Source organism: Emys orbicularis, chromosome 2 (genome assembly GCF_028017835.1).
Source record: "Emys orbicularis isolate rEmyOrb1 chromosome 2, rEmyOrb1.hap1, whole genome shotgun sequence".
Lineage (NCBI taxonomy): Eukaryota > Metazoa > Chordata > Testudines > Emydidae > Emys > Emys orbicularis.
The window spans coordinates 96,419,033-96,491,121 of NC_088684.1; positions in this window are offsets into that span (position 1 = coordinate 96,419,033).

Below are 72,089 nucleotides of genomic sequence, written 5' to 3' on the forward strand. Positions count from 1 at the left end.
GTGTATGCGGTAACTATTGGTACACGTGACTTTATGTATATTGCCAACGCCTCTCACTATTAGTTATCTCAATGGCCCAGTTTACTCATCTGTTATCATAAAGACAGGATGTCAATAAATTTTGAGGGCATAGTAGATTCTCAGAGACAACTGTTTAGACTAAAGGCTACTGGTAGCTCCTTAACTATATAAACCATGCAATTTTTGGAGATCTCAGAACAAAAGCTGGCCATAAGTAATTGCCAAATCTCCAAAAGTATGAGCCTATTTTGTGCCTTCAATACTTGGGCAAAACTCCAAATGAAGTCAGAATGAGTGGCTTTTATAAGCTTATACACAGACTGGCCTTTTAAAAAAAAAAAAACCACAACTATTATTCCAAAGTTCGATTTTAAAAAGGGACAACTTTTGACTGTCTTTAATGGAAGCCTGCTAGTTAAAGTGGTCAGACATACATGCATTCCACAATTTTCTTCTATGTGTAGTTTAGATGGGTACATTACAGGTGGAATTAGAGCAAGACTGCAGTTTTCATTAGATTGACTTACTGCAAATCAATAGAGGCAGGTGGTGGGCTCAGGACAAAACAGCAGTAAGGTAAGTGTTTTACCCCAGAGTGGTGAGAGGAAAGATAACCACAAGGCTAAGGAACTGCCCTAGGAACAGGAACAGACCTGGACTTGTTCCTGATCAGTAACCTAAGCCCTTCCCCGGGTCCTATGGAGAGACTACCATAGGGCCAGAGTATGGAGAGGGAGGATAGTGCCATGGAAGCAGCAGTTTCCCCTCCCACTTGGCAAGGAGGAAATGCACACATGGAGAGCTGTGGATGTTAATCCAGTGGTTCCAAGCCCTTTATACCATAAGCAGATATTTCTGTCTCTATGCGCTCATCAGAAAAATGCAATGTCAGTAACCACGTTGACTTTTCCAACTATCTACATTATAATAGAAATAATGTTTCAATTTATTATCCAAACTTTTAAACAAAATCAAAAGCCTCCTGGATCACGCACATTGAAAAGTAAAGGTTTCTTGTGAGAAGCTTGACAAAGGCATGCCTTCACAAGAGGACTGCCATGTGCTGTGTAAGATCTACACTAGCAAAACCCTCCTGCCATTACAGTTTAAAAATATTGTACTGCTTTAAAAAGTGACTCTAAAAGAAATGGACTTGTGTTTTTGCACTTTCTCCTCACTTACTCCCACACAAACTCATGTTGTCTTCAATGGCTTGCACAGAGATAACAGAGGAAAGATTTGGCCTGAGATTTTTTTTTTTTTTTAAATGATGGTGATCCGTAAGGAACAATACAGATTGACTCTCTTATTTCCAGGTGAGTTGTCTGGGCTGGCAGGTGGAAAAATTTGTGAACTGAACTAATTTGAAATGGCAGCATAGAGGCCCTATTAGATTTCAACTCTACCCTTCTAGGGTTCTACACAGCTTCTATCAATGAACACCTCTGCAATGCTATATTTTTACATAGTCTTTTGACTGAGTATACCCACACTTGAAACCTTTTGAATTCCCTCCCTCAAAATATACATGTATTTCAGACCCTCAGTTTGCAGTAAGTAGCTCATTTAGCTAATGATGTAAAAAAGCTACTTGATAATGTACTTATTAAAAAAAGAATTCATAAATAGGAACAAAAAAATAGAAAAAGGTCTCAATCCTGCTGACAGTGGAGTAGATTAGAGTTTTGCTATGGATTTCAATAAAAGCTTAGTATTAACCAAGAGAGGAAGGAGGTTGAAAAGTCAGAAAAAACTACAGAAACTTGGTGAGAAGTTCATTTTCCCCTGGGTGGTTGGGTGGCAATGGAATGAGTGTTGCTGCCATGGGTGAAGAACATTGTAACAAGGGTTGCCTAGCGCAAGTCACATTTTCATTTTCTTTCAAAATATTAAATGTTAAAGAGGGGGAAATGGCTTTTACCTAAGAGGAAAAACTCATTAATAAGAGGTTACTTTCTAAAGATTCCCTCCAAGGTGGAAGCTCAGTAAATGATAAAGAAGATTGCCTCTTATTGTACAAGGTTTCTTCATGTTTAATAAATGACTAGACTGAAGTCTATGGCAGGAGATCATTATTGCCCACAAGCAAAGTACCAATCTCAGTCATTACTGCCACTGTACTTTGAAATAATAATAATAAAAAAACAAAACCCACAAGTCAAGTTATGTTTTCTGTGGGAGTTTTTTGTCAATTTGCTTCATAATAATTTTTTTTAAAAATTGCTGCTCAGAGTTTAAGTGCCCCCAACACAATGTATTATTGCATAAAAGCCAGGTTTGATTCGAGGTACATGAACAAAAACTGTTGGTTTCGATTAAATATCGGTGGCCTGCTTTGAAGCGTGCTGTGCACCCATTACACTCAGAGAATTGTGGGTAGCATGTGTTAGGCTATGGCAAGTTTGTGATTTACAATAATGAAGTCAGCATTTTGACTGAGTTGTACTTCCACTATACCACATAATTAGGAACAGAGGACTGGGTCAATGAGTCTATACTCCCGCTACCACAGGTAATCAGAATATACAATTCTGTTCATAAACTTATCAAGATCCATCTTAAAATTGTATAGGTTATTTGCCCCCACTACTCCTATTGGACAACTGTTCCAGAACCCCACTCCTCTCATGGTTAGAAACCTTCTAATTTCCAACCTGAATATATTCATGACCAATTTATGCTACACTTTGTTCTTCTGCCAAAAATGTCCTTTAACTTAAATAGCTCTCACTCCCTGATGTTTACCCTCCTGAAATTTTTGTGAAGAGCAATCCAATTAGATGAGATAAGTTATTTAGAGAGAAAGTAACAACAAATCTATGGTCTTAAAATTTCTAGAAAATATATTTAAATTATATATAGATACATTTATGGCTGTCTATTACACATTTTCTTCCATCCATCTCTCCAGTTTACCTCAAAAATAGCACATCCCTTTCATCCTTTTCACCATGTTCCCTCCCACTTCAGATTCCCTCAGTAGCTTCCTATCTCCTCCTGTATCAAATTTGAGATATAGCACATTTCATCAGTACATAAGAGTTAGGTATTATTGTAATAAGCAGTATCAATGGAGTTTGACATATTTTACACTGTTGTTGGTCATGATTTCTTGGGGGGGGGGGAGAAGAGGAGAGAGAATGTATCCTTTTCCAAGAAAATTTGTAGTATGATGAGATAATGTAGGTTTCAGGAAGGACTTATTTGAGTTTGCCACATGTGGATCAGGAAAGCAAGATGAGATCAGGCTACTACAAAACACAGGCATATCAACATGTAATGCTGGCCTCTAAGCATGCTCCATAACTCTTACAAGCATCATTTATTGCTAATGAAATACTTGATTGCCCCCTCGGTCTTGTAAGAGCTGCCAAAATGAGAAGGGCAGATCCTGTTCCAATTCAAACAGGAAGAGGCAGTCTGGTGTAATTCAATGCTGCAGGTGCTTGTTTTACCTTTGAAATGCCCCAGATGGAGCCAAGTCACTTACAGCTGACATTTCACTGTGAAATCCTGATGAACCCAGTGTTCTACTTATCACTTGGAGAGAAAAGTGGAAGTGATGAGCAAGAACAATGGAGAAAGCCAGAGCATCCTTACTAATATTTGAAAAGTACTTAGTGATGTAAAAATTATTATTTGCTGGATAAAAAAGTGTATTGCCAGAAAAGTACTTTGAATTGGCTAATGTGCTGCACTACATTCATGGATGGCATTTCAGAGATGAAGGTTGTATGAGATCAGAGACACACATTATGTATGTATGTATGGCACAAGTAGGTAAGGACAAAATTAGAAAGGCCAAGGCACGAAATGAGATAAAACTAGCTAAAGACATAAAAGATAACAAGAAAACTTTCTACAAATATATTAGCCGCAAGAGGAAGATCAAGGACAGGGTAGGTCTGTTATTCAATGAGGAGGGGAAAAGAATAACAGAAAATGTGGAAGTGGCAGAAGTGCTAAATGACTTTGTTGCAGTTTTCATCAAAAAGTTTAGTAGTGTTTGGACATCTAACATAGTGAATGCCATTGAAAATGAGGTAGGATCAGAGGCTAAAATAGGGAAAGAACAAGTTAAAAATGACTTACACAAGTTAGATGTCTTCAAGTCACCAGGGCCTGATGAAATGCATCCTAAATACTCAAGGAGCTGACTGAGGAGATACCTGAGTGATTATCCTCAAAAAGTTATGGAGGACGGGTGAGATTCCAGATGACTGGAAAAGGGCAGCTATCGTGACAATCTATAAAAAGGGAAATAAGGACAACCAAGGGAATTACAGACCTGTCATCTTAACTTCAGTACCCAGAAAGATAATGTGGCAATTCTTCAACAACAAAAAACTTCAAAAACAGACTCCAACAAGAAACTGCAGAAGTGGAATTAATTTGCAAACGGGACACCATCAAATTAGGCCTGAATAAAAACTGGGAGTGGCTGGGTCACAACAAAAAGTAATTTTCCCTCTGCTTACACCTTCTTGTCAATTGTTGGAAATAGGCCACCTTGATTGCATTGGCCTTGTTAGCACTACAAAAGTAATTTTCCCTCCCTTGGTATTCACCTCTTCTTGTCAACTATTGAGAACAGGCCACTTCCACCTTAATTGAACTGGCTTGTTAGCACTGACACTCCCCCCCCCCCCCCACACACACACTTGGTAAGGCAACTCCCATCTTTTCATGTGCTAGAATATATATTCTACTTACTGTATTTTTCACTCCAGGCATCTGATGAAGTGGGTTTTAGCCCAAGAAACCTTATGCCCAAATAAATTTGTTAGTCTCTAAGGTGCCACAAGGACTCCTCGTTGTTTTTGTCTGTCAATAGTTGTTCTAGAATAACACAATGGGCAAACGTGCTCTAAGTTTTGAGACCACTGAAACACAGCTATAATGTTCTTTAGATACTTAGTTACATTTGTGCAGGATGTCCCAACAGCTTCTTGAAGTTGCTTCTTATGTGCCAAGATTGCTTTTTTGCAGTTGTCTCTTACCTAACAATGGTCTGCGAGCTTCCACAGCATCCACAAAAGCCTTTACAACTTCCTAGCCACAGGTTTTTGAGTGTAATGCTGGGCTCCCTGATGGCACGTCTGCTATCAGATTTTTACCAGAAATTATTCAACTACTGGGTAAACTCACATTAGCATCTAATCCAATGCAGTTCAAAATATCTCCAGTGCTATTTAGGACAGTTTCTTCTGATTTCAACTCACGGAGGGATTGAAGGTAATTGTAAGTCCCTTCTGACATGACCATTACATCTACACCTGAATAGGTTTTTTTAAAAATGAACAGTCATTCCACAAATATTCAGTTCCACTTTTCGCACTGGATCTGTATGGTTACACATGATTTAGTCCAGAAAAAATGGTTCTTGACTCTTGAGGTCACTTCTCATATTGCCTTAGTCAGCTGGAAAGTGGCACAATGTCAAATTTTTGTGCATTTACAGAATTTGGACATTTAGCTGGGCAATCACCTCTTGGACAGTGACTTGTCCACATCTTGTGCATCTACTATGAAAAATGTTATATTTTGCCTGGGTCTTACCCTGCATTGCCTTTGAGGATTTATGATGATTGCTTTTAGCAGTTGTCCTATATATCCTATCACAATTCTTTTTCACAATTCAGTTTACAAATCACGTCTTCTCCAATTCTTTCTGGCAGCCACTGATCTCTGTTTTGGATTATTAATCATCTTGGATTGTCTTGCCATTTCAGACTTTGTGAAGGGTTAAATCCCTCTTGATTTGCAGTTTCTCTGACAGTATGTTGACTAAAATGTAAATCACTACTCCCACTCTGTTGTACAGTAACTCCTCACTTAAAGTCATCCTGGTTAATGTTGTTTCGTTGTTATGTTGCTGATCAATTAGAGAACATGCTCGTTTAAAATTGTGCAATGCTCCCTTATAATATTATTCGGCAGTTGCCGGCTTTGTACACAGCTTGCAGAAAGAGCAGCCCATTGGAGCTACCTGGTGGGGGCTTGGAACCAGGGTGGACCAGCAACCCCCCCACCCCCATCAGCTCCCTGCTCCCCTAAGTTCCCTGTGCAGCAGCCGCCCAGCTGGCTATCAATTGCCGGCAGTTCAGTGTACCTCCCGCCACTGCCATGTGCTGCTCCTGCCCTCTGCCTTTGAGCTGCTCCCGGGAGCCTCCTGCTTGCTATGCTGGGGGAAAGCAGGGGCTAATGTCAGGATGTCCCCTTCCCCCCAGCTCCTGCGCCTCGCTTACCCCATCTCCAGAGAGGAGGGCGGGGGACACGACAGGGCTCAGGATGGAGAGAGCGTGCTGGCAGCAGCTGCTGTCTCAACTTCCTGGTCTACTTAAAAAGGCATGTACTTAGAGTGGTTCAGTGTACTTAAAGGGGCAATGCGCATCTCTCTCACACACACAGGGTGTGTGTCTCTGTCTGCCATGCTGTCTCCCCTCCCTCCATTTGTGCTGCCTTGTAGAGTGTGAGGCTCCATTAACAATGTATTAACCCTTGAGGGCTCAGCCGAGTTCTAGTTCATCATTTAGCAGTAAGGCATTCCCTGGGAAATATCCCACCCTCTTCCTCTACCACCTCAACCAAGCTTCACTATCATCATTGCTGTGTACAGTATTAGATTGCATGTTTAAAACTTATACTGTGTATACAGATATATAATATAGTCTTTTGTCTGGTGAAAAAAATTTCCCTGGAACCATACCCCTCCCCACCCCCCCATTTACATTGATTCTTCTGGGGAAATTGGATTAGCTTAATATCGTCTCGCTTAAAGTCGTAATTTTCCAGGAACATAACTACAACGTTAAGCGAAGAGTTACTGTATTTCTTTTTTCTCTTAAAAAAAATCAGTTTTCTGCCATGTCATACCAGCCTCATAAAAGATTCCACTGACTCCCCGGGTTTTTGGGTATGCTGATAGAAACACACTCACACATACAGCACATTATAAAATGCTCAAACTTAGCCAGAACCACCACATAACTGTTCTTGTGGCTCTCCTGTCCAAAGGGAAAGGATTTAAAAATGTGTTAGACTGCCCCACTCATGGCATAGACTAGGGGGTCAACCTACAATTCCCCACTCTCCTCATGGAGTTTAGTTATGATGCAAAAAATGTGCAAACTGCTCCTTCCAGTCAGGCCAGGCTGAGAGCCTGTTGAAGCTGAAGATCTGTGGTGCTTGAAATTTTGGCATTTTGACAAAATTCTGCAGTTTCTACTGTTTTTCTTCTGACACCATATCAGGCTAGTCATGCAGATATAGAATCAAAATGGCTGCCAGCAACAAAAACTGTATGGTAAAAAAAAAGGGGGGGGAATGTAGATGGTCTCTAGCACTTGGTAAAGATGTGCTGCGGTATTCTTTTCACAGTGCCATCTAGTGACTAATTGTGATCATATGGTTTAAGTTTTCCATCACAATTATTCTCAGGAAGTCTAATCAAACAGGTAAAGTATCACCCCTTCCATCCCGGGATGACAATTAAGAAATAATTGCAAACTGAACACATCTATGATAAGACAATTTTACTGTGTAGAGTTTTGGGGATTTCTTGATTTTATTTTCCTTTACATTAATCCATATTCGTTTGTCTCAGACAAAGATGCTCTCAGAATTCAGATATTGGAGCTATAAGAAAGCCATATGATTGCAACAGGACTACTCTCAGAGGATAAGGAAGACTCACACTTTTAGTATCCTTTAAATGTCATTTCACTCTAGGCTCAATTTCTGTCATCATCAATGTGTGTTTTAGTTTTTTGATTCACTCACCAATGGGTGAAAGATTTTTTTTTTCTCTTTTCAGAGAGTGGAGTTGGTATCAACAATAAGATAAAACACATCACGAAAACTTCCAGGATACAGGAACAAAATAGAGAAAACAGTTGAAGTACGGTAGCTTGACTAAGTTTTGAACATCACTACTTTAAGTTAAGAAAAGGGTAAAGGAAACTAGAAGCTCATGGAGATAAAACAACACTTTGCTTATAGAGCCATGTACATGGACCTACAAGTGGTCATTTTTGTAAAAAAATGAGGTTTTCATGCAATATTACCCAATTTACTCCTGCAATTGTAGGTTCAGTAGGTGTAATGGGTGTAGCTAAATCAAGGGCCAAATGTGATTTGCCTAAAGCGCAATAACTTCATGTCTAAACTAGACATTCCCTAAAAATAGTACATACTTTACTGAAGTACTATTTTACTGTTATAGGACACAAAATAATCCACATTCATGGACATTGTGTTTTTTGCCAAAAACCACAGTATTCTGTACCCAGATTTGGATTATCAGGAAAGGGAGCAAAAGATTACTAACCAGAACCATTCTTCAAATGCTGTTGACATTACTGATGATATGATTAAATAAATAAGGGAGAAAATGCAAAGCTCATGTTATAAATTTGATGAGGAACAGAATTAAAAAAGCCTTAAGTCAAAGCCACATTTTCAGCTAATATTAACAGCATAGCTCCATTGAAATTAATGGGGATAGCTGACTTCAGTGGAGCTACATTTGATACCAGCTTAGAGTCTGTCCCTCAGTGTTGACTAGATAGAAGACAGAGATAGTGTATTTTCTAGACAAGAAGTGGAATAAAGTGGTACAAAGTTTGATTCAGACAATAGAAAAGAAAAAGTAAGACTAACCTACTAATGTTCCATATCGTTAAAGGGAAGTTGCACTAGTGAAAATGAGTAAAAATAATTGGCTGAACAGGTTATATAAAGATCTTAATTTAAAATAAGAAATTATTTATAAATTAGCCGTCTCTCGGCTAAGCCCCACATAATGTCCACAAGAAGTTATACATTTAGTGAACTATGCTAGAAGTAACTAAATCAGCAACTTTCCCCTCATTTCTGTTTTAGATACAGACAGTGGTTAGGTTGAGTGAAGATTTGTTTTTGTTTTTTCCTTCCTGCTACATAAAGTGCAAAAATTAAGTACTTAAAGGAAGCCACAGTTCAGCTCGACACCCTTATAAAATAATATTTTTTAAAAGTGCAAATTCACATGGTCCGAGATAAGTTGTCCAAGTTCACTACATAACTTCAAAATGTGACATACTGAGTTTAAAATAGTTTGAGGGCTCTGTACTGGGCACAGTCCTATTTAACATATTCATAAATTATATGGAAAAAGGGGTAAACAGTGAGGTGGCAAAATATGCAGATGATACAAAACTACTCAAGATAGTTAAGTCCCAGGCAGACTGCGAAGAGCTACAAAAGGATCTCTCAAAACTGGGTGACTGGTCAACAAAATGGCAGAAATTTTGTTGAAATTAAATGTGGATAAATGCAAAGTAATGCACATTGGAAAACATAATCCCAACTATACATATAAAATGATGGGATCTAAATTAGCTGTTACCACTCAAGAAAGATCTTGGAGTAATTGTGTATAGTTCTCTGAAAACATCCACTCAATGTGCAGCGGCAGTCAAAAAAGCGAACAGAATGTTGGGAATTGTTAAGAAAGGGATAGATAATAGGACAGAAAATATCATATTGCCTCTCTATAAATCCATGGTACGCCCACATCTTGAATACTGAGTGCAGATCACCCCATCTCAAAAAAGATATATTGGAACTGGAAAAGTTTCAGAAAAGGGCAAGAAAAATTATTAGGGGTATGGAATGGCTGCCATACTGCCATATCAGGACACACCGAGGAGTCTGGTGGCACCTTAAAGACTAACAGATTTATTTGGGCATAAGCTTTTGTGGGTCAGATGCAGGTCAGTATATTTATGCCTGCATCTGTAATTTTCACTCCATTCTCTGAAGAAGTGGGTTTTTTAGCCACGGAAACTTATGCCCAAATAAATCTGTTAGTCTTTAAGGTGCCACTGGACTCCTCATTGTTTTTGTGGATACAGACTAACACTAACTCCTCTGATATAGGAGGAGAGATTAATAAGACTGGGACTTTTCAGCTTGGAAAAGAGATGACTAAGGGGGAATATGATAGAGGTCTAAAAATCATTACTGCTGTGGAAAAAGTAAATAAGAACTAGGGGCTACCAAATGAAATTAATAGGCAGCAGGTTTAAAACAAACAAAAGAAAGTATTTTTTCACACAACGCACAGCCAACCTGTGGAACTCCTTGCCAGATGATGTTGTGAAGGCCAAGACTATAACAGGGTTCAAAAAAGAACTAGATAAATTAATGGAGGATAGGTCCATCAATGGCTATTAGACAGGATGGACAGGGATGATGTCCCTAGCCACTGTTTGCCAGAAGCTGGGAATGAGTGACAGGGGATGGATCACTTGATGATTACCTGTTCTGTTTATTCTCTCTGGGGCACCTGGCACTGGCCACTGTCAGAAGACAGGATGCTGCGCTAGATGGACCTTTGGTCTGACCCAGCATGGCTGTTCTTATGTTCTTATGCTCAATTGGAATAAGCGTAAGATAATGTGGTTCTTAAAGGTGTGCTACATCAAACAATACTGTGCATAAAAAGGGGGGGGGAAATACTAGTACTCCAAGATGGAGTCCAGTACCAGGTGACATGATCACATGACCCTGCAGTGTCAAAGCAGCCATGAGTCAAAGGTTGTTTGAAGCAGAAAGCTTCTCAGGAAGCTGGGAAATTGGCATTTTCCAAGTCCTATTGTTCTCCTTAATGGTCCATCCACGCTGATTGCATTCTGTCTGGTGGGCATTCCCCAGGTGTGTACAGGTGTAATAGGTGTACATAGACCTATTGTACTGGGTTGTAATAGGTACATAGACAATATTCACAATTTCATATACAAAAATGATACATGCATACACATAGGATAATCATAGTCAGTACATCATAACCTTTCCAACGATACCTCACATGCTCCATCTTGGACAAAACATATCTTAGTTGTGCCATATTCACATCATAACAATATCTCTATGAAGAACATGGGGCATAGTGTCACAAGTTTATTCCTCATTATGCCCCACATGGGCCTGCTGTAGTCAAAGACACATGCTAACCCAAAGCTAGTACACTGCAGTATTGTTTGAGTTGCAATCAAGGGTTTGGGAAAGTTCTTATCCTATCCAATCCAAATTGCTCATCCCTAAAACAATAGTGAAGGCTCAACAGTGAAAATGGTAGCTGAAGTTACTGCAGACACCATTTGTGAAATCAGAATTCTGCAGCATTTTTCTAGCCAGTGAAGCTACATAGGGCTGAATTGAAGACTCATTTCTAATCACACACAGATGCAACAGTTAATTATCTCGCCATTCCGTGTCTTAAACAGTTACAAAACACTTAGCTGCCATTTATATTTCATGCAGCAGAACTAGACAGACAGTGATTGTCAAGTCAGATCAAACGTATTTCAGAAAATAAAAAAGTCAAACCAGCAGACAAAAGAACCGAATGCAGGAAACATTTATAATATTGTGTGGAAGAAAAAGGAGTATTATAGACAAATATACATCATTTTCAGGCAAAAAACAAGCTAACAAATCATTACTTGCCCCTTTCTCCTCCCCCCCACAAAAAAATCCCCCCACAAACGTGTATTACTATAATTGCAGGACTGAGAACAATGCTCTTTCAATTTTAGTGTGGCAATCATTCACTGACGCATATATCGATTGAAAAAGCCCCCCCATCAGTATTCTGATTATCCTAACATTTTTCACTTGGAATGAAAGGGGCAGCCTTTCTTATTTCATTTTATGCAAAATTACAGTAATTCATGTCTGACCTTTTTGTAATAGACTGTTAAGCTTTACGCTGCTGGATCTTTTCATTGAATCAATTATGGTTATCTCAAAAGGAGCAATGGGGTATAAACAAGAAAAGAATATTTAAGTAAAATTGAAAACAGGTTCCTCCCCCATCCCCTGTTCATACAGAATGTGCTATTAGCTGTAAATATAGCCACTAGAGGTTTCTAGCACTCAGATTTTAATTCTGCTCTCAATTCCCCCAAATTAAACTGGTTCAGGCAAAGAAAACTGACATTTCTGAGCACATAGAAGAAATTGATTTTTTAAAATGAAAATATAAAGGCCAAATAAAAATGCAAGAATACAGCTCAAAGATCAGAGCTATTTCAAAAATTATGTAAAACAAGCTACTCAATACAAGCTTCATACCATTCTTGAGAATAATGCCAGAGGACAGCAAAAGAGAAGAGAATGTTGGCACTAACCCCACTAAGAGATGTGCCATCAACTACAGCTGTAATTTTATGTGATTCCTTCTCAGGCATTATGATAGAACAGGGACTTCAGAAAGTAGAAATGGCATATGTGACATTTCCCTAACCATGGAAATAATGCAGGCAGGTATCTGTGTAACAATAGCATGGATTTTGGCGCATATCAGAATACCTGGAAGTGAGATACCTGACAAAGCAGCAACACAATCTCTAAAAAGTGAGGAGGATATTTAGATATTTCATTAATTAGACAGGCATTTTAAAAAGTGAGGTCACGAAGGAGCTTGTGAAGGAATGACAAGAACTATGGACTAAAGTGGGGAAAAAACTTGTATGATGTATACTCAGAAAAAATCAGATATAATAATATACTCCTCAGTTGTGATAGAAAAAGTGAGGTAGTCATTTTTAGAGCGTGTTAACTGGTCAATGTGCCTTACATAAAACATGAAGCTTATTAAAAAGACAAGGATGGACTGTGTAATGTGTGCAAAACCAAAGAAACTGTTGATCATGTGTTATGGCCTTGTGGGCAATAGTCAATGGAAAGAAGTTTCTTTATGAAGTATTGAATCAGCTTGGAATCAAAGACGTTTCCCTGAAGGGACTAGTGAGTGTCCGGGAAATGGAACATTTCCTTAAGGACACTAGACTGAACAAAAAGAATATTTTAAAAAACTTTGGCTAAAAATGAACGAGGCTTGTGCGCCTCAACCCCCCCCCCCCACACACACACACACACAAACCAACCACAGGCAAAGGGAATCTGTCTGAGCACTGAGCCATTGCCCATCTAGGTTGCTGCCTAGACTGCCTTGCCCTACTATCTTTGCATAATCTTGCCCTGGCACCTCAGCTGGCCCTGTTTTACTTGACCCTATTCTGCTGCCTTGTTGCCTCACACTGCCCTTACCTCCGTAACCTGCTGACCTGGCCCCTTGGAATGGATTGCCCAGCTACTAACTCCTGTGAGAACTCCATCCATTGCCCCAGACTGCCTCCGATACCTACTGATGTCTCCACTACCTGACCATCTGCACACCGGTCCACTGCTCTGGACTGCTCCTGGCCATTGGGCATTACCACCAGTCCTCCTAGGAAAAGGTGGGTAGGGAAACTAGGATTTATGGGCCCATTTCAGGAAAGCATTCATATTCAGGAAGCCATATAAGTTCATATTTCACTTTCAACACATTCTTCATTTCCATTGATCTCAATATGACTTAAGCACATGCTTTAGCGCAATCTAAGGTGTGTCAGAACTCTACCTGAGGTTAGGAAAGCCAATTGTATGTTCTGCAATCTTTACAAGATTTTCAATGTCTTTACAAGGTATCAGCAGAATACATTGTTGCAAAATATTTCTTGAAATATTTTCCATATACACTGTGTGAGTATTTAATTAATCTTTGTAAACATTAAATATTATTCTAATAATAGGTTCTGGTTTTATCTGCATGCTTCAATTTAAAGCCTAGCTAAAATCAGTCACTCAGAGATAAGTGTAAGAACAATTCTATAGGTTTTCTATAGGACACATCCAGAGACAGTATTCTATAAAGAGTTACCGGTGATATAGGGCTCTTAGTACTACTGTAATACTAAAATATTTTTTATCCATCCCTAGGCAGGATGAAGGTTAAGTCATGGAGAACACCTGTAAGTACAGGGAAGTCAGGAAAGAAGAGTAAGACAAAGGCAAAAAGAAACGTCTTCGATAATGTATCGGGGAATTAGAGTACTACTGTACACTGAACCACAGATGATAAAGAAAAAGTGTGTAATACTTGAGAAATCACTGCAAGTTTAAAATCAAATAAGGAATCAGAGAAAGGTCTCTCTTCATTTAGCTCCAGGTCAGCATTCTTCTAGGTTTAAGTATTTGGTCATTTTACTAATTTAGCATTTGTGAATATAATTTCCATTTATATTTGCTCTACATTCTAATGAGAAAAAGAGTGCCTCCAAAGTTTTAATCTCTTTCAGTTTGGTCAAGCTGTGTGGTTGAAGATATGCTGTGTGAAGAGCGATATCAAGCTACTTTAGTTCTTGGAATCTGAACATGTCAGTAAATGTTCAGTTTCTTAATCTGTACATCTCATACAATTTAATTTATTTCATTTCAAATTTTGAATAGTGTCCATGCACTCTACCACTGAGCAAACTGCCAAATATTTGAAATGAAGCCTTAACCATATTTCACCGCTTTTACAAAGCAGCAGCTCATAATCAAACACCCCATCCACTGTCCTGTACCTCAACCCCCTTACCTCTCTTTAAAGACCATGTGAAGCAAAAGGGCACTGCAGAATGCTGTGAAAGATGGCTAGCTCTTTCAGACCAGAAAAGGAAGAACATTCCAGAGTCTCTATGGAGAATAACCTGCCAGTTATCCTCTCTCTATTATATCAAGCAGGAGTTATCTTCAGCCCTTGTGGAGATCACAACTGTGGGAGTATTTCAGGTAGGCTGGTCTGAAATTATATAGGGCTTTATGGGTCAAAGCTAGGACCTTAAAAATCTGATTGCTCACATTTACCAATTCAAATCCTGGAGAACAGATGTCATGGACTTTTTATATGATGCCCTTCTTACTAAGTGGTTGTTCACCTTCTGTACCATTTCCATCAATGGTACAGAATTGCAAAAGTGAGCAGCAAGTCCAATTTCCAAGTTGCTCTTTTTCCATAATGACTACATCACCACTTTCATTGACACTACCATCTCTTAGGGTATGTCTACACTACGAGAGTAGTTCGATTTTACTTTAATCGAATATGTGGAATCGATATTACAAAGTCGAACGTGTGTATCCACACTAAGGACAGTAATTCGACTTTGTGAGTCCACACTAATGGGGCAAGCGTCGACATTGGAAGCGGTGCACTGTGGGCAGCTATCCCACAGTTCCCGCAGTACCCGCTGCCCATTGGAATTCTGGGTCGAGCCCCCAATGCCTTCTGGGGAAAAAAATGTGTCGAGGGTGGTTTTGGGTAACTGTCGTCATCCAACCGTCACTCCCGCCCTCCCTCCCTGAAAGCGCCAGCGGGAAATCAGTTCGCGCACTTTTCTGGTCAGTGACAGCGCGGACGCCACAGCACTGCGAGCATGGAGCCCGCTGCGACCATCGCTGCAGTTATGGCCGTTGTCAACACCTCGCACCTTATCATCCACCTTTCCCAGATGCAGATGCTGAGAAATCGGGCGAGGAGGCTACGGCAGCGCGATGAGGACCTGAAGTCTGAGAGTGGCACAGACCTGTCACAAAGCACGGGACCCCGTGCCGAGGACATCATGGTGGCAATGGGTCATGTTGATGTTGTGGAACGGCGATTCTGGGCCCGGGAAACAAGCACGGACTGGTGGGACCGCATAGTGCTGCACGTCTGGGATGAATCACAGTGGCTGCGAAACTTTTGCATGCGGAAGGGGACTTTCCTGGAACTTTGTGAGTTGCTGTCCCCTGCCCTGAAGCGCAAGGACCCCCGGATGCGAGCAGCCCTGACTGTCCAGAAGCGAGTGGCCATAGCCCTCTGGAAGCTTGCAACGCCAGACAGCTACCGGTCAGTCGCGAACCACTTTGGCGTGGGCAAATCTACCATGGGGGTTGTTGTGATGCAAGTAGCCAACGCAATCGTTGAGCTACTGCTCTCAAAGGTAGTGACCCTGGGAAACGTGGAGGTCATCATAGATGGCTTCGCCACGATGGGATTCCCAAACTGCGGTGGGGCTATAGATGGAACTCACATCCCTATCCTGGGACCAGAGCACCAGGCCAGCCAGTACATTAACCGAAAGGGCTACTTTTCAATGGTGCTACAAGCACTGGTGGACCATAGGGGACGTTTTACAAACATCAACGTCGGATGGCCGGGCAAGGTTCATGACGCTCGTGTTTTCAGGAACTCTGGTCTGTTTAGACGGCTGCAGGAAGGTATTTACTTCCCGGACCATAAAATAACTGTTGGGGATGTGGATATGCCTATAGTGATCCTCGGGGACCCAGCCTACCCGCTAATGCCCTGGCTCATGAAGCCCTATACAGGCGCCCTGGACAGTGAAAAAGAACTCTTCAACTACCGGCTGAGCAAATGCAGAATGGTGGTGGAGTGTGCTTTTGGACGTCTCAAGGGGAGATGGAGAAGCTTACTGACTCGCTCTGATCTCAGCGAAACCAATATCCCCATTGTTATTGCAGCTTGCTGTGTGCTCCACAATCTGTGTGAGAGCAAGGGGGAGACCTTTATGGCGGGGTGGGAGGTTGAGGCAAATAGCCTGCCTGCTGATTATGCCCAGCCAGACAGCCGTGAGATTAGAAGAGCCCAGCGAGACGCGCTGTGCATCCGGGAGGCTTTGAAAGCTAGGTTCCTGAGTGAGCAGGGTAACCTGTGACTATTAAGTTTGTTTACAGAGAAGCTGAACCTGCCCCCCTTTCTTTACCCGGTTAATGTTCACTATCCTCTCCAGTTACATACCCCATTCACCCCCTTCCAACACACGTTTAAAAATAAAATCACTTGAAATTTGTTAATGAACACCGTTTTCTTTATTACTGTTTTCGCGGTAAAGTGTTGAACCTGGGACGCAGACTGTGGTGGGGAGCGGGTGTAGTGTAGTGATGCAGAGGACGCTTCTAAACTCGAGGAATGACAGGCTCCGCACTGGTGGACTGGTTGTTTCAACGGAGCCTGCCACCCCTCCTGTTTGGGACTCTATGTGTGGGGGCTATGTGACTTTGTGGCAGGGGGAGGACGGTTACAGATCCCCTGCTGCGTGGCTCTGTGATCCAGGATAAGGACCGCTGCATAGGATCTCTAACCGCCCTTCCCCGCCACAAAGTCACATAGCCCCCCCACACACAGAACATGAAAACCACCTGCCAGACTGACCAGGGTAACTAGTGACTGCAATGTGTGTGTGCCCTGCTGCTGAACCTGCCCCCGCCTCTGTACCCTGGTAAAGGTGACTGTCCTGTCCAATTACCAACCCCCTTCCCACCCTTCAAACAGACTCTCCTCTAAAAGAACATGATGGAAACAGTAATTAACAGAAACGTATTTTTTATTAGCAACTACACATGAAACTGGGGGATGAAACTGGGACGGGGGCTTGGGTGAGGCGGGAAGGAAAGGACTTATCAAATTTTGGGGAATGAGAGCCTTCTGGTACTTGAGCAGTCTGCAGGGGTGGAGTGAGAGTTTTCACGGACTCTGCCGCCCCTCCTTCTTGGGACTTTGGGTGAGGGGGGTATGGGACTTTGTGGCGGGGGAGGGCGGTTAGAGATAGACTGCAGCGGGGCTCTGTCCTCCTGCCTCCGGTCCTGCAGAACATCCACAAGGCGCCGGAGCGTGTCCGTTTGCTCCCTCATTAGTCCAAGCAGCATTTGAGTCGCCTGCTGGTCTTCCTGCCGCCACCTCTCCTCCCGTTCAATGTGTGATTGGTGGATTTGGGACAAGTTCTCCCTCCACTGGGTCTGCTGGGCTGCCTGGGCTCGGGAGCAGACCATAAGTTCCGAGAACATGTCCTCCCATGTCCTCTTCTTCCTACGCCTAATCTGCGCTAGCCTCTGGGAGTGTGATGCCAGGGAAGGTCGGGAGACAGTCGCAGCTGTGGGATGGGAAAAAGGGAGTGAATTCCTCAGAAAGATAATTTTTTGGGTGAACAAAGAACATAGTCTTTCTCTGTAAAGAAGACCATGCACAGCACCTATCACATGCGCACTCAGGACAAGGTCGAATTTTCGGCCTTCACATTCAGTGCCTGGGGTCTTGCAGTGCAGATCAGACAAGCGGGGCAGGACAGCAGAATTTGGGTAGCAGGCCGACATGGTAAGCCGTAGACTTGTGGCTGCTTAAAACTTTAATAATAGCACTGGCCTCCTTTCACGTTCAAAGCAATGCCAGTCCCTGCTGCCAGCAATCCGGCAAGCATGAACTCTGCCCCTGTCCCACCCCCTCGCGGCTGTCCCAGGGAAAGATCCCTGTATGCTGCCCCTCTCCCGCCTCCACCGCGTGGCTGTAAACCGCCGGTTACAGTTCTGTAAAGGAACAGGCAAGCAGTCCCAATACTAACATTCCCCTACCTAATTCAAAGCAGGTCACCATGAGTGACATCACTCTGATGAGGATTTCAGAGACAGATAAAGAAAGGATGCTTCGGGAAAGCCTGCAAAGACCAGGGCCGTATGCCGCCATGCTCTGCAAGGCGATGATCCCGGAGTACTTGCTTGTCTCCTGGCGCGGAAACGTTTCCTACCACGGAGGACCCAATAAGGCCGCTCTCCCCAGGAACCTGATGCAAAGGCTTTCCAATTACCTCCACGAGAGCTTCGTGGAGATGTCCCAGGAGGATTTCTGCTCTATCCCCGGACATATAGACCGGATTTTACTGTAGCTGCACTGGCAGGGACTAAACAGTAGAGCGCCTAGGGCAAACCAATCATGCTAAAGCGGACATTGTTAGATTTTTTTTCAGTAGTTGCACTGCCAAGGACTGAAACATTAAGCGCCTAGGGCAAAGTAATCATGACAAACCCATTGTTAATATTGTTAATATTCCTGTTCTGTTAAAAATAAATGTTTACATGTTTAAAACACTTACCGACTGATCCTTCCCCTGATTCTGTGTCCGGGTTAATGCCTGGAGACGGTTGGTAGGGGATCTCTGTAAGGGTGATGAAGAGATCCTGGCTGTCGGGGAAATCAGCGTTGTAAGCGCTGTTGACAGCCTCGTCCTCCTCATCTCCTTCCTCATCTTCCCCGTCAGCTAACATGTCCGAGGAACCGGCCGTCGACAATATCCCATCCTCAGAGTCCACGGTCAGTGGTGGGGTAGTGGTGGCGGCCGCACCTAGGATGGAATGCAGTGCCTCGTAGAAACGAGATGTCTGGGGCTGGGATCCGGAGCGTCCGTTTGCCTCTTTGGTCTTCTGGTAGCCTTGTCTCAGCTCCTTGATTTTCACGCGGCACTGCGTTGCATCCCGGCTGTATCCTCTCTCTGCCATGGCTTTTGAGATCTTCTCGTAGATCTTTGCATTCCGTTTTTTCGATCGCAGCTCGGAAAGCACGGACTCATCGCCCCACACAGTGATCAGATCCAAGACTTCCCGATCAGTCCATGCTGGGGCCCTCTTTCTATTCTGAGATTGCATGGCCATCTCTGCTGGAGAGCTCTGCATCGTTGCCAGTGCTGCTGAGCTCGCCATGATATCCAAACAGGAAATGAGATTCAAACTGCCCAGACAGGAAAAGGAATTCAAATTTTCCCGGGGCTTTTCCTGTGTGGCTGGTCAGAGCATCCGAGCTCGGACTGCTGTCCAGAGCGTCAACAGAGTGGTGCACTGTGGGATAGCTCCTGGAGCTATTACCGTCGATTTCCATCCACACCTAGCCTAATTCGACATGGCCGTGTCGAATTTAGCGCTACTCCCCTCGTTGGGGAGGAGTACAGAAGTCGAATTTAAGAGACCTCTATGTCGAACTAAATAGCTTCGTTGTGTGGACGGGTGCAGAGTTAATTCGATGTAACGCTGCTAAATTCGACATAAACTCCTAGTGTAGACCAGGCCTTAGAAACTGTGCACTTTTCAGTCTCTTCCTCAAAGGCAAGTGACAGTTGCAACATTGATAAAGTCCTTAGTATATCACAACCCCAAGGACAAAGCAGCTAATATTGTTTAAGACATTTCAGAGGAAGAATTTTCTTGCTAAGTCTCAAGCTTAGACCTTGAGCATTAATCATAAAATGAGGCCTGTGCTAACAGGAGCCCTTCTTTCTAGAACTGGCCATATGATTTAAGGGCAGCTAAAGTTATAGCATGTCTCATCAAAAGTTCATAGCCTGGAGAGATATAGCAACCATGAACCTGGCATGAACAGTTGCAATATGGCTTGCTTAAGGATATGTAGAGAGTGGTGTTAAAACAAACAAACAAAAAAAGCTTTACCACCAGTTTTAGACATGCAGTTGTCCTAAGATGATTTGGTTTAAATAGATCTGTTGCTTTTGAGTCATTTTTTTATTTTAGTACCTTAGCAGATGCTACTGAAAGAGGTCTGGCAAAAGTTGCATGTTTAAGTTCTAGCAACAACAAAGAAGTGATTGGATTTAATCACAAGGTCCAATAGATCAAGGCCCGGTCAAGGGACAAAAACTCAAAGACAAAGGAAAGGTTAGTTTTCCACATATATTTTACTTTGTGTTATGTTTGCTTTTAGGGTTTCTCAGAAGCTAGAGAAGTGAACAGCCTAATGTTCAGCTAAAAGTGCTGAACATGCATATATAAAAATGGGTATATTAAATATTTCTTCTGCCAAAACACCCCACAAATCTGTGTTCAGAAACAGATGTATGAATAAAAGGTAGGGGAGCTAACAAGTGTCTGAGGCTGAAAATGTGATCCTAAGAGATGCTTAAGAAGTGAAATCAACACCTATCCATTACAAAAGCAAGTGAAAGGGAGAGTATCAAAGACTTCATTTTATAGTGCCAGCTCATTACTTTTTATTCTACTATACTAGGTAACATCTCTTACAAAAAACAAAAACAACAAAACTTGGGAGTTCCTGTTGTACTCTTCAGCCATTGGCATGAAGTGAAATACTTTTAAATCATTTCAATTCATGTGAACCTTCTCTATTTTTTTCCAAGGAGTTAAACAGCAGACAGAAAGGAATAGATCAGAAGAAGAGAAACTGGACAGATTCACTTTTGAGAAGATTTCTGGCATGCTTAAACTGATCAGTGTTCCAAAACTGTACCTCTTTTTACAATGATCAGAATAAAAATACAGATACAGTATATCAGGGGTCGGCAACGTTCGGCACGCGGCTCGCCAGGGTAAGCACCCTAGTAGGCCGGGCCAGTTTATTTACCTGCTGACGCGGCAGGTTCGGCCGATCGCGGCCCCCACTCACCGCGGTTCGCTGTCCCGGTCCAATGGGGATGGCGGGAAGCGGCGCGGGCCGAGGGATGTGATGGCCGCGGCTTCCCGCCGCCCCCATTGGCCCGGGACGGCGAACTGCGGCCAGTGGGGGCCGCGATCGGCCGAACCTGCCACGTCAGCAGGTAAATAAATTGGCCCCGCCCGCTAGGGTGCTTACCCTGGTGAGCCGCGTGCCGAACGTTGCCGACCCCTGCAGTATATCAATAGATAAAGAAAAACCTTTTGGAGTTCCCTTTAGCAACTTAATGGAAACAAAACCTTCTCCACAGGATATTAGCGTCTCAGCTTGCAGTAATGATGCACAGCTGCAACAATAAAAAAAAACATGTCCTTTCTCACCATTTGTAGCAAGCTCAATCTGAGGCAACTTTTTCACAAATTGGGGATATCAAAGTCCCTCCAGATCAACTGTCTGATTTCCTTTCCAGACCATCCTCTAATTCAAGACTATGCCACGGAGGCGGGAGTAAACACCCCATCACAGGGCCAGGAGAGTTTTGTGGATTGTTTTTTTTTGTTATGTCTGTGCAAGCTTAAGACAACCTGGTGAGCTCAAGAAACTTAACACCATTCCCACTAATTCAGCTGTCATAATAGCTACAAAATTAGATATTTTTAGATTTCTTAACTCCATTCCCAGCGATGCAAAAGGCTGATCTCACTCTACCTGTTTTTTTTCCATCTTTAGACCCAAACATATATATTCAGCTATGGTGACTTCATAGCACATATAAACTCAAACTTTATCTGGCATATTGGATGACTCTTAATTTTCCTTTATTTTATTATGTAATTCTAAATCCACATCCAGAGAGATGATTTTCCAGATATAATTTACTGCCCCATAATTATAGATTTTAATCTCTTCTAGCCCTCCCTTTTCACTTAACTCTTTTACTCACATTTTAACCCTAAAAGCATGAGGGAGTTTATTGTGATGGGCTACATTTTGTCTGCTTAATTCCTCATATATTTCTCCAGTATTCTTATCCATCCATTTCCCTTGACTTTAGTACCCCTTACTAACCTGTTTCCTCCTTTTAAACTCCTCTTTCATTCCTGGCATGACTTGCAGGTGTGGGGCTACTCCAGCCCTGAGCAGCTCCTTTCACCCCTTTCCAGGCTGGTGCAGGGTTTATATATCCTATCAGAGTCCCCATTCAGTGTTTTTGATCGCCAAGTTCCCAGTCTGGCAAAACAAACTTGACATTTCCTTGAAGACAAGATGTAAGGAGCTTGAAGCTGATAGCTGTCTCCATCATCTTTCAAGTATGTGTTAGGGTGTCCTTATCTGGGGTCATTGTCTTCTTCCTGCTAAACTTCACACAGACCCTATTAAGCTAGATCAGTGCATTTATATGGGAAAGGCTTATAATTCAATGTATAATAGGTTACGCTCACTGACCAAGTCACACAGTGTCCATAACGTTATTACATTTTAGTATGTTTAGATTACATAGCAATTCCATGACTGTCACAAATACATTGTCTATTTTCTAACATGTTATTTAAAGTGCGACCCAAACTATTCCTCGGCTTTAGCCTATCCCCCACAACCCACTAAGGTGCATTTAAATATTTAGGTTGCCAGCCTACATGCATCTCTTCTGAACATATGCTTAGGATGGCTAACAGTATTGTAAATGACGAGAACAGACTACTGCCAAAAATATATGTACAGTAACCCTGACATTTACCATCAGTAAAGAGACATTTGCTTTTCTCTTCAATAATATTGTTGGTGATCCTGGTGCTACAGCCATCTGTGGTGGTAGTGCTGCTGCTGAAAGAAACTCCTGCTTGAATTTAAGATAAAGGTTATATTTGTTGTTCTGACCGAAGCTTTATAAGCAGGCTAAATTTTCGAAAATATGTTCTAATGGCATTTGTGTAAAGTACTAATGGCAACTGCTTATGTGGAAAATGAGATCAATTTCCCTCTGCGAGTTTGGCTCAAAGTAGTATCCACTTTTCCAACTTTTCTCGTTGGGGCACAATGTTTACAGATCCATGGTGTGGCACGAACCTGGAGTCATTTCATCACTTGCATATCCTAAAGCAACAGCCTGAAAGCAGTTGCCATTGAAAGGGATGACCAGTTGCTTTCCTTCAGCTGCCCTAGAAGAACTAGTTCTCCAGAATCACATTCAGAAGGCACAGGTGGCAGTAGAAGGCCTTCCACATGGGACTGGTCAATAAGAAATGTGATTGGAAGAGGAGGCAGCCAGATTTAAGTTTTGCAAATTCATTTATTCTGCAATGTTAGTAGTAGAACCCACATTTCTATGAGTTTATCTATAACTTCAACAGCTGTCAAATTTTTAACAGTCACCATTTATCAGAGAAACTAGGAAAAAGCAGAACTACTGGGTTGGTTTAGGAGTGGAAAGGGTCCAGTTCTTAGAGGGCATGATCTAATCATCATTGAAATCATACAAGTATGCTTCCATCTTTTTTGTTTAAGGTGGGACTTGGAGCAGAACATGAATGTGCACACACCTTAAAAAGGTCTCCTGTAATTGTGACTTTAATTTAAAGTCATTTGCATAGGTAATTCTGATTTATTAAAAACACACACAGTGTTCTCTTTTGAACAGAACACAATTGCTGGGAGTTTGGGGTAGTTTTAAAAGTTAAAGTAAAAAATAAAAAGTGATTACAGCAAAACACCCACCTGCGAGCAATAGCAAAATGCTAGAAGTACAAAAATATAAAAGAACAAGAACAAAAGACAACATTGAATATTTAAATAGACCTTAGCTATGTCTGATTTATGAGTACATACATTTCTAGGACTTGATGCTGCAAGGTGCTGAGCTCTCTGGCTTTGAGCCAGGAAAACATTTAAGCACATGAGTAAACTCATTTAAGTCAAAGGGACTACTCATATGCTTAAAGCATAGCCCATATGCTTAAATGCTTTGCTTAAAGAGAGTGTGCTTAGCCCCTTTCATGATGAGCCAATAGTCCATGAATATTCAGACCCTTAGCTGGTGTAAGTCAGTAGAATTCCATTGAAGTCAACCCATATAAAAGTTTCAGTGATGAAACTAACATACAACACACTCAGGCAACTGCCCCAGAAAAAACCTGGGTGAAAAAAAAAATAGTCCATTTGTGTGTCAAATCAATCTTTTCCTCCAGGATTTTTCTCAGGCAGTGGCCTGTATTGGACGGTTGGAGTATCTTAGTTTGAGCCAAGTTCAGGGAAATCTGATGTTCTGGACATCAGTCCAAATGTGCACATTTTATTACTTAATTCTAGAATGAGTTCAGAGGTTTGGATAGGAGGATTTTTAATTTGATCAAAATAATTGATCTAAATTAATCTTATAATGGTAAGTACTCTGTCACTCATTTGTGTGCCACTTTATATGCAGTTGCATTTAAAGTGTTATTCATTGGGTTCTTTACAAATGTAGCCTTCAATGTCAACTATATAGTTATATTTCAATAGAGCTTGAGTTCTCTATGACCCATACATTTCTCCTGACTCGATTATTGTTATTGATTTAGTGCCATTGCTCTGCATGGCACTCTATAAACATATCAAGACACTGTCCCTGTCCTGAGGAGCTTGCACACTAAGATCTTGAACCTATAACAGATTCCATGCAGGCTGATCCCTTAGCTCATGTAGGGTCTATTGCAGGACTGGGGCATAAGTGTCCAATTGTGCCAAGTGATGAGTGCCCTCAACTTCCAGTGGTCACTGAGGATAGAAACCTTCACAGAATTGGGTCCTCTGAGGGGAGGGGGCGGGGAAAGTCAAAACAAAAAAATAACAGGAAGTGGCGGGAATGCAGCTGTTGGGAAAGGAATTTTTTAAATTATTATTTTTACACAGCCCAGAAGTGGAGGACATGTCAGCTTTCTATGTATGTACATTTTTTGTTTGTTACAACATTATTCTGTTTATCGGCATGATCCAGAGCCAGTTGAAGTCAATGGGAGTCTTTCCAGTGACTACCATGGGCTTTGGATCAAACCTTATATATATACATATCTTACTATTTTTAAGATGACCAGACAGCAGAACATGGGTTGAATGTGATGGAGTAGAATTTAGCAGTGATCACCGTGAGTTTGAGCTGTGCAGTCTTCATTGTGGACAGTCGTCCATATATGTTTTGCTAGATTTGGCTCTGCTTCTGAAGACAGCTATAACTATAGTTATTAGCTGGATTTTACCCTTCTGTAAATGTAGACAGTTGACATGACAGGATGCATTTTGGTTCATGTGGACAACTGCACCAAACAACAGACCTTACATAAATGAAGGCAGATACACGGCGATGGGGCTCTATGCCAGTTTGATCTTCCTGGGTTTATATATGAATCTGCAGTGACTGTCTGGGTTTATGTTAGGAATATTAAATAAATAGCTGGATTGTTTTTGTTCACCCAATTGCATTTAAAAATCAATCCTTTTCTCTCTACCCAAAGAAGAATTTGTGCAATTCTATGGTTTATATTATGCAGGAGGTCAGACTAGACCACATAATGATCCCTTCTAGCATAGAAGTCTATGAACATGTGCGATCATGAGACAGGAGCATGTGATTTTCATGCTCATTAGACATGCAGCAATTTGGAGTTTAAACCTTGATTGAAAAGTCTACTTTTGTGGACCATGTAAGACACTTGGTTATCTGAACATAAGGGCTGATTCTGATCTGATCTTGCTTGCATTGATTTCACACTGGTGTAGTTTCACTGTTGTCAATGGAGCTGATTTACATCGGTATAAATAAGAACAAAACCAAGCTCAGTTTGTGTAGTTCAATGAGCATCCATTTTCATCTTCGATTCAGGGATGGTCTACGCTACGGGGGAGGGGGGGAAGAATCAATCAAAGTTTCGCAACTTCAGCTATGTGAATAACATAGTTGAAGTCGACGTACTTAGATCTACTTACCATGGTGTCTTCACTGTGGTGTGTCGATGGGAGACGCTCTCCCGTCAATTCCCCTTGCGCATCTTGTTGAGATGGAATACCAGAGTCGACGCTAGAGTGATCGGTGGTCGATTTATTGCGTCTATACTCGACAAGATAAATCGAACCCCGCTGGATCGATCACTGCCCGTCGATTTGGCCGGTAGCATAGACAAGCCCTCAGTTGGAACTTAGTGCTTACAGAACTTCTCTCTCTTGCGTATTGAAGTTCACACCAAAACGTCAACCTAAACCCATAGTCCATAATGCATACCTTGTAGTAATATACCACTTCTTCCACAAGCTGCCCCTTTGCATTACAATCTCTCTACATAAGCAGACAGGAAACCAAGCTCTTAGGTTCATTCCTCACAGGCTTGTTAGCAGGTGTGCAATCAGAATTTTCCTAAGGAGGAAGCCCAGAACTCTCCCTCTTCTGCCCTGCTCCCATCCCCAAGCTCTCTCCCCCTGTACCCAGCTCCACACACTCCTCAGCACTGCCCTGCATCCAGACCCATGCTCTCCCTCTGCCACTCCCCATACCCAGTCCTGAGCACTCTAATGCTGCCTGTGCACACAGAATTGTGCCCTCTTTCACCCAGCTCCATACACACTTCCTTCCTGTTGCCCCACAGTCTTCTCCACATATTGCCCCACTGCCAGCTCTGAGGTCTCTCTCCCACTGCACACAACCCCATGGCAGGGAGACCACACACCAAGCCCCACGCTCATACCCAGAGAGGCAGTCAAGCTGAAGAGCACCCACACACACACACCAGGGGCCAGGCATTTCAGGGAGTCCCAGATCCCATTCTCCTCCTGTGTCTCCACTTCCCCAGGAAGCACCAAAAGACTGGATCCAATCCTCCCATCTTCAAGGGGACTGAAGATTCCCAGTACTTCCTGCTCTGCTTCTCACTGGAGGGAGTTGGGAGGGCCCGGTGTCCAGGGGCACCAGAAGGACTGCAAAGATGTGAGGATGGGGGAGCTACTCAGACACATGGGGTTGCAGCACCACTCCAATTTGGCCTGACTGCCCCTCCGTCATGTTGGAGGGTTGGCGGAGCCAAATTTCTAGGTCTAGTCAGGGGCCAGGGATGAGGCTGGGCCCCTTCCGCCCCTACATACACTTTATTGCACCCTTGCTTGTTAGGCATTCTTTAGACCAGAAAGCGTGCTTTGTTTTAACTCAGTTAATAAAATATTCCAACATAAAATGGAAACAGATTAATCTCTTCTGTTTCAGAAAAGAAGTATACCTCCCTTAGGTATGTGTAGGGCCTCCATTACTGTGATAGCTTCACAACACCCCTGTGAGGTAGGGAAGTGCTATTAGCACCATGTTACAGATGGAGGAGAGAGAGAGAGAATTTAAGGGTCATATTTTCAAGGGTATTTAGGTACCTTAAGATGCAGAAAGGCACCTAGTTGGATTTTCAAGTCAGCTAAACAGCCAATGAGAGAGAGAAGATAAGTGCAGTAACTTATTATACCAACTTCTGACCTGAAGAAGAGCTCAGTGTATCTCCAAAGCTTGTCTCTCTCACCATTACCTCACCCACCTTGTCTCTCTAATATTCCAGGACCAACATGACTACAACACTACTGCAATGAACAGTCAATGGGAGTTAGACATCTAATTCACTTCAGTGCTTTTGTAAATTCCACTAGTTGCCTCTCTGCATCTTTAGGTACCTAAATACCTTAAAAAAACTGGCCCTTAGTGACTTGCCCAAAGTCATATAGGATGTTTGTGGCAGAGCTGTAACTGGACGTGGGGCTCCCATGGCCTAGGCTAGTACCCCTAGCACTGAACCATCCTCTCGCTAACACAAGGTAATTTAATTTAAAATACTATGAATAAGGAAAAAACTTAAGGAAAGTGCATATTAGAACTAACTTCCTGGCAGTGAGAACTATTAAGATTTGGAATATAGTTTCTCAAGGGAAGTGGTGACACATAACATTAGACTGCAAGTATATCTGATGAATAATAACTCTGCTGCCTACTGCATCCAAGGGAATGGACTTGAAAGGCATATGTAGAGGAAGACATCTCCAGTGACTGGTTGAGCTTATTTTAAGAATACCAAGGAAGGCAAGTAAAATTTTTTTTGTTCAGTGCTAAAATCAAACTTTCTTTCACTTAACCCAGAATGGGTAATATTGAGAAACTTGCAGTTACTTCCCTCCAAGGCAGGAAATGTAGCCTCGTGGGTGTCAGAAGTTGCATTGCTCTTCCACTGATTGACTATGTGGCCTTGTGTAAATCTCCGTACTTTAGTTTTCCTACCTGTAAAATAAGCATAATGCTACTTGCATTCCTTTGTGGAGCACTTTCATATCTACAAACAAAGGGCTATATAAAATTTACATATTATATGACCTAACACATTATTTCCTTCTATAATTACCATGAGTTGATTAGAACAATATTAAAGTATAAAATAGGAAGGATAAGGTAGGTGAACTATGCAGCAGACTCATTTTGTTTATTCACTTTCATATTCTAATGAAAGTAGGATTATGATCATGTACATTCATCCTGGCATATTGGGTGCGCTAAATTTTGTATTTCAGCTCAGGTATTTCTGATCTATTTTACTCAAAGATATTGCACCAAATTCAAGATATAAATGAGCATTAAATCTATACTTCAGTATATTTTCTATATATTCTCAGCGTTGTCGATAAAAGCTCAGGGGGAAAATAAGCATGCCACATTCAAATCTCTTCTGGCATCTTGTCTGAGAAGTGAGGGAGATGCTAGATAACCAGTAATCTGTAATAACATACTCTAAGCATAACTATGAGTACATGCCTGAGCGAGTATCTGTTTGATATTACTATCACCTTTGCACTTCTTTTCTACTTCTCCCATACCTTATCTGTTTAAAAGAATTTACATAACTGGAAAAGATCAGAATAAGGCCCATAATACATAAATCTAGAGAGCAACCAGTTAGATGCACCAAAGTGTAAGTGCACAACATATTTTTGGCTTCTGCCTTTTCCATGTGACTGGAGATGCATCTCACTGGCAACAACTTTGCTAAATTCAGCACAGAGCACACAAACATTCTATCTTACTTTCTCTAGATTTTGAGGTGGGTGGGGAAAGAGCTGTTACAGCTGCTGTAGATTGTTGGGATGCAGGGGAGCACAACTAATGTCCTCTTTCTCACAGCCACAACCCTTGCATCAGCTGCAGAAGGATGGTTGTGTAATAGCTAATACAGCAGATCCATGCCATTAAGGATCACCTACAAAGGGTGATCCTCTGGAAGCTGGGTCTGCCAGCTTTAGGTAAACTTCATGTCAGCAAAGTGGCTCACAGCTGCCATAATGCTGCCCATGATCAAGGTCACTTGTTTAAATGACAAATTCCAACTTCCATTCTAACTATGCTTTTCAGTTATTGATCGAGCTTAATTTCTTGCACACACACATTCATGTTTAGATATTTTTGTAAGAATTTACACTTATTAGGCTGCTAGCTGTGGTTTCAATTTAAAAGACACTGGGAGATTTATTCTCAAGAGTGTTGGAAGCCACATCAATTTTGTGCCATTTACTGTAGCACTACCATGGACAAGTATATGCTTTTCATAGGTAATTTTTTCCTAAAAGTCCCAGTTTACACACGCAGGTCCAAATCCTGGATTCCTTGTTTTGGCAAAACTCCCTGTAGCATGGGAGCATGTGCTATTCCATGGGCAGGTTAGTAGGGTTGCCAACTTTCTAATTGCACAAAACAGAACACCTTGCCCCACCCCCTGCCCGAGACCCTGCCCCTTCTCCAAGGCCCCGTCCCCACTCACTCTGTCCCCCCTCCCTCTGTCACTTGCTCTCCACCACCCTCACCCACTCGCTCATTTTCACCAGGCTGCGTCAGGCAGTTGGGGTACAGGAGGAGGGCAAGGGCTTCAGCTGGGGGTGCAAGCTCTGGGGTAGTGCTGGGGATGAGAGGTGTGGGGTGCAAGAGGGTGCTCCAGGCTTGGGGGTGTGGTCAAGGGGTTTGTAGTGTGGGAGGGGTGCTGGGCTGAGGCAGAGGGTTGGGGTGTGGGAGGGTGTTATAAATATAAAGGGAAGGGTAACCACCTTTCTGTATACAGTACTATAAAATCCCTCCTGGCCAGAGGCACACAATTCTCTTACCTTTAAAGGGTTAAGAATCTTAAGTAACCTTGCTGACACTTGACCCAAAGAACCAATAAGGGGACGAGATACTTTTAAATCGGGGGGGGGGGAGGGAGAGAAGGCTTTGTTCTGTTTGTTTCGTATGGCTTTTGCCAAAAACAGATCAAGAAAGCAAGCAATTTATCTTCTATAGAATTAGTAAGTACTAAGGGCATGGGCCGCATAAACCTTCCCAAAAGTAGCCTGCAGGTACCATCAAGCACACTTGACCTCAGGGAGGGCGTGAAACTGGAAGGGACTGGTGTAACTCCCACAAAGGTAGGGGACAGATGCTGGGGCATCCATGGGCACGTTGGTGGGTTCCGACTTCCCCAGGTCACCGGCTTAAGTGATCCCGCTCAGTTCGGTCTCGAAGGGAGGAGAGATGCGACGAAGTGGGAATGTTCTTAATGTTTTCTCTGAATAATGTGTGGGTGCCTCAGTTTCCCCTATGCATTTCTTAGGTATCTAGGTAGGGGGGGGATCAGGGTGTATGATTGTTGCAGAGCCCAAGAAGGCCCCTGTGATACTATCTGCACAGAGAATGGCCGGCACTCTGTCTCCTGGCAACTAATGGCCTGGGCCCCTCCTCTGTAAAGATGCTAACTGAAGGTGTTGGAGAACAAAGAGATCAGTCAGGTGACCTCCTGGCCCGGGAAAGAGAAAAGGCCAGAGAGGAGGGGCTGGAGGGTCTCAGTTTGGAGCTGGCTGGGAAAACAGAGGGGAGCTCAGATGGGGCTCTGTCCTCCCTGCCCCCCCCCCCAAGATGGACCTAACAGATGGGGTCCTGTTGTCTGTACCTGCAAGACCTGTCTTGGACTGTGTTCCTGTCGTCTAAATAAACCTTCTGTGTTACTGGGGGGGAGGGGGGAAAACAGAAATACACCTTCCTTTCAGCACAAAGAAAATCACAAGCCAAAACAAAAGATAACACTGGTCTACAATTTTTGAGAAGTCGTCTGCTTCAGAGATAAAATGTGCTATTTATTATGTATTTTGATGTGCTGAATTCAAATATGACAATTAAAACAACTGATTGGCTACTGTTTCTAAGATATTTAAGTTTTTACATTTTATGTCTATGTATATTGTGTAGATAGTAGAGTTTTAATCTTAAATTGTAAACCTAGGTCTTTTCATGTGTTTATGGTTGCTTTACATGATAATATTTCACCTGTCCTGTTTATGTAACACTTTAAAAATCAGCAAAAGGGTTATATAAATAACATTTATTATGAAACAAAAGGCAAAAAACTATTCTGTACATAGTTTAGTCCTATTCAGTGTCTACTCGGCGCTTCTTGGCTTGTCTCTTGTATTCATTAAATGGAGCATCTCTTGTCACTGTCCAGCAATAGTCTGCAAGCATTGATGGGCTCCATTTGCCCTGATAGCGTTTCTCCATTGTTGCAATCTCCTGGTGAAATTGCTCGCCGTTCTCGTCGCTCACTGCTCCGCAGTTCGGTGGAAAAAAATCTAGATGAGAGTGCAAAAAATGTATCTTTAGTGACATGTTGCAACCAAGGCTTTTGTATGCCTTGAGGAGGTTTTCCACCAACAACCTGTAGTTGTCTGCCTTGTTGTTTCCGAGAAAATTTATTGCCACTAACTGGAAGGCTTTCCAGGCCGTCTTTTCCTTGCCACGCAGTGCATGGTCAAATGCATCATCTCGAAGAAGTTCACGAATCTGAGGACCAACAAAGACACCTTCCTTTATCTTAGCTTCACTTAACCTTGGAAATTTTCCACGGAGGTACTTGAAAGCTGCTTGTGTTTTGTCAATGGCCTTGACAAAGTTCTTCATCAGACCCAGCTTGATGTGTAAGGGTGGTAACAAAATCTTCCTTGATTCAACAAGTGGTGGATGCTGAACACTTTTCCTCCCAGGCTCCAATGACTGTCGGAGTGGCCAATCTTTCTTGATGTAGTGGGAATCTCTTGCACGACTATCCCATTCACAGAGAAAACAGCAGTACTTTGTGTATCCAGTCTGCAGACCAAGCAAGAAAGCAACAACCTTCAAATCGCCACAAAGCTGCCACTGATGTTGGTCATAGTTTATGCACCTCAAAAGTTGTTTCATGTTGTCATAGGTTTCCTTCATATGGACTGCATGACCAACTGGAATTGATGGCAAAACATTGCCATTATGCAGTAAAACAGCTTTAAAACTCGTCTTTGATGAATCAATGAACAGTCTCCACTCATCTGGATCTTGAACGATGTTGAGGGCTGCCATCACACCATCAATGTTGTTGCAGGTTACAAGATCACCTTCCATGAAGAAGAATGGGACAAGATCCTTTTGACGGTCACGGAACATGGAAACCCTAAAATCACCTGCCAGGAGATTCCACTGCTGTAGTCTGGAGCCCAACAGCTCTGCCTTACTCTTGGGTAGTTCCAAATCCCTGACAAGATCATTCAGTTCACCTTGTGTTATGAGGTGTGGTTCAGAGGAGGAGGATGGGAGAAAATATGGGTCCTGTGACATTGATGGTTCAGGACCAGAAGTTTCATCCTCTTCCTCTTCCTCGTCTGACTCAAGTGAGAATGATTCTGGTGCATCAGGAACCGACAGTCCTTCTCCGTGGGGTACTGGGCGTATAGCTGATGGAATGTTTGGATAATGCACAGTCCACTTTTTCTTCTTTGACACACCTTTCCCAACCATGCAGAAGTAACAATTGCTGGTATGATCTGTTGGCTCTCTCCAAATCATTAGCACTGCAAAAGGCATAGATTTCCTTTTCCTGTTCAACCACTGGCAAAGATTTGTTGCACAAGTGTTGCAGCATATGTGTGGGGCCCACCTCCTGTCCTGATCTCCAATTTTGCAGCCAAAATAAAGGTGATAGGCTTTCTTAACCATAGTGGTTATACTGCGCTTTTGGGATGCAAAAGTCACTTCACCACAAACATAGCAGAAGTTATCTGCACTGTTCACACAAGTACGAGGCATCTCTGCTCACTTTGGCTAAACAGAAATGTGTCCCTTTGCAAAATCAAACACTGACAAATAAGAGAGCACGACACTGTATGATTTCTAGAGCTGATATAGGGCAATTTGTTCAGCAGAGTGATGTAAGCTTCGTTATGATTGCATCATCCATGACTTCTAGGAATAACATGATGCAATTCATATCATGTATGATGCAATACCAGCTTCAGATTGCATCATTCACTGTTTTGCCTAAAAAGCAAGTACTGTCCAAACCCAGTCATAGATCCAGTCAAAGATGTATTTTAGTCATTTCTGGTTTAAATTGAGATCCCTTCCCTTTATAACTCACTTATCCTCCGCCATTCCCAAGTCAAGGGTCATATATACTGACCCAATAGCATATCTTGAAAACTAGAGCCAATCAACAATTTTAAGCATCATTTTCATTCTCAGTGACCCAGAATTAGTAAAGTTTGACTACATTTATTTGAGAAGCATTTTGGCTGTAGAGCAGTGTAATCTAACACATTCCCTTGTTAGTACTGGGATGGGGCCAGAGATGAGGGTTTAGGGTGCAGGAGGGGGCTCCAGGTTGGGACCATGGGGTTCGGAGTGCAAGAGGAGGTTCTAGGTTGGGGCACAGGAGAGTGGGGGGTGCAGACTCTGGGAGGGAGTTTGGGTGCAGGAGGGAGCTCAGGGCTGGGGTGCGGGAGGGGGTGAGGGGTGCAGGCTCCATCCAGGAGGTGCTTATCTCAACCGGCTCCTGGGAAGCATCCAGTATGTCCCTCTGGCCCCTAGATGAAGGCACAGCTAGGCAGCTCTGCACACTGCCTCTGCTCTCCAATGGGAGCTGTGGAGCCAGGACACAGGGCGGGGGACAGTGCACAGAGACCCTGCAGCCATTCTTCTGCCTAGGGACAGAGGGACATATCGCCGCTTCTGGGGAGCCGTGCAGAGCCAGGTAGGGAGCCTGTCTTAGCCCCGATGTGCCGCCGACCAGACTTTTAATGGCCCAGTCAGCTGTGCTGACCGGAGCTGCTAGAGTCCCTTTTCAACCAGGCGTTCCATTTGAAAACTGGACACCTGGCAACCCTACAGGTTAGGGAGGTGTTGTTTGATTTGTAAAAATAAAGAATCATAATTTCAATGGTGTCACCCTCTGCAGAGTGGCAGGGGCAACTCACTGCCCCTTCCCCCTCCCACACAGTCCTCCAGTTGGTGGAAATTTTGATAATACAGTCTTGTTGCAGATGTGTCGAGTTGGGTATCATTCTAAGCCCTTTTCTCCCCCACTAACACAATGGCACCAAACACGACAAACCTAGAACAATTATGTAGATATCATTTAAAGAAAATGTTTTAAAAGCAACATTTTAAAATTACACTTTAACACAGGGATGGTCAAGCGTGCAGCCCTGACAAAGTTAAATTGTGGCAGCTAATAATGTCCTGCGATGATCTTTGCAGATGGTGGCGTCTACGTTCTGGTGAACTGTAGGTATTCTTTGCAGCGATATATACAGTCAACTCCTTTGTTAATGACATTGGTATTCCTGAGATCTGGGATATTTTGTAGTACTGTGAACAACATTTTTGCAGGGGGAAAAACTGCAACCTGCTATACAAGACCAACCCAAACACTCATTGCTCTTCAAAAATGCCACCTAGATGTGTTCTTTTCCAAGCATACTGATGTGCTTGAAATCATTTCCCAAAGGATACCAGACTTGTGAGAAGGGTTTCACACATCTCATGTACATTCCACTCTCAATGACCTCTATTGTACACAATGGAGAACTGCAATATCAGAGAAGTGATCACGCAATTTGAGGCGGTTGAATCGGTGACAAAGCAAACTTTTGGGATGATGTGGTAAAATATGAAGATGGTTGAGTCTTCGTTGCTTTTTATTCGATCTGTCAGGATTGATCATTGGAATATGCACCTCGCAGCACTGGCAAACTTTGTGAAATACTTTTTTGCTTTGGACTCAACCAGGTGTTCTGTGACGATTGCCTGGTACCTCATTGAAATAATAGCTGCAGAAAAGTCTGACATATGAGAGGAATTTCAAAGAGGAATTTCAAAAAGGAAGTTGGGTTGTTAAAAGGTCACCAGTTCCCTTCTGTACACTTGGTTCAGATGAAGCATGAATCCAAAAACAGAGCAATGAAAGTTGGGGTAACAGTATCCAACTTTTTACCAGGTTTTCCTGATAGCCCCAGAACTCCATCAAATTACACATTAAGCATGGCTGGGATGACTTCCCCAGAATTAACCAAGCCCTATCTAGACTCCTTAGGTGCTGTTCAATGCCAAGAAAAGGCAATTTTAAAGCTACACAGTGAGCTTTCTCACATTGGCAACCCATTCACGTATGATTGACCCAGAGCTCATTAATATCATTTCAAAAGCAGTCTTCAATGATGTGTTAGCTAAAAATGTCAGCCAAATAGCTACTTTAGTTATGACTTGGATAATTCTTTGGGTTCTGAAGGCTTCATACAAAGCTCCATCAGTCTTTGGGCTCCAATCAAAAGGAACAGACTAAAGCTGTGCTGCGAAGAAGGAAGTCAGAGTGAAGGTGGCTGGGACTATTACAGAGCTAATCACAGACACATCATTGTTTGCTCATCTCCCGATCATGTCCAGGTCTCAGCATGATGCTGATCTATTTGAGACTTTGGGAAAGTACAAGTTCTCTGTGGTACCCTGGATGATGTTCAAATGCAACAGACCAATGTTTATGTGCTAAGTGAAAAGCAAACTAATGCACATCTTGTGTGGTCTTCCTAAGCCAACACCTACTGACAATATGACCAGTACCTTATGCCAGCAGAGGCGTTTTAGTGTAGCAATCATAGATGGCATGGCTGAGGTACAAGCTCTTGGCAAATTAGAAATTGTTAACACCTGCTGAGATTTGGCTGAAGATTTCATTATGAGGCTACAGAGAAAAATGATGGACTATGACAAAGGCCATCTCATGTTTGATGCAGAAGAATCAGTTCAAAATATTACCAGAGAGAAGAGACTTCACGGTATTGTTCCTGTTCAATACAAAAATCATTGACTTCACAGACATCTCCAAAGTCACAGAGAAGATGCTCCTGTCTCATGATCGCACAAAGGACAAGTTAATTGCACACCTTGCAGGAAAAATGCTTCAGCATGAGAATTGCTCAAAGAATTTTGTCATTGCATGGCGTAATGAAGCTGCTGCCTCACACTCTTTAGTGGAGTTTCTTCATAGTTCCCATGAGGAGGCTGACAGTAAAATTATCTTGCATGCCATCAGTGTCACAGAGAGAGGTGCTACTAAACTTTGGGTTTTTGCACCAGACACAGATGTTCTAGTGCTCTGTGAAAGAGCCTCTCCCCCAAGACTTCTGTAAGATTCTGTTTTTGTGCCTGCTGGTAGAGGAACAGAATTGCTGTATATCCCTCAGAGATGAGTTCCTAACACTCAAACCATCAAAAGCCACCACACTGCCAGGGATCCACACTCTTTCAGGACGTGACGCTACCGGAAGGGTGGCTGGAAAGGCCAAATTATTTTACTGGAAGGCATTTGATTCAGCCTCCAAAAGGCTCTATCCTCGCTCTGAAGGTGCCCAGAACAGCTGAGATAGTCGCTAATGAGGTCATAAATGCACTAGAGTCATTCATATGCTGAGTTTACCATTTGGAGACCAACATTAGGACACAATCAGAGCTGTACTTGTGGATGTTTTTCAAGAAGCAGACAAGTAGAGAAAAATTGCTACCATCCAGGTGTGCATTCGTACCTTCTATTAAGATGGCAAATTGTCAAGAAATGGATCCAGGATGATTGAGCATACCCAAAACCAACCCTCCCCTACCAGGGACAGCAGGTTTGTAGAAATTTTGGTGGTGCCCAGAACCCTCCCCCCCCCCAACTCCACCCCCATCTGCCTAAGGCTCTGGGAGGGAGTTTGGGGGGGGGAGGTCTGGGGTGCAGGCCCTGGGCTAGGGCAGGGGCTTGGGGTGCAGGATGGGTGAGAGGTTGGGCTCTGGGAGGGAGTTTGGGTGGGGGAGTGGGTCTGGGGTGCAGGATCTGGGATGGAGTTTGGGTGCTGAGTGCAGGCTCCGGGCTGTGGCAGGGGGTGGGGGGGGCAGGAGGGGGTGTGTGGGAAGAGGGTGGGGATGCAGGTGCAGATTACCCACACCCTTGGATTACCAAAGAGCAATGTCGTTCTTTTTTATATAAGCAATTCATCCTCATGTTAAAGAATATATTTTTTTAAAATGTTGATTTTTAAATGTTTTCTCCAACGTATACATACATAATGATTCTAGGTTTGTCAAGTTTGGTATCATGGTGTTCATGGGAGAAAAGACTTTTGAACAATACACAACTCGACCCATTTCCAACGAAACTGTATTATCAAAATTTCCACCAACTACAGGACTTGAGGCTGGAGGAACGGGGGTGTGAGTCCCCCCTGCTATGCCACAGAGCATGACACCATTGAAATTATGATTCTGTAGCTTTTTACAAATCAGATGACATCTCCTTACCTTATCTATCACTAACTTTCCCATGGAATGATATTTTACCACATTATGCTCCCAGACTCACAGTGCCCTCTGTATTTCTCTGTTACCAAAAGAATTTTGTTACACACTCATTAATATTTTGCATCTATATTTCCTTTTCTAGAAAACAAAAATGCAGTACTTTAGAGGAAGACCATATCAGAATGGGTAGCTTTTACTTCTATGCCACCATCTGCTTTTTGCTTGTCGGTGTCTGCGACATCTACACTACGGGGCTATGCTGACTTAGATTCTGTAGTGTAGACAGTCTTTGGAATTTGCTCAGCCGCTCAGTCCATAACAACCTGAATATATTGACTCAGGTAATGGGGCAATGCCCACTTTTTGGACAGAGGTTTTTGGAGGTGAGGTATTGCTTAAAGAACAATATTTGGGGAAAGGGTACAGTGATTTTTCCCCCTCCCAGTTTTTGATGGAAGATTTACCTAGTCATTGCTCTGTATTTTGATTTGCCTTTTTCAATGAAAGATCTTGGGATTGGCACCTTTTTTCATTGGCATATATTTAAATAAATAACTAATTCTGAACAGTTTGCAACACCTTTAACTTATGGCTAAAGTGCTGCATGTTCCCCAGAATCTCTAGTAAATTCCCATTGCTATAAAGGGAGGGTAAGCATTCATCAATTGCCTGCTACTAAACTGAAACAAGAAATCACTTTAGGCTCCAAAATGCTACATGTTTCTGCTAAAATAAATACATATATCCACACACGTACATTTTTGAGGCATTTCAAACACTTCAAAAACATTTTTGTCCATTGATGACAAATGACTGCTTTGCAAAGATCTATTTTATAATAAAATACAAGTCTAAAATCAGAAATGGAGTATGTTAACATCACAATTCTGATCTAGTTAATAACACTGATTTATTACAGGATAGCAATGATCAGGAATAATCAGAAAGTTAAAGTAAAAGCTTGAATAGTTTAGAGTTTAGTTTATATGCTCATGTCATTATCAGGGTAATTTTCACATTCTCCTGGGTATATGTTTATATAGATCAATGTCATCTCTGCAACTCACTGCAAGAAAGAACAGGTCACCAGAAAGAAAATTTCAGTTCCTTCTGCTTCAGCAACCAACCTGAATTAGAGAAGAATGGTTTCTGTTCTGGTCACTGTTAGCTAGGGAAATGACTTCTGGAACTAAACTGTAACACTATTATCTGGCTGCCAACCTAAAATAAAATAAAGTAAACAATATCTATGAACACCAACAGTCACAGCTCTGGAGGCCTGTCGCTTCTGCCTTCACTGAACACACTAGTCAAAGATCAAGTTATGTTGTTTTATAGGGGGGAGGAAAGGGGTTAAAGAACTTGCAGCAGGTGTTATATCCATGAGCTTCAGCTGTTGTGATGACAGTTCAGTGTCACAACCCCCCTCAATGTATTACATCTCTAACATTGAATAACACTTTGTGGTATGGAAAATGCAAAAAGTAGAAGAACAGTAGTGTGGAATCTTCCAAAGGGGCAAAGAAAAGGATGCTTTTAAAAAATTAATGGAAGACTAGTACACTTAGAAGATTCTTTCCTTAGTATCAGTAGGCAACATCCTCAGCTAAAGCCATTTTCACTAGCTCAAGCAGTGAACCCTGTTATAAAGGAGAACCACTGCCTCTCAGACTTTTAGCTCACCCCCAAAATATCCATCTGTATAAGAAGCCACCCCCCAATTTGTGTTGGTGCTAATCTATAGATCAAATCACACACTAATACTGCTTTATTTGCTTGTCTTAAGGTGAGTGACTAAGGGAATCTAGAAGGAAGAATAAGTCTAGAACAGTGCAAAATCCTGGTGTTGCATACATGTCTAAGGAAAACCCCAAATTAACTTAAGAATGGCAGTTTGCACAACAGGATAGCTTCAGAAGACCCAGCTATGGTAGATAGTGTCAGCTCACGGCAATGTCCTTAGAAATAGGAAAAGAACTTTCCACAACAAATCTGTTTAAATCAAACATATGCTTTCACCTCCTTTGTGCAGAAACAGTTCTTTAGAATTCTTCTCTTGGCATGCAACTCTGTTCAGGAAGTTCTAATTCTTTCTTTTGAGAAGGAAAAATAGCTACAGGAATTCCCATTCGCCAGTCTCAAGTGAAATCTGTTCCTTTTGGAAGGGAATTCCCTCTTCACAGAATAGCATCACATCTACACATAGCTCCCTTTATAGCATGTATGCACGTGCATGCACACACACACACACCCCTTTGGTTTCAGGGTAGCTATTTCCTAGTGCAGGCCTTTGGTGGAGCCCTAGGCATAACTAACAGTGCGTGCCAAAGGCTGTGAACCAGAGCAGGCCTGGCCTTGGCAAAATAGCAACATATCAGGTGTCAGCTAGCCAAGTATGCACATTCCTGACCAGAGAGGATGGTACAAAACCCACATATCACTCAAGTAACTATGTAAACACATTCTTAAGAAATGATACAAGAACATATCTAACACTCATAAAATAAGGAGGGAACAACAGGATAATGGATGAGGATGGTTTGTTCGAACTAGCAAGTACAAGGATAAAGGTGGTAACTAACTACATCTGGAGTGTAATACATAACTTGTTTGTATCAGTGTATACAAGGAGAAGTCATATGAGGGGCATCTTTGCATCAACTGAGGGGACAGGACACTGAGCCCTTGTTGCGGGCATACCTGTGTTAGTGTACCTGTAACCACTGAGCCAGGGTACTAGTACCATACTTCATTGACAATAAGCCTGGCCGAGTGCCTTCACAACTGAACCAAGCCTGTGGTCTGTCTTTATGAGTAACACGGAGGTCTGCTGAGTCAGCAAGCTGCATCCTCAGCTCATGCAGCTAACTCCAGAGCTCCAAGAACAGCAACACTTAGCAGCCTTAACACCACGCCACAGCACTACTACCACCAAGTCCTGGTCAGCAAAAAAGGAAGTGCAACTTCTTCCAAACAGAAAGTTTCTGTGCCCAGCCAGAACCCCCACCCCCATTTATGAATGCTTCTCAATGAAACATCTGAAGGCCCTTTCCTCCAGACTTGTCTGCTCTAGTACTCTTTACAGGTCACGGAAAACTCTCTCACTCCAACGAACAGTTTTAACACCTTCATTACTCAACTAGATGTGAGGCACATATACCTCACCACTTCATAGATGCTGGAACTAGGGGTGCTGGAGGTGCTGCCACGCTCCCAGGCTTGAAGTGGTTTCCATCATATACAGGGTTTACAGTTTGGTTCAATCGCTCTCAGTAACCCCACTATAAAAATTGTTCCAGCACCCCTATATGGACCCTGCATGTCCTAGCATGCAATAGATGGTGTGTCTGCTTGGGAGGAGAGAGAATAGTATATGTGGTCTCAGTAGTACAATTCCCAGATCTGCAGGGCCAAAATCATGCACAGGGTATGGAATAGCAGGATCCATCTGTTACCCCTCCCCATAACTTCTATTGTCAGTTGTGCCTCGGGCATAGTCATTTTGGGCTGAGGATTCCATCTCCTATGCCAGGAACCTCTTTCATAAGGAGCAAAGCTTTTTATAAAGGCTTTAATCTGTTCCTAGTTTTTGGACCTTAATTAACAAAAGCCTTTCCCATTTTTTCCTCCTTAATGATAGGGAAAATGATGGTCTAGACTTGTTATACACAGCATAAAGAAGAGGTCAGTGGGGACCCAGTTATTCTGAATAACTAAGACAAGACCTGTATTTTTTCCTGTTACAAGGAGATTCAAGCTACCTTATTTGTGGCAAATATATTGGAGATAATTGTAGCTGGCTAGCTATTTAAATATTTTCCAGTATATAAATAAACAAACAGTATTTTGAATCAAGGTCTTAAGATAAGATTGCCTTAGTTGTAGAAACCAGGTTTTAAGAAAAATGTTAAAATTATCTTTTCAAGAGGAAGCAAAAGTACAACAGTCTGTGGAATCTATTACAAAACAATTGATCTTTGTAACAAATGTATGGTAGCGTATATCACATTTTTACTAACTTCATAAAATGCTGTGCATAATTTATTAGAAACTAATTTAGTCATGAATATAAATTTTCTGGCAGTAGGGAAAATCTCTATTATGCATGTTTTGCAGCTTAACTTTTCCTCCTTTCCTTGTTAAAATGTGCTACTCTGGCACTTTCTTACATTAACTTCTGATTGTATAAATTATAAACCAGCAGGGACCACTAAGCAAGTCTCACTAGACACATGCTTGTGATACTTATAGATAAGGACATTTTATTCATAACCCAATAAGTTATTGTATTAAAATTTTAAAGTTTTCTTTTAGGTTTCCTTCTCCATGCTGGCAAGATGTTCCTTTTTCTAGTTTTCATACAAAGCTGTAAAGATTTCAAAATAAAAGCCTATGTAATATTGTGTCTGTGGTTGGAAGCACTAGTCTATACTAATGAAAGCTAAATAAAAAAAAAAAAAAGCAAAGTACAGCTTTTTAAATTAACAACTGTGTGGACCACTGCTTTGATAGAGAGAATATTAAAATACATCCAGTAAAAGGGAATATATATATTTATTTTACAAAAAAAAAAAAAATTACTCTCAGCAACAACATTCATCATTATTTTCTTTGTGTGTGTAATTAGTAAGGAAAGAAACAGCTCCATCTCTTTATTATATTGTTGAAATGAACCACATTTAGTAAATGAGAGTCCATTTTTGTTGGCACTTTCTTTTAGACTGGTAGAATCTATATGAAACTGGGATTTGAAACCGCACACAATTTCTCTAAAATTCTAGTGATTCAGGTAATCACAGAAATGAAGAAAGAGAGAGGAGCAGACAAATTGTTCAGGATCCACTCCTTCCCTCTTCAAACCCTTCTGAGTGACTAGTTCCAAACCAATCCATAGTGTTTATAATCCAAGCCCAGATTTGAATATTGGCGCTCAGGCCCCTAATTTATTAAAATGAGAAATGTTACAGCTGGGTTAAATGTAAGTATATGAATACAAAGTAGCTGAAGAGAGAACCGTTTTGTCATCTAGAAATACTTTACTTTTTTCTGAAAAAAAAAAAAAAAAAAAAAAAAAAAAAAAACCATGAACAAAAGTTTTCATTTGATTTTTTTCATGGAGTTTTTTGTTTGTGTTTGTTTGTTTTTGAGGGTTTTGGGTTGAGGTATTCATTTAATCTGTTTTCAGAAAACATTTCTTTCCAACATTTCGAATTTTCAAGTTTCTCCCCCCCCCCAGTTTATTTCCACTACATTGAACAGAATGAATTGTTTGTTTCACACTCATCTTTTCCTTTCTCTCTCTCTCTTCCCCTTCTTTTCTCAGTGCCCTCCTCCCCCCCCCTTTTCCCCACTGTCCAAACTTTGGAAAAGTTACAGAAATGCAAAAGAAAAAGAAAAAAAAAAGTGAAACTCTAACTTGGACACTATGTAACTTTTCCAAAATGGGAGAAGTTTGGAAAAGGTATAGAATGGGAAAAGGAAAAAGTGAATAACCCCCCTAAAGAGCATCCATTCTATTATAGCCATAGGAGAAAATGGGGAAAAAACAAAATATTTTTTTTTGAAAATATTTCACTTTTCAAAAAACAATTTTAATTTGAAGCTAAATTAAATGATTTTTTGTTTCAAAGTTTCATATTGAAAAACCAAAGAGTCTTGTAAAAATGGTATTTTTCCAATGGGAGGGTAGGGGGTGGGAATTAAGTACAAAATATTGAGCAGCTCTCTCTTCCATAATAACCATGTTTCAGAAACTTACATTTCATTCCCATAGTGAATGGCAATGAATAGACTTGATTTTCATTCAGCAACTTGGCCACAATATTCTATAGGTTTTTTTTTTTTTTAGCTTTAAGCTTTCCCATGTTTACATACTTGTGTCCATTGTCCAGTAGCCAACCATATAATATTAATATCAGTTATAACTATTTCTTCCTTTATCCCCCTCCCCCCATATTTACTTGCAATACGCACTTATGAACCTGTGAACTTAAACCTTTCTGGAGAAGTATATTGAGGACTTCAGTTATTCCCCCCCCCCCAATTGCTCATTTTGTGCTATTTTAAGCTACTCTATATTAAAAAGGGGGGGAGGGGGAAGCTTGTTGTTTTCTGATACTGCCTATAAACAGTACAGTAAGATTCAGCAGCCACTTATCAAAACTAGACCCATAAAATATTCAAGATAGAAAACAAGGCCCCAGGCCAAAAATAAGTATGAAAGCAAAACAAAGGCAAATGTTTGTATCTTACTGCAAACTCAGACACCATAACACTCCTTTCTCTTTGCCAGCTCCCTTCAACACCCTTTTTTCCTTTTGCTTTGAACCTTGTACACTGAGCTTCGTAGTTTGCTCAAAAATATTGATCCATTTCAAATCAAAGCTAGATGCAGTGTTGCAAACTGTCAGGGTTCAGCACCTGCACCAGTCAGTCTCCTTGTGACCTATCAAGCACAGCTGGTCTTCAGCAGGCTACCTGATTGACTGCCCCCACCTGATTGATCAGAAAGGGTAGCTGGCTGGCTTTCAGTCCAGCAGCAGCAGCAGCAGCTCTCTGACTGCTCAATGGGTTCTCTTCTCCAGATGTGATCATCCTTACTACCTCAGCCTGCTCCTGGATTTGGCTCTCTCACCTTGATGCTGGTTCTTTACTCTGGCTCTGACCCTTTGCATGGCTATTGGCTCCTGGTCCTGGTTTTGACTACTGGCATGGCTACTGGTTCCTGACTGTAGGCCTGCCCCTGGAATTAGATCAGTTTCCCAGCTCCTGCTGGGATCACTAGGCCTGACTGCTCACACCCCAGTCTCTAACACACCAGTCACTCTGCAAATGAGCACAGGTTCTTTTACTTGAACGTTCTTTTGCTCTTATTCTGTGTGCTGTATTGTTTATTGGCCTCAGATTTTTCATGAAAGCAACAATAGAATCTCACTTTCTATTCACTTAGATCTGCACAAATTTCCAGTACAATTTAAGGTGAGAGCTACATGAAAGATCTTACCCCGGGGAACCCTGCGAAAAATCATGTGTTCACTTCAAGCAAAAAAAAAAAAAAAAAAATCTAGATGAAATTTCTCTTACCATAAATTTCACACCCACCTGAAGGATAACTGATGCAATGTTTAGCCTTGTATGGGTCAGGCCAAGTGAAAATGAATGAAACAAACTCCATGTTTAGAGCCTCACATCATTTCCTGGGTTCTGCCATGCCCATTTGGCACAGTGGGCCTTCAAATGTCTCCGATTACTTAGCACAAGTATTTACCTAGTAGGATGCCTGGAAAATACTGAGGTAGGGGGCTGTATTTCCATTTCTATAACACTGAATTTAAAGGGCTGGATTCTCTAGTCCACTAAGGCCATTTTGTACTCCATAAGTGGTGGAAAGTTGCTTTAAAGAAGCTGGAAAAGGCCAGTAGAGAGTTCCACCTGTGCAGAGGAACAAAGCTGGTGACAGTGACTCTGCCACATCCTATGTCAGCTGTCCCCCCATGCTTGGTATAAGGAGGGGGTGCATCTACTATGAAATGTTAAGGTAATAAAGCTAGTTGAGAATTTTCAACAATACATTTCCTGCCCCTCGGTCCCCCAATCAGCAAATACCGAATCATCAAAAATTAAACTGTTTGCAGGAAATTGTCTGTTTTGACACATCTTTCACTTCAATAAAAAAAGTCTTTACAAAGTTTCAAACTTCTCAGAACAGCACAAAAAGGTCAAAAATTAAATATTTCAAAGTGATTGAAACAATGTTTCATCTGACCTGATTTTTTTTTTTTTTTCGGATTATCAATCTGCAAAACACTGAGATTTTTTTACTTTCATCCTGATTTAGCATGGGAAAAATTTTCAAAATCTCAAAGATTCTCATGGGATGGAAAACAGTTCCCTACCTATTAAGGAGAACAATAGAAAAAGAGCCAGGGGCCTTATGCCAGTGGAATACATTAGAACTTCCCCTATGCAGTCCTAATTTGCACCAAGGGTGGGTGGCTCTGAATCATGAAACCATAACTAGCCCCACCATCCATGCATGCCAGTGCAGACTGGACCTAATGGGGAATTGCCCCAAGAACTTCAACTCATAAGCTAGCAGAATATAAAACACCATTAAGATTCCATGTATATATAGTTTATAAAAAGTTAACATAGGCAGAATGTGTATAGATGGTTACAAGTACATAATAGAAGATGTAGAAGGTTATCAGACGTTTCTATGAAACTTGTTGACAGGATGGACTCTAACACATGATTAAGTATTTATTAAATAAATTAATCATTTAACCTTTTTAAAACTATAAATAGAACCTAAATATGAAGTATGACTGAAAATCAAGGAACATATCAAACATAAAAAGAAGACCAGCAGTGCAGACTCCCTTTGGAGATACGTCCAGTATGAAACCGATATTAGACTTGACACTAGCCAAATTATGTCCTCAATCCCTGCAGGCAGGGCCGGCTTTAAGCCGATTCGGCCGATTCCCCGGAATGGGGCCCTGTGCCTAAGAGGGCCCCGCAACGTCCGGGGCTGAAGGCGGAGCGGAAAAAAAAAAAAAAAAAAGCCGTGTCCTGCTTCTCCCCCCTCCCTCCAGCACTTGCGCCGCCATACAGCTGATCAGCGCAAGCCTGGGAGGGAGGGGTGAGGAGGAGGAATGCGGTGTGCTTGGGGAAGATGCAGGGCCAGGGCGGGGATTTGGGGATGGATCCAATGGGGCAGGGAGGGGGCGGAGTTGGGGCGGGGCGGGCGCAAGACAATTCGCGTCCCGGCGTGGGGCCCCGCACCTGCTAAAGCCGGCCCTGCCTGCAGGACAAATGAAACCCACTGTAGAGCTATGTTTGTAGAAGATTATAATTGAGAGACACTCCAGGTACTTTAGCAACAAGAAGGTGGTCAGGGAAAGTGTGGGCCCTTTACTGAATGGGGGAGGCAACCTAGCGATAGAGGATGTAGAAGAAGCTAATGTACTCAATGCTTTTTTTGCCCCTGTCTTCACGAACAAGGTCAGCTCCCGGACTACTGCACTGGGCAGCACAGTATGGGGAGAAGGTGACCAGCCCTCTGTGGAGAAATAAGTGGTTCAGGACTATTTAGAAAAGCTGGATGAGCACAAGTCCATGGGGCTAGATGCAATGCATCCAAACAGTGATAAAGGAGTTGGCGGATGTGATTGCAGAGCCATTGGCCGTTATCTCTGAAAACTCATGGCGATTGGGGGAGGCTAATTGGAAAAAGGCTAATGTAGTGCCCATCTTTAAAAAAGGGAAGGAGGAGGATCCAGGGAACTACAGGCCAGTCAGCCTCACCTCAGTCCCTGGAAAAATCATGGAGCAGGTCCTCAAGAAATCAATTTTGAAGCACTTTGAGGAGAGGAAAGTGATCAGGAACAGTCAGCATGGATTCACCAAGGGCAAGTCATGCCTGACTAACCTAATTGCCTTCTATGATGAGATAACTGGCTCTGTGGATGAGAAGAAAGCAATGGACGTATTATTCCTTGACTTTAGCAAAGCTTTTGATACAGTCTCCCACAGTATTCTTGCCAGCAAGTTAAAGAAGTATGGGCTGGATGAATGGACTATAAGGTGGATAGAAAGGTGGATAGATCATTGGGCTCAACTGGTAGTGATCAATGGCTCCATGTCTAGTTGGCAGCCAGTATCAAGCGGAGTGCCCCAAGGGTGGGTCCTGGAGATGGTTTTGTTCAATATCTTCATTAATGATCTGGAGGATAGCATGGATTGCACCCTCAGCAAGTTTGCAGATGACGCTAAACTGGGAGAAGTGGTAGATACACTGGAGGGTAGGGATAGGATACAGAGGGACCTAGACAAATTAGAGAATTGGGCCAAAATAAATCTGATGAGGTTCAACAAGGACAAGTGCAGAGTCCTGCACTTAGGATGGAAGAATCCCATACACTGCTACAGACTAGGGACCGAGTGGCTAGGCATTTGTTCTGCAGAAAAGGACCTAGGGGTTACAGTGGATGAGAAGCTGGATATGAGTCAACAGTGTGCCCTTGTTGCTAAGAAGGCTAACAGCATTTTGGGCTGTGTAAGTAGGAGCATTCCCAGCAGATTGAGGGACATGATCGTTCCCCTCTATTTGGCATTGGTGAGGCCTCATCTGGAGTAGTGTCCAGTTTTGGGCCCCACACTACAAGAAGGATGTGGAAAAATTGGAAAGAGTCCAGCAGAGGGCAACTAAAATTATTAGGGGGCTGGAGCACATGACTTATGAAGAGAGGCTGAGGGAACTTGGGTTATTTAGTCTGCAGAAGAGAAAGGGGGTTCCAAAGAGGATGGATCTAGACTGTTTTCAGTGGTGGCAGATGACAGAACAAAGAATAATGGTCTCAAGTTGCAGTGGGCGAGGTTTAGGTTGGATATTAGGAAAAACTTTTTCACTAGCAGGGTGGTGAAGCACTGGAATGGTTTACCTAGGGAGGTGGTGGAATCTCCTTCCTTAGAGGTTTTTAAGGTCAGGCTTGACAAAGCCCTGGCTGGGATGATTTAGTTGGGGATTGGTACTGCTTTGAGCAGGGGGTTGGACTAGATGACCTCCTGAGGTCCCTTCCAACCCTGATATTCTATGATTCTATGATAAGGGACAGTATTATGAACATAGGAATTTGGAGCTGTGCCCTGGAGGTGGGGATTGGCTGTGTGCAGCAGCTCACTACAGAAGCTCTCCAGTCTGTTTTTTTCCTTTTTCATTCACTGGTTTGTTATTTAATGAACCCCAAGATTGTTACACCCACAACTGTGTTTCTGCCAATCCACACAGATTAGCAAAGATGATCTGTTCAGTGTTCCCACCATATACCTAGACACGCAGAAGACTATCACTTACTTGGTGTTGGATTGTAACATAGATGATTCTATTTTTGTTAATTTGAAAGTTGCAGCATTTCAATATGACCTTTCAGATGGGTAGCCATATGACAGAACAACACTGCAATACAAGAGTCTTCTATATAGCTCCTTACTCTTCAGTAACTTCAACTTCCATAAGAATGAAAACAGAATTAAAGTTTAATTAAAATGGTAAGAGACAAACTATGTACTTTATACATAAATGATGAAAACCACCAGAAAGGAGTAAAAAAGGCATTAGAAACAATGCATAAAAGCTTGCAGACACTTTTATTTCTCAGATATGTCAGTACATAACCACATTTCACTTCAAATGCCTTCCCTACTGGTTTATTAAGATGCATGCCCTCAATCACATATAATTCTAGTTTGTTTTTACAAAAATAATTTTTCTTTTAAAAGGTCAAGTATGTAAGTAAGATGCAAATAATTATGGGTGATTTGAAATGGGAATAATAAATGTGTCCAATGTTTCAAATAAGGGATTGCCTATTGCTTTTTTGCAGAGACTAAACTTAGATTTTAAAGGGCTGGATCTTTTTTGTTCAAATCTTGTAATTTGATAACAGAGCTGAGTCAAGTTTTTTGTACCATTATGATGTGGGAGGTGAAACCTCATGAAAGCTGGTGGGCATGATAGGTCCCTCTTCATTCAGGATAATTGTAAGAAGCAGTTAAGCTCCTTTTAGAAGCAAGATAGCTAAAACAATAGGAGCCAACACCCAAAAAGCAACAAACCACATGCAAGTCTGGTCAGAAGCTGAGCTATGTGGGGAAGGGTTTTAAATGAGAACAGCATGCAAATGTAGCGGAGTGACTATTCTTTGGTGGAAGGGTGTGTGTCTGTGAACAGAAGCCAGAGAACAGAGAGAAGCAGGCAGAACGCTAATGAGACTGCCAGAAAAGCACTGGAGAACAGCTCTGTGAGAAAGTCAAGAGGGAGAGCTTCGTAAATGCTTTACATCTAGATTTGAAGTCAACTAATTGGCATGCTTCAGATTACTGTGCATCAATGCAAAAGTGTGCATTGCCAAGTACTAAAGTCTGGATTTTCTTAATTCTGAGAGCATATGGACACAATAAAATAAAATAATGAAAGCACACTTGATCCCGAACTTTCATTTGTGTTCATATAGACCAGGTGTAGGCAACCTATGGCACGCGTGCAGAAGGCGGCACACGAGCTGATTTTCAGTGGCACTCACACTGCCTGGGTCCTGGCTACCAGTCTGGGGGGCTCTGCATTTTAATTTAAATTTTAAATGAAGCTTCTTAAACATTTTAAAAACCTTATTTATTTTACATACAAAATAGTTTAGTTATATATTATAGACTTATAGAAAGAGACCTTCTAAAAACATTAAAATGTATTACTGGCATGCAAAACCTTAAATCAGAGTGAATAAATGAAGACTCGGCACACCACTTTTGAAAGGTTGCCGACCCCTGATATAGACAAATGATTATTACTGCACAGAACTCCACAGTGGTCCACCCACATGGATCAGGGCCTTATTTTTTCCACTTATTCAAAAAATGGGATATTATAACTAGTAATAAAGGAGTAATTTAATTATGGTAATATGTTATTAATAAATAAGTGCTTTAAAGAAAAAATAATATTTATTTAAGGTCAGATTCCTGGTAGCAAGCTACCAAATTGGTAGTTACTGGTGGAAGATGAAATATTCATAAGCATGTGAACACTAATCCCTAAAAGTGCAATAAATAGAATTCAAAGTTGGTAGCATTTAATTATTGTGCATATCTTCGTATTGACATCGTGGTTAGTATATAACCAGTTTTTTCAGGGATGAGTGACGGTAAGGCCTGTGTACACTCTACAGTATCCATTAGGAAGGTGTTAAGAACTCCATGTGACAGGTGATACACAATATATGTCCAGTGCACTAATGGTATTGTCTTACAAAAAACAGGAGTTATGTTACATATTGTCCAGCTATGTCAAAAGGATAGGAGACAGTGGATGTGGTTTCATTAGGTCACAACTTTATTCCGGGGAGTACCCAGCAGATAAAGTTTGTACAGTGCAGATCAATCCAAAATTGGGGGAGGGGCTGCTGGCAGCCCTCCCCCTTACCCCTTGTGATCCCAGGCAACTCACCACTGGGACCTCACCCCTGCTCCTGCTCCACAAGGGGGTGGGGGCTATAAAGGAGATGGGTTTACTCCCTACCCTACCAATCATAGTACCCCCACTTTCTGCTCCTTTAAAAAAATCTCCTTTAAATCCTTTCCTACTCCACTTTATCTGATCACCATACCCATTTCTCACAGAGTACCTGCACTGGACATTGCTGCAAGTAATTGACATTGCTGCAAGCTGAAGAGAGTTCCATGTCTAGCTGAGGGCAATAATACACCTTCTGGTGGGGGATTGTCACACAGGTGCTCACAATCACTGGGCTAATAAGGTAACTAGGGAGAATATAAGGGAAGGAAACAAGGAAGCTCAGAGGGTGAGCCTGGACTGAGGGCTGCAGGGAACCCTAATCTTGCTGTAAGCCAGCGTTGCATGGTCTTACTATACAAGAGGGAAATAAATACACATCTTGGTGAAGTTAAACAGCCTGGTGTGTTTGTGACTGTGAAACCATCTGAACCGGCCAGGCAGTGAGGTTCATCAGGTAGTGACAAAACCATCCTGTGACAATCTGCCACAAGGAGGCCTCAAAAATTAGCTTGGCTGCCTCCCCAGCTACCTAGCCAGGTTCCCAGGCATTTGCTGATGCTTTCTTTAATATTGGCCAAGAGATATTAGCTCTATTGCCCTCGTCCTCCCTGAATAACTCTGGTGCCTGTATGCTATGTCTGGATGAGAAGTTACCAACCACCTTATGCCACCAGTGAATTTGGCCATCTCTCCATTAGTGTATACCACAGCCTTGAGGGCTGGGGTGGGGCATTTGCCAGCTCCTTCCCAGTCTGCATTGCAACATGTCCAACCAAGTAATTTTTTTTCTCGTAGGGCAGATCCTGGAACTTTGTCCTTCATACTCAGCATTAAGTCCACCCCTTTACACATTCCCAAATCATTTCTCCACCACCACCAGTGATGAACCACAATCATATCTGATGCTTATTCACAGGGCACTGAGGAGTGCAGAAGGGGCATCAGCTGGTTCCATAACATGTCCCTCCAATACCAACTCAGGACTGCTTCACCACCAAGACCCAGGTGCAAACCTGCAGACACCTTGAAGCCCACCTGTGCACCCTGAAAACAATACCATGCCTGCAGATCCACACCACCATCTGCAAGCACCGGGAAACAAAGGAAAATTAACATTGATTCCTCACTTGGGGTCTCATGTACATTCTGTATGCCCAGAATACCAACATCCAAATGCCGAATTGCCCTGGCCCCCAGACCCAGCTTGGCCAATACTGTTGCCACTCCAATCCTGAATGACTAGGAACCAAATGTGTGTGTGCTGGAAGCCCCAACTTGGTCAGTACCAGTCTTAAAACTGTAAAAAACTGGTATGTTGTGAGGGACTCCTGTCACCATGAATAAAAAGAGCAGGGAGGGATGAGCCATGTTGGCATATAGGACTTCATAGCCTCCAAAGGACAAATCCCAGGCTTGCTGCCCTCCTATCAAATGATGGATTCATCCTGGCCTCCTTGAGTCATTTTTGATCTTCTGAAGGTTAATATCACCAATTGGAACTGAAGGATATATATTGGGAGGGCAAAGCCCTTTCAGAAGAGCTCCTGCAGTACCTAAGTACTAGTTTGCTGATCCTAAAAGATTCAAACACTAGGAATGCTGCCCTGAACAAGGCTACCTCTTGTCCACAATGACATATGGGATCCAGGGTCTGCACCAGATCCCTAAGTGTATTAACAGTGACGGGACAATATGTATCCTCCTTAGGGCCTTGCTTTGAGACCAACTCACTAGAAACCTCTCAACTAAAAACCCACTACAAGGATCTGGGTAACGCTTCAGCCTACTGACAAACATAAGGCCCAATAGGCAACTGGAGATGGTTGATTATGTCAGTTGTTGCATTGGTAACATCATGTACTGCAGCATCCAGTCCTCTGAAGTCGGCTATATTGGTGACAGGCCTTCCAGCTCCTGAAATGGCACAATATCATTAAAAAGCTTCTCTCATGGCTCCAAAACATTTGCAGAGCCACTGATCTCTGCAGTATACCGACAACCATCATATACCAAAGTTCCATTGTGCTAGTGGCATCTGTTGAAGTTCCTTGCTGGTTCCTGCTGCCAGCTCCTGAAGCTAGTACAAATGCCCTCACCAAGCTTGTTACCCTGTGAACTTGAGGCCTGGAGATAGATAACATACCACTATTCATTGCCATGTAGTAACACCAGAAACACACTATTTGTTAGCAAACTGTTACCCAGACAATCAGTGCCACCAAACGGTGGAGGAGGAAAGGGGAATTGGAAGTGTTATATCCTGCACTATCCCTTTTTTGTATCCAGGTGGGTGACCATTTCTGGGCCCACCACCTGCCTTGGTAAAATACCCCCAAACCTGCTCTTTCCAAAGCATCCAAGTGGATTTTTAAGTCAGCCTCTATCCATTCCTGACTGCACAGACCTGGGCATAAATAGTCCTCTTCTTTTCTGGTCACCTGCCCCTGGGAGGGGAAGAGGGGGAGGAAGATGTATTATTGTGCCCAAGCTGACCTGGTATGGAGCTGCCTCCACGTAGCAGGTAACTCTTTGGCTCTACAGTCCTGAAAGGGGGCTATAGCAGGCCATTGCAGGGCCCCCTTGACTCCTGTCTCTACTAGGTCCACAAAGTCACCCGGAGACCCTGGCGTTAGTGACCAGAGGTGCAGTTTATTTACAAACTTTTTCCCCCACCACCATTTTACCATGTACTGTTGGCCCTTCACCATCTGCAGGCGGGAGGGAGGGAAGTGCTACCTCCCTGCTTCTGCTTCCACTCCGTCTTTTCCCTTTCTTTCTGCTCTTCCCCAGGGTTCCTTCCTCCGAGGCTTTTATACAGCCCTAGGCTAATTAGGTGGCAGCTGTCTCTGCTCCCCCAATTAGGGCCAGGTTATCTCCAACCAGCTCTAATTTATTCCCCTAAATGGGAGCTGGCATGACAGAGGGCTGAATCTGCAACCTTTTGCCCAGCACCATCACGTACCTCCCCCGCTCCTCCAATCGCCACGTTTGCACACACCCCCACATGTCCTCTCCTTCCTCTACTGGGGAGGGGGTATTGGGTTTGCCATGTGGGGTTCCTTCGTCCCTCACGCACTGAAACTGCATTGTGGGGGATGGGGCAGCCCCATTGCAACCCACAAGTCCTTGCACCATTCACAGCTCCCTGGGTGTTCCCCTGTTTTTCCCTGCTTCCTTTCTGTCAGGGGTTCGGGGTTGGTCCTGGCCCTCTCCCAAACACTCCTGTCCCTCAAGCTCGTCTAACAGGGTCTGGGTCTCTTCCTCTAGGGGTCCACCAAGAAGGGCCTCTGCCAGGCCTTGCTTTCCAGTCGAGGACCCTGGGATGGACATCTAGCCCATAGCTTCTCTCCCCCCTAGACAACAGAGCACAAGAAGGATTTTCTGCTCAGGTGTCTCTACCCCGTCCTCATGATTCTCCCTCTGCCCATCTTCCCTCCTGGGAAGAGGTCCCAGTCTGCACCCAACACCACCAGATAAGGCAGGTTCTTTACTACCCCGACCCATTTCCACTTAAACCTGCCCCGAACCTCAAGGGGCACCCGAGCCATAGGGTATTGCCTCCTATCCCCATGAACACATTCTACGTCCATCTTCACACAGGGAATCCACCTGTGCAGCCTCACTAGCTTCCTTTGTACCACAAAGCAGGCCAAGGCAAAGTCCACCAGGCCTCGTTGGAGTTTTCTCCCCACCATTACTGGAACGGTTGACAGCTTCCTGCCCCTTCCCCTGCCCTCCACGTTTGCCCAACCACAAAACTCTGCTCACCCACAATCCATGTGCGGGCAGTCCCCCTTCTTGCGTCCTGGGCATCCGCACTGCCAGCGGACAACTGGTCTGGACCCCGTGGGAGCCCCTCGGGAGTCCTCCTGTTTGTTCTTCCTGGGTGGGGGGTTTCTGGGCCTTCTCCGGTCTTCACTTCCTTACTCGGACGTCCCTCCTTCCTGGGGAAGTCCGCCTCCGCATACTCCTCTGTAAGCTTTACAGCTGCCTCAACCGTATTCATTCGGTGCCTCCTCACCCACACCTTTGTGTTCTTGGGGAAGCCCTGTAAAAACTGCTCTGGGACGAATGCATCCATGATCTCCCCCACTGTCTGGTTATCCAGCCTCAGTCAGCGGATGGCCAAGTCCATTAACTTTTGGGTGAATGCCTGGGGCCGCAACCCTGCCCCCCCACCTTAACAACTGGAACTTCTCCACAGACAGCCCTATCTGATCCAGGATGGCTGCCTTTAACGCTTCATAATTCCTGGCCTGCTCTTCACTTAGGGCCACGTAGGCCGCTTGGGCTTCGCCGGCTAGGTAGGGAGCCGGGTGCAGGGCCCAGGTTGTTCTGTCCCATTCAGTCCCCGTGGCTACCCACTCAGATGTGCCTAGGAAGGCGTCGGAGTTGTCTGTCAGGCCCATTTTACACAGTTCTAAGCCCGGCACCCAAACACCATCCCCTCCCATGGGACTCACCACTTTCTTCAGCAGCTGCTGTTGGATGCCAGCCTGCTCCAGAATGAAGTCCTGCAGGCTCTTCAGCTGTTCTGCCTGCCAGGTGAGCAAGGCCTGTCTCTCAAGCTGGTGGGCTTGCTGAAAACTCTGCATTGTCTGCTGCACCTACGCCTGCTGCTTGACCAGCCATTGCAGGGTCTCCTCCATCTCCGGGCTGCCAAAAACTTGCTCTGGCACGGAATCACGGACAATCCCGAATGTGTGGCTAGTTGCAGCAGGGCCCCCTTGTCTCCTGCCTCTGCTTGGTCCACAAAGTCACTCTGAAACCCTGGGGTTAGTGACCAGAGGTGCAGTTTATTTACAGGCTTTTTCTCACCACTGTTTCACCATGTACAATTAGCCCTTCACCATCTGCAGGAGGGAAATGCTACTTCCATGCTTCCACTCCCCATCTTTTCCCTTTCTTTCTGCTCTTCCCCAGGCTTCCTTCCCCTGAGGTTTTTATACAGTCCCAGGCTAATTGGGTGACAGCTGTCTCTGCTCCCCCAGTGAGGGCCAGGTTATCTCCAGCCAGCTCTAATTTATTCTCCTAAATGGGAGCTGGCATGACAGAGGGCTGAATCCTTCCATGACTCAGACTGCCACAGCTACATTTTATTTTTAGCATGCTAGTTCAGGTGGAGCTAGTGCAGGTATGTCTGCTTGAGCTAGAATTTACACCTCCAACTTGACATGTAGACATATCCATGGTGCAGTCTGCAAAAGAGCTGGGGACAGAACGTTGTCTTGCATTTCACCACCCATCCCTCAGAAGTGGTTCCAACTGGGACCTTCTCATCTAAAAGCAAAAACCTTAGCAGGTTGCAGGGCTAGCATCCTCTTTCCTGGTCTTGCATTCAGCACACACATTTACCTATTCAAGGGCTGATAACCACTGGGATCTTAGAAAGGGTACAGCTCAGGAGCACTAAATGGTGGATACTTTTTCCTCCACATCTGTACCTTTTTTGACATTGTTTTACAGAGAAAGTATACAATCTGAGGATCAAAAAACCACACCAACAATAGGTTTTGACAAAAAGAACTAGATTGTTACTGTATTTAGCATTATACTGCAGACCGTCACCATATAAAGAAAGGTTAATACAATGCAATAGTGAATACACTGCCATCTTTGGTTTGATACCAACAGAAGCATTAAAATAGAACTATTAATTATGCAGGAGTTCTTTTCTAATGCAATAACTATTTTTGGCCTTCATTGTTGGTGCATTGTTTTAAGAGAAGAGGTTATCATATGATGGGAAGATGAGTGAAATCATGAGACATACAACTGCATCAGCATGTTGGCTATGAACCAAAAGCCTAGTAGTATATACCAGAATGCAAAATAATATTCGAGAGGACAGTTTGAGACTAGTCTGCTCTCTGGTCTGCACAGAACAACACTAGGCCAGAGTCATCGCTGATGTAACTTCGCTGATGTTAACCAGTAGAGAGTGACACCAGGGATTAATTTGATTCATAGTCTATACACAATTCAGAGAATGACATGCTTAGTAGGGATAGCACTGGACAAGTTCCCCTGGGAGTTGCAACATTCAGATGAGCATGGGGCTGGGCGTGGGGGGTGGGGGGGGAGACATCCTAACCTGTATAAAGCTTGTCTCATCTAAATGTCTTTAAAACATTTTAAAGTTTAGTTAATTAAAAAAATACAGAAGACTTTTTATATATACAATGGCAGAGATTCTTCTACAAAGTGGGTCATGGGAGAGAAAATACGAGGTAAGCCCACCTAAGCCCACCTTGCTTGTTTTCTCTACTTCTATTTCTGGACACCTGGATCCTGCTAAGACCTTCACACCTGATAAGTAACACTCTGTGGCTTTGAGCTTTAGGAAAAGCTCAGTTTTCAGAAGTGGCATCCTGCCTTAAGATCCTCAGTTTGCTTCCCCACTCCTTACACAAGAATTTTTTTCTAGTTTATAAATATCAAAGGCCAGAAGAGACCATTTGATCATCTAGTCTGACATACTGACACACACACACAAATCCCTAGAACATATTTAGTACAGTATTGACATGTATGCCTCCCCGGCAGGTACTTTATGTACTGAATCTACCAAAACTCAGCACAGAAGGGGTTCAAATCTTTCAATTTGGTACCAAGGAGAGGAATTTGTCTCTGCTTAGCTTTAAACTGAAAACCCTTAAACACAAAAGCAGAATACCTGCTATTTGAGGTAAAGGAGATTAAAAGGGTGGAGTGTGGCAGAAAGAAAGAGGATACAACAAAAATATCAATAGTGTAAGAGTTCTTAGATGTTATCCAATGAGGCAACAAAAGACAGACCAAAGTTTTTGTGTCCTCAGACAGTAGGCTTAGCTTCTGATTATGAAGTAGATAAGAAGTGGGATGATAAGTGATCTATTGAAAATATGTCCCCCTTAGCAGAATCCTATCAGAAACTAATTCTTCAAAAAGATTCATAGTGTAAAGCAAATACTGCTCTTCTGCCAGCAGGCATCATAGATCTGAATCTACTAACGCTACGATAAGTGATTTGAGCATCCAAGTTGCCTTCCAGACATATTTCTTAATCCTCACTTTAAGTGCAACTTTGTTACCATCTCTCCAGTTGGGATACTGGAAAGTTATGATCAACAAGCTGGCTGAGAGCAATATATATATCAGATTCCAAAGACTACCTCCAGTTCCAGGTCTGTTATTCATGGTGCCATGGCAGTAAGCGTGATGCTAGTGGATTAACCATTCCCTTCGCCCTTTCTCAGATTCTTATAGGTTTAAGAGTCACCTAAAGATAGTTGATGACACTCCTAATGTTTCTAGAGAAATCCAAGGGCTTGGTAATTTCCGAAGCCACTCTTCTGCCTTATGATTCAGAAATATCTTTAATTCTGTTTTTATTATAGGCATTAACAGGGTATGTCTGCACTATGAGCGAGGGATGAGATTCCCACCTCTCACAGATTCTCACCTGTTGTAGCTCATCTGAGGTAGCATACTAAAAATAGTAATATAGTGGTGGCAACAGTCACGGCAGCATGGACTAGCCACTCTGAGTTTATACCCACAGGTTCAAGTGCATTTGTATTGGGGGCAGTTAGCACGTGCTGCTACTACCTCTGCCTATGCTACCACAATGACACTACTATTTTTAGAGTGCTAGCTCACATGAGAATGAGCATATGTCTGCATGAGATGGGAGTCCACCATTAGCTCAAACCAGAGATATAGCAAAAACTCCCTATTCTTAGCACTGATAGGCACTTCACTGTTGTATTTGACAAGGGCAAACATCATCTGTCACATGTGTGTGGGGGGGTACCCCCCCAAAATATATACCACCAGTCTACCAGAGCAAGTATTTTTACAACCTTTGTTTGGAATCATTATCCAATTTCCTTTTATTCTCCTTCTCAGTTAAGCGACTAACCACTGAGGTAGGTAACTCTAGTACATGACATGCCTATTTTTATTTTTGATGAATTTTAATATGATCAAAACTTAAAGTTAAGTTCAAAACTTAAAGTTGTGTGCCATTTTCCACTCATTTAGCTGTGTTTTGGCTCTGGTTTTTGTTGCTGAAGAGATCAGATGTCTCCTAGCTAGTTTTTTTAGCGGATAATTTATTATCTGTTCAAGTCATCCACATTGCATTTTGAACCACCCACAAAGTACACATTTAATATTGTCAAATAAAATAAAAGGTTTTTCTGTACAGAACAAAGGAAAACCAAGAATAAGAGACTTATTTCTTGAATATATGACAAGTGCAATACTTATGTAGTGGTTACTGAGGCTTGGAGTGTATTGAAAGTAAGTGAACATAACAAATCTAAAGCTGGGGAAAGTAAGTGGAAGGAACTTAAGTGATAATTAAAGCAAGAAAGAAATAGACTCAAATTAAAATGTAGAAGAGAAATCTTGACTAACTCAAGGCATCTTTAAGCAAATCTTTATGGAAAGCAAATTTCAAAGTGAAATTCATCATTTGCATAGGAAGTGATTAAAAAATTAAAAGCACATCCAGTCAGAAGACAGACATTAATGTGTGACTTTTCTGAACAGTCACAATTAAGCAACAATATTCAAAATTTGGGATATTAATGGTCAGTTTGAGCAAAAAAAGATTTAATACACCTATTGAATCAAATACCTATATTTAAGCAACTCAATCTAATATTCCATGATAGGCGCATTAGTTCATTAGTTATTGTTAGTATTATAGCAACCAAAAATGGTACTAGATGCTTCACAGAAGAAAGCCTGATTTGGACCCTACCTCAAAGAGATTACATTCTAAATATCCGTAGGGTCCCCCTCCCCTCACTCAGAAACTGTGCTAGTCCATTGGGTCTCCTATTGCCCCCTAAAAATATTAATTGCATTATTTCCACAAAGCTATCACACACACACAAATATATGTGTCAAAGTCCAGGTTAAATATGATGAATGGTATTTTTGAGGTAATACTAAATTGGGGCCTCCTTGAGCTGCTTGGGTATAATTGCTTAGTCTACTTATGCCTAACACCACCACTGCCCTCACTCCCTGCCAACACGGTAGAAGCTTGTCTATGCTTGGAGAAGGGGGAAAGAGTGGGTGGAGTGTATAGGCCCGGGGTATGGGCTCTATACTAGTCAGTTTGTCCCCATAAATCCCCCCCTTCACCTCAGGCACCAGGGTCCTGAGGTGAAGGTTGCTAGGGGTCAGAGCAGAATGTCATATAACTCTCTTCTCTCAGTGGACAGTATGGAAGAACCTTCATGAGGGAGTCCTCCTAATTTCCTCCACAGAGCCCCCCTCTCAGATTATTAATGCAGAAGGGAATGATCTGGTCACACTACTGTTGTCACTACTCCTTTACTCTTTGGTTTTCATGTGCAAGATATTGATTTGTGAATCCATTTTATTGTTTATCTTTAGTTAACTAACATATTTGTATTGCTGTAGCAACTAGGAATCCCAATCATAGAGACTCCATTGTGCTAGATGCTGTATACATATAGAACAAAAAAAGATGGTCTCTCTACCCCAAAGACTGTACAATCTAACTATAAGATACAACATCATGTAGATGCAAAGAGACAGACAGGAGAAGCACAAGGAAACAGTGAACCATTCAACTTTTTTGTTGATAATGATTTATATAAGATTTCTGTTCCTTTGAAGAGTTACTCAGCTTATAATTCAGTTTCAATTGATTAGCTTTTTTAAAAATTCCCTTAATTTTCAGTTCTGTTTCTTATCTAGTGTCTGAGTTTATTTTCATTTCTAAAACATTTTTACTTCTCTTCCTGCAGATCCTTTCCCTACAGAGGGGTGGGAAATCTATACAAAAAGAAGAATGCCCAAAACCCATTCAACTGTTCGGGTAAATTTGTATGAACCCTGAGACGTCTGTACCAGCTATTTCAAATGATTTATAATTCCACACATTTAATTATATTTTGGTAACATGTAAGGGGCAAAATTTGACTCGCCATGCTCAAATATAGACAGCTCACCTGAAGGCAATGAGATGCTTGCAGTACTGATGTGATTACATTTTGGTCTATGAACCCAAAGACATTAAGCAAGGGAAGTAAGATGACCAAATAATATTCAATATGCTACCTAGCTAAAGCTTTTTAGGAACAGGCTCAAAAGCATTATCATTTATCAAATACAAATATGGTTAGCAATCACTCTTTGTTCTGTCTGAATATATGACCAAACCATTTTCTAGTATGTGTAGTTGCCTGCAGTACAGTAACTGCTGCTTGATTTCCATTATTTTAATCCCCCAAGCACAGATATTCTTCATTTCCTGTCCAAACAATCAGCCGAATTGGCAAATCGCTCCATGATAGACTCGTGAGCCTCTTCAATTCCAAATATGGCATAACTCTCAGATTTAAACAGAATATTTCCATCCTCTGTGACAGAAACTGGATAAAACTAATGGACAGGTTAGTGACTGATTTTCTGTTGGCTAGTGCAGGGGAAGCATTCTGTTTCTTAAAGAGTAGTGGAGCAAAGCTGACATGTGTGACTGGAGTAGATCCTAAGTGTATATGGTCATGATGATGATGAATTTTATTTTTCTTCTAATTAGTGTTATTTTTTCCCCTGGAAAGCAAACTACAAATCTGAACAAGCAGAGAGAAAATTCTGATGTTTATTCTGGGTAAAGATAAATATTACAATAATAGCAAAGCCACAACAAAACACAACACACTAAAATCATTCTGCAATAGAGCCACCTCGCTAGCATGTTTGAGCCCACTCCTGACAAATGAAGGATGGTCTGAATGACATGTTTTTTAATCTGAGGATAATACATAAGATAGTACAGAGGAATGAGGAATCTTCAGCCTCTGAGTGCCTTGAGGGATTAATACCTACATTGCTCCCTAGAGCTAGCTATTACGGTGTATAATAGGAGTAGCTGATATGGAGAGTTTCCTTATGGAGAGTTTAACCCTTCTGTAGTTGCACTGAGCATGAGCATATTAGTCAGTCTCTCCCCGCAATATCATGTCATCTTGTTCTCTTTCTTGTGCAAATGCAAAATTCTACAACAGAGCAGGATCACAGATATAGGCCTTGCTCCCTTAGAACATGTTCACTCACCTCAGCAGCACCTCCTCACAGACAGGTGTAGCATAGCAGCTGTTTCCCCATATGGTACCTCCTCCCCACAATCACTCTGTCACTGCAGTTGTCTCTCTTGCTTCAACTTGACCCTTCAGACAGTTCACACTTTCTGTTACACCAGAATGGATGGACTAGAGTCCAGTCAAGACATAGTCCAATGACTTCATAGAGGACTTCTGTCCATCTCTGTGGTCCTTATACACCTCTTACCCCAGGGGGTTTTATCCCATCTTTGTTAATTGCTGGTAGGGAAACCCTTCCTCTACTCTGGGTTCCAGCCCAGACACCCTACAGCTAGCAGCCAAGGTCTATTCCCTCAAACTCTTCACTGCTTCCACTCCCAAAGAGTGACTATACCCTCTCTTCCTGCTGCTTCTCTCTGCTACAAACTTCCTGGCTTTATAATCACCATCCAGCCCCTCTCCAGCTGGGCTTCATCCTCAGTTAAGCCTGGCTTTCTCTCTCTTACAGGTGCTACCAGGTATATTAATCGACCTCTCTGGCCCACATTAACCCCTTCACAGCCCTACAGATCATACTCATCTACCATGCTGCATTATGAAGCCAACCACATCTAAGGAAGTTGGTTTCTATGGAGCAGTAGAGATGGGCTCTGTGAAAACTGCAGTTTCAGAAATGCAAAATATTTTACTGGTTATACGTAGTGATGTACAAGCCAAGTCACCTCAGTATAGATGTATGGCATGAGAGGACTTCCCATCAGCTAATGAGTCATTTATATTCTATAGCAACTGAAAAAGATTGTACAGATTTGATTGGAAGCAATATTTAGGTACGTCAGGCAAAAAAAGCAACTAGGCTACCGTCAGAATTGTTCATTTCTCACTCTTCCACTCAAGCTTTATTATATTCATGACATACTTCATGATTAGCCTTTTCTTTATAGTGCACCACTAACTGGAATCCTCTTACACACACACACTCAACCAGACAAAACATTCAAAGTGTTTGTTTCTCAAGGACAGTTTTAACACTAAGAGTCTAAGTGTATGAACATCACTATAGCATTCAGCATCACTATAGTAGACAATCCCTATACTGTAGGGATGGTCCAGGATTGCAGAACTCAGGTAGAGTGAGCTGGACTTTACCTGTGGCTTTCTTTCAAGATTTTGCTGCTTTCTGGTTAAGAGAAATTAAAAGTGACTTCAAATTCAGTTGTAATACAGAAACATTTTAGTTACAATTGAATGTTTGCTATTTAACAAAAACAGTCAAGATGTACTCAAGTTGTCAAAATTTTCAAAACTTGAAGCATGCCAACAAGTGCATTTTGCATAATATTTACCTTCTGCTAGGAAACTGCTGGTAGAGATTTAAATGAAGATGTTCTAGGTAGTAAGAAAGCAAACTGTTGGATTGCCACTTCATACTAAAGTGGGAAATGGAAGGTAAGCAGCAATGGCCCCTGAAACAAATTCTCTATCAGTGCATTAGTTACTACAGATGTATTTCCAACTTTTGTAGTCATATCAGTGAATGATGCTATGTGTGCTATTACTCTGAACTTAGGCAAGTTGGAGCTAACATAGAGACTCAGGGTGAGATCCGGGCTCTGCTGAAGTCAAGGGTAAAACTCTCATTGATTTCATTGGGGCCATGATCTCACCCTCCATCTGCTCTCTGTTCTGAATTTTTAAACTGAGGACTCCCTGCATGAAGAACCACTCGGGCACACCTTGGCACCTTCTTAGAACTCCACTGACCCAACCGGCCCAGGGTCTTCCTGCACAGATCTCAATGCAGGATTGAGCATTCAATCTCTGCCTCTTACACAGAGGATGCTGTATGAGTTCAATAGGAAGGAATGCTCTTTTCCTCCTCTTTCCACTAACTGCATCATCTCCTTTCCTCTGAAAAAAATCTATGATTTTTAGTGATATTAGCAGCAAAGAGTCCTGTGGCACCTTAGACTAACAGATGGATAGGAGCATGAGCTTTCGGATGCATCCGAAGAAGTGGGTATTCACCCACAAAAGCTCATGCTCCAATACGTCTGTTAGTCTATAAGGTGCCACAGGATTCTTTGCTGCTTTTACAGATCCAGACTAACACGGCTACCCCTTTGATGATTAGTGATATTAGTTTCCTTAATATTAGATTCTCTCTCTTCATTCCAATAAAATTGTTCCCCAGAAGTCCAACTTGTCCTTAATTATCTTTTAGAGAAATAAGAAAAAGCAGAAAATAATTGTTTTGTAAAAAAAGTACCTATAACCAAAGAAAAGTAACAAGAAAAAAAAATCAAATTTAGTCAATTTTCACCTTTTCTTTTGGTGAATGATTTCATGTGCAAACTCCTTTCCTCTTCAAGATTTTCCCTGCAGTGAGTGTGATTGCTATGGGCTACACAGGTATAACTGAAACTGAGAATGTGCAGTAACCAACATTTTCTGTTTGACTTTGAACTCCCCTTACAGTTTGAGACACAGTTTTCATTTTATACCAGCAACAACTAGTGCTTATGCCATTAAAAGCAGCTTTACTTGTCATCAGAAATATAACAACATATCAAATGAAAAGCAGTATTATCTTTCTCTCCTTTCAAACTGGTGCCAAATCAAGCTTTAACACAGTGGTTCTCAAACTTTTGTACTGGTGACCCCTTTCACATAGCTAGCCTCTGAGTGTGACTTCCCCTAATAAATTAAAAACACTTTTTATATATATTTAACACCATTACAAATGCTGGAAGCAAAGCGGGGTTTGGGGTGGAGGTTGACAGCTCGCGACCATAACCTCGTGACCCCCGAGGGGTCCCAACCCCCATTTTGAGAACCCCTGCTTTAACATATGAAATTTCTCACATCATTATGATTTATTTATACAATGATCAAACTTATATGCATCTGTCAAAGATATTTTATGAATCAGTTACCTTCCAAGAGATAAAACTATTCCAGTTTCCACTTACCACTCAACATCAGACAATATTTTTACATCCTAATATTCAGGATAGTCAGAAAAAAATTGTACAGTACAGCAACATTGAAGAGGGATCAATATTTCAGAGGTGGTGGTGTAGTTTGCTATTATAAGAACCTTGAATGTATATGGCAACTTACAACATAAAAAAGAAAAAGGTCCCTTACCTGAAGACTTTACAATATAACAAATATAAATACAATACACAGGACAAGGATTCAGATGGAATGATGTGTGGGGACAATACTGGCAGTAAAATCAGCTTTTAAAGGCTCCACCAAAAACTGGTTCTAAGAAGGGTTTGAAGGAACAAGGGATAAGAGGCTATTTGACATGAAGACAAAGGAGCAGTAAAGAAAAGGGCTACAACTGAGTTTCGAACACAAAAAGGGTGGAAGAAAAAATTAGAACAAAGATACATAAACAATGTATAGACTTTTTACAGCAAAATTCAGAATACATATACACAATAAATTTGTGTATCACACACACACACACACACACACACACTCAAACATTTTAAAACTGGGAAATCCTTCTGGCCGAAGAAATGGAGATACAGTCGTTAAAAGGATTTTTAATTGACTCTCTGTTGGATTCAGTATATTATTTAAGAGCCTGATCCAGCTCCTGTGGAGTTCAGAGGGAGCTAGATTGGGCAGTGAAAGATGACCTGACACATGGCATACCTAAGAGGGTGAAGGGTTTTGTCCAGTGCTATCTATTTAATAAATCATCTTTGGGAAAGGATGAAGGATCCGTATTTATTTCTTTTAGGTTTGAGACATCTGTAATCTAGCAGACTCTGCAGCTTGAGTATATAAGGTTAAAATGAGTGTCGGATTTTTATAGTTTCATAGAGTTTAAGTGCTGAAGGGAACATTAGATCATCTAGTCTGACCTCAAGTATCAGAGGGGTAGCCGTGTTAGTCTGGATCTGTAAAAAGCAACAGAGAGTCCTGTGGCACCTTTAAGACTAACAGATGTATTGGAGCATAATCTTTTGTGGGTGAATGCCCACTTCGTCCGATGCATCTGACGAAGTGGGCATTCACCCACGAAAGCTTACGCTCCAATACATCTGTTAGTCTTAAAGGTGCCACAGGACTCTCTGTTGCTTTAGTCTGACCTCCTATTTATCGCACATCATTCCATTTAATCCAAATATCCCTATAAGAAAAAAGGTGAAGACTAAGCTTCAGGACTGTTTTTTTTTTTCTGGAATACAGCTTCCTCATCCAAAAGAGAGTAGGCTTAACACCTAAGCACCAGTACATTACTATTTGTGAAGACTCAAACGATTACAATTTAAGTTCAAATTTTTTTCAGCCATCTGAGTATAACGACTACATGTGGAACTCCTGAATGAACCCTGTTTGTGTCTCTGGCCTTGAGCAAGTCATTCAAGGTCTTCTGTGTCTGTTTCCCACATCTTTAAAAACAATCAAAATGTTTTATTCCCAAAAGACAAAATGAGACATTTTGACATTGTCAGACCGTCTCCCTCCCTCCTGCAGTATTTCCTCTGAAATTAAAATTTGGCAAAACCTACGTGATTTTGTGAAGTGGTTCACTTTCGATGGAACTGCATTTTTAACTGAAAAATCCCATCAAAGTTTTTTGACCAGCTCTCTGATACTCTTTTAATATACTTGTTCCATGTAAGTATAAACTTTCACTCTTAGTAAATATGTTCCATTTTGTTGCAATCTTAATGTACCTTGACTTAGAAGGGTTATTTTATCATAGCTCTCTTCATGCTTTCTCAGTCTTCACAAAAGACAATAATATTTTGTGCTTACAGTTTGCGATGCAAATGGCCGTATGCTATGGAATCAGATGGGATTGAAAATAAAACTTTATATCATGGAGTATTTTAGATAAAACTTTTAAGAATAGTCATGGAGGTGCCAAAATCATTGCTTTTTCTGCCAAACCATTCAGCCTTCAAAATAAATGTCTGTGGAGCCCTTTGCACCTCTAAGTATATTTATCTTAGATATCTCTGTAGTAAATAGTGGCAACTGTAGCAAATGATTGCTGGTTTTAAAATGAAAACTGAAAATCGTTCAGATCAGATGATTGTAAATGAATCTAAGCAAAATGACTTTTGGGTCTATCCATTTAGATCAAAGTGATTGGCAGTTTTCCGCTACAAAACCATCAAACCTATATACCAAAAGAACATTTCTCTAACAGATACCCAAGTAAAAAAAAATAAAAATAGCACCCTGCAAACTGAGGAGAAAAAATATCTGAATATGCAAAATTAGATGGGAAGCAAAACCTTTTTCTAAGCCACATAATTATGAATGTTGAAAATGTGCCCCTTAAAAAAAAATCACACACTTGTTATGAATACATACTATTTTACAGTGCTGAAGTTTCCTTTTTCAGAAAACAAAAATATTAAGGCAAATACATCATAAGTATTTTCATCTGGAGAGAATGTGTTTGTATCTATTAATTTCATCCATTTCATTATGATATATACTTTTCACATTCTAAGAGGGCTTATTTTTTGTAATGGTAGTAAACAAAATGAGCAATTATAATCTAATTAATCAAATGAATAATACTGCTGTATTTTGTGAAGAACAGTATTAGGGTGACGTATTCTTACATAGTGTGATACATTTACTAAATTTGATGGGAAAAGTGCCCATCAAAATGATTCAGTTAATTCTTTAAGGGTTGAGGACCTATAATTAAGCCACTACTGAAGCTGCTCCTTTCAGTCTCCAACCTTCAAGATTAAATATAAACTTGAGTATTTAGGTAACAGTTATGCAGTAGAAACATCGTGTCTGGAAAGGCCTCTTAATTGCAACAGATTAAAGCAAAAATAACATGACTTGGTGCTAGTGAAAAGAACCGTGCTTCCCCCCCCCCTTCTAAAGTCTTCTGTGGTTGTAGGATGGAATGAAAAATGTACCTAAGCAGCCAGTGCTACATTTAGATGTCGGCTGTGAAATCAATAGGTATTGGGATTAAAGAAAGTTACAGAATGAGAAATGAGGTTGCAACTGAGGCTACCTACTGGAATACATACTCAAGGACTGAATGGTGTACATGCTTGCATATATGTTCTCTATACCCACACAGAGTGTCCACATTAAGCCGTGTTAGACATGCACATAATGCTGTGTTTACATGTATACCTGCGTCCACACTGCTTCTGTTGATATGGAGTGTTAACATTACCATGTTGGGGTGGTATCCCAGGATTCTGTGCATCACACGGAGACACTCTAGGAACCACTTTGCAGTCTGGTTTTGGTACTGTCCCCCACCTTCATACATTTGCCTGTGGCAGTTTCTGATCATGTTGCCCCTCACTGCTATTGCCTACAAAACTGGGTAGAAGACGTGGACAATGAGATGATGAACTGGTTCTGTTCCTGCTCCTTATTGTGGGACAAATGGTTATGCAGTGGAATAAGCAACCTGCAAGATGCTGGATGGAATTTGGGCAGAACTGATGCATTGAGGACAGCTGACCTTGAGGTTCAGTGACAATGCATTCAGTGCACATGGGAACACATATGGTGAATGCCAGTATTGGCATGGAATGTCCTTGGGTGGATTGTCACTACTGATAGAGGAGAACCAGCATGGTCTGGTGGGATTACAGTTTTGGAAAACCTGGGTGACTAGCAGTGGCTTTAGAACTTCCAAATGAGGAAACAGACTTTCATGGAGCTGTCTGACAAACTTGCACCACACGTCCAGTGCCAGTGCTTGATTAAAAGAAGCAATACCAGTTCAGAAATGGATTGCTGTTGCCCAGTGGAAGCTGGTTACCAACAGACCTATAACAAGTTTTGGGTTGGAAAGTCCACTGTTGTGGTTGGGCAGGTTTGTGAGACAATTAACACTGTGATTTACCCATAGGTTGCCATAAGAAAAGTTCCAGAAATAGTAGCTGGGTTGGGTTACTGAACTGTGCAGCAGCTATACATGGCACCATATCCTAATACTTTGCCCACCACCAGGGGCAAATATATGGACCAAAAAAGGTTACTCTTCACTTGTTCTGCAAGGCCTGGTGGCCCACAGAGGCAGATTCATCAATAAAAGCATGGGAAACATTCAAAAGATTAATACAGCATGTTAAGGACCAACAGTAAATTTAGAGCTACAGCCAAATTTTATAGTAAACACCAGACTAATAGTGCATCATCATCATATATAGAGTAAGTATCATAACTGTAAGAAAAACTAGCCACTTTATAAACATGGATAATATAATTTACCATAGTTAGAAAACTCACTGAGAAATCCCCTTGACCTGATGTGGAGCAAGGATCTGAACCCAGGTCTCCCACCTCTCAGGTGTTTTAAACTCGCCTATTCAAGCTGTTCCACTCTATACTATGTCAACCTGCAGCTAGAATACTCACCTGGGAGGGAGGGAGGAGGCCCAGGTTCCAGTCACCCTGCTCCAATTTTTTTTTTTTTTTTTTTGTAATGCACAGTGGAACAGCTTCAACAAGAAAGACTGAGAAAAACCCATCCCAGCTTATCCCATAAGTCAAGCGGTTAGAGCATTCAGGTGGGAGATATAGGTTCAGGTCCCTGCTCTACATCAGGTAATGTGGGCATTTGAACCTCAGTCTCTGAAAGCCTCATTGAGTGCTTTAACCAGTGGGATAAAGGTTAAGAGGAGGACACAGCCATCTCTGTTCCTCTGGCTTCTTTTGTGCACATTTAGGCCTGCTCGGAGGCCCCAAAGTCCCCTTCAGGCCCCATAGGCAAAATAAACAGGGTGGGGTGGGATGCCTACCGAATCCCACATGCGTTTAGTTGCTAGTTAGGCACCAAACTTCTGGGTAGTGTCAGGATGGAGACAGCTCTGCACATACCATGATGCTGGAATGTAAGTGCCTAAGAGACTTTACTGGTGGAAACTTTGGTGCCTACATGGTTACACAGCAAAGAAGCAGTGGCTTTGTGAATGCCAGTGGTGCCTAAATGTTGGGGCTAGGCACCTAAATTGGCAGTTCAATGACCAACTGTGAATCTAGCCTTTATCGTATATCTGTGGTAGAAGCACTATAAACCATTGTGGGGAGGAGAAGAATCTGGAAATACAGGAATATGCCTTAAAAGCTTGAAAAAAAAAACCTATTTAATTCTAGCATACACTCTCAGGTCTTCGCTCCTGTGCTATGCTGCATTTATAAAATGATCAAAACAAAAACAAAAAAAACTCCAATTCAAAAAAATCAACAAAAATAAACAAATGTTTTTTCTACCATGAAGCTTGTCCCTAGGGATGATGCCTGACAATCAAAATTGCAGGGATACAATTCTTACAGTGCAATTGCTTTCAATTTAAAAGGCAACAGCAGCCTCTTCAACCACAGATTGCAGCCACTGGCTAGACAAAGAGGAGAGAGTAATGCTCCACACAGCTGTGGCATATCAAGCCACCTGTTTCTCATCAGCCTTCTTGTATCTGCACATAAAACAAAATGACTTTATTGTTTTATTCCTTCTGCAAAATGGCAGAGAAGTGCAGCTTATGCAGTACGTTTGGGTGTTTTTTCCCTCTCTTACTGTCTTTTCAATGGAAAGTAGAATAAAAGTTCTGCATCACTTTGGAAGGGAGAAACTGAAAATAAAAGGGTAAATATTCCCTGCTTGGAGACATTTTCACTTGCTGAATCTGATTTTCCTAATGAGCTGATGTGTTTTATAATGAGGAAAAGTTAGAGGTCACACAACAGATGGGAGCCAAACCTTTCAAAAAAAACACTCAAAACAATTCATACCTTGATGCTAGAGAAATCTTGCAGAAGAGCAGGAACTAACTAATTAGAAAACATAAAAATGACAAATGGATTTCCTGTGGAACTAAGCATTAGGAGTGCTGGGGTTTATTACTAACTCAGTCACTGCATTGCTGTGTATGCTTTGGCAAGTCATGTAAGCCTAAATTTTCAAATGTGACTAGAGATTTTGGATGCCCATCTTGAGATGCCTCAAGGGGTAAATAGTGAGGTGCCAAAATTTGCAGATGATACAAAACTACTCAAGATAGTTAAGTCCAAAGCAGACTGTGAAGAGCTACAAAGCAATCTCACAAAACTGGGTGACTGGGCAACAAAATGGCAGATGAAATTCAGTGTTGATAAATGCAAAGTAATGCACATTGGAAAACATAATCCCAACTATACATATACAATGAAGGGGTCTAAATTAGCTTTTACCACTCAAGAAAGAGATCTCGGAGCAACAATCAAAAAAGCTAAAAAATAAAAAAAGTGCTAATTAAGGAAGGTGTAGATAATAAAATAGAAAATATCATATAGCCTCTATATAAATCCATGGTGTGACAGGATCCCCCAGAGTGCAGCCTGGGACTGTGAGACTGCTGTGCCCCCTTAACTCTCCAGCTTGGATGTCTCTCAAAATGCTTTGCTAGTGAAAAGCAGCAAACCACTCCAGGAGCTGTGATCACTCAGCACAACAGCATGTGGAGTCCCCCCCTCCCGCTAGATTGCATGAATGTTCCCAGAGCCACTCATGAATCACACAAACAAAGGCACCAGCTGAATCCCCCCAGCTCCCAGCATTGTACCTCAGGAATATACCGCCTTGCACTGCTGAAGATGAGCAGTGCAAGTTTATCAATTGGTTCACCACTTCATCAAGGGAAAGTGGATATACACCAGCCTTTGCAAATCTTAGCAGATTTGCTACACACTTCAGGCAAACTCACTGGTAACGATAAACAGCAAAAGAAGTTTATTGACTACAAAAGATAGATTTTAAGTGATTATAAGTGATAGGCAAAAAGTGAGAGTTAGTTACCAAAAGAAAAGAAAATATAAGCACGCAGTCTAAACTCTCAACCCTATTAGACTGGGCAACATCTAGATTAAGCAGTTTTTCTCACCCCACTGGATATTGCATATTAATATACAGGTTTGTCCCTTAAACCTGGGCCAGTCTCCTCTGTTGGAATCTTCAGTCTTCTCAGTGTCTTGGCTGCTTGCAGCATAGGTGGGGGAAGGAGAAAGGCCAAGCATGGGGCCCCTGCATTCTATTTTATACCCTCAGTTCCATGTGCTTGGAGAACACAAGTCCAGGCATGTCTGGTGGGCATTGCTGAATCCCCAGGCAAGGTTGAGCAATTCCCCTGGTGTGGCCTTATGCAGGTGAGTCATTGAATTACACTGCTCTACAGCCAAAATGCTTCT